The following is a 72,089-nucleotide window of genomic DNA, read 5'->3' as shown; positions in this document are numbered from 1 at the left end:
CTTCCTGCACTGGGTCGCTTTGTGGCCCTTCCTGCCACATTCGTTGCAGTACTTACATTTGTAAAAACATTGACTCGACCAATTTATCCCGCTGCAGCGATAGCACAGGCTTGTAGGGGATCCAGGTCTTGTGACTGGGTGTTACTTACTAGGTGTAACCTGAGTTTTTTACTTTCAGCTTTGCTTTTTCGGGGTGAGTATATTTCCGGTCTGAAGGTCGTCCTTCTAATGAATGTTGCGCCTGAATCCTCAACGTGTCTCGAGTTGTTCCTTACACAGACTACCGGTTGACAATCCTCGGCCAACCTCTGGAGTGTGATGCCCTGTTCGCTCTCAAGTCTAGAGAGAACACATTGTCTAATCTCAGCGTTTTTGGATGAGACTAGACCTTGCACAAAAATTGAACACTTGAAGTCATCTGCTGATAAGTCATATTGACGGAAATCATCGTAGTGTTTATTTACCACGAACATGAAAGTTTGGTAATTGTCATCGTCGCTTTTTTGCAGGTTCAAGCACTTCCATCTTCTATGAAAGAGCGTAGAATTCGTGCTGGACAGTTCACATAAAAGTTTGATCACTTCACAGAATTCCAATTCACTCGTCTTCCTGGGAAGAATATAATCCACAAACTTGCTATGTTCTGTGGTCCCTAATTTCCTCAAAAGTAGGCGAACTTTCTTAGTGTTGCTCCACTCTTGACAATCCACGGTGAATAGGTCCTCATATCTCTGATAGAAAGTGTCAAACGTCCTCTCCAACTCTGGTTGGTAGTTAAACGTTATTGGGATTTCCCAAACGTTTGAGGTAACAAAGTAATGTGACGACGTCAAGAAGAAAGGAAAAACAAACACAGAGTTAAATGTTATAAAAAAACTGTATTTACAAAGAAGGAAAATAAAGGTGTTGCAAACAATTGGGTTTGCGGGAAACTTATCTCACAGATGTGATGTGTCCGTTTATCAATTAAATCTTTCCTGTGTCCTTAGTTGGTATGAAAGAGAAAAGGTGCGGCCTTGGTCTATGCTGCTATTACGGCTTGGACTCCACGTGCGTCCCGTATTTCTGGTGGCGGAGAGCTGGCGAAATGGATGTACTCGCAATCAGGTCCCAACCGCAAAAGAGGCTGAAAGTTCGAAGGGGCCGCGCAAATAGGGGTCGGGGAGGAAACTAGAATGGCAGCCCGTGATTGGTTATTTTTCATCCAATCACAGGGCACCACACTAGTGACTCCGTAATAATTCCAATAACATTTCTATAGCGTTCCATATTGTACTTTGGGGAAAAGCAAAGCTGTTGTCCCTGTGTTACGTTCTATCAAATATTTTTAACAATAGTTCTTCTTGTCTCTTTTGTTGAAGTAGCATTTTCTCCTCCAACGTTTGTTGCCTCTCTTGAAATTGTAACTGGAGCTGTTTATCACGTTCTTTTAAATTTTCCTCGGCTTCCTGCTGCTGGTCCATCTGAGCTTTGATTAGCTGTATTAATACTGCTTTAACGACGTCCATCTTTTAATGGCTTTCCCAAATGCACGAAAAAAAAATTATTTCCGTTTTTGACTGGAGAAGAGAGATAAAATAATTAAAAAAATAAAAAGGAAAATGTCCTTTCTTTGAGTGTGTGCTTATAAAGGAGGGAGCAATGTGTCCCTTACTTCTTTGTAAAAACCTTAGAGATAACCCGATATGAGGGTGGACAAAAAAAATTTTTTTTTACTTTTTATATGTGTGTGTGTGTGGGGGGGGGTTGTCTCCACGTGGCAGAAAAAAAAGTTTTCACTTTAGAGTCGATAGTTAAAAATTGAATATTTCAGAAACTTCCACTCAATGAAAAACAATGTATTTTTTTTTTTAGTCAAAATAAAACGAAAAGGGAAAAAAAAGAAAAGAAACAGTTAAGTTAAAATATGCATGAAGTTAGCAGCAAAAACGAAGTAAAAAAAAAACTTTTCACTTCATTTGAAAAATGTTCAAATTTGCATACGCCTAAATAGTCAACATTTTACGATAGAATTGTTCTCGCGGTGAAATTTGGGTCAACATGTTTCTCTATTTTTTTTCTTCTTTCAGTAGGCAACCAACTTAATTTTTAAACATTATAAAAAATGCGTTTCGCCCAGTTCTTTTCAATTTAAATGTAGAGACAAAAGATTGCTTACAATTTCGTCGATAACTTTGCCATGAGTTCGTTTTCTTTTTCTTTTTTTAGAATGTAATTGCCAGACGAATTCTTAGCTTGTAAATTCGAAGTTCTTTTGGAAGTCAATTAGAATTTTGTTTTTTCATTTTTGTGGAGTTAACCCATGTGAAAGTCGAATCCGTGGTCGCCTGCTGTTATGGGGTTAAATGGTAATAAACGAAAGGAACACAGGATTTTTAGGAACGAACATGTATACACATAATAAATTACAGGCAAAGTGGGTTGAGCAAATGCATTCCTCAACAGTAGGACGTTTGCACACGTCCTGTTTGGTCACGTGCCAATCTCAAACTGCCGGGCACCGGTACTCGATACCGGAAGTGACGTTACCAGCGGAAGTGACATCATGAGATAGTCCATTAATCCTATGGAGGGGATCTCCAACAATTACTTATGTACATTACCCATAATTTTCTAGTTTAATTTTGTTGATTTCGACACTTTGTGCTCTTACTACAACCACAAAACACCACACATTTTAAGTTCTTTGTACTCCTACATGACGTTGGCCATTTGCATGGTGGTGGTGGGTCATCTGGTCTGCATGGTACAGGCAGTATCACAGGAGTTATGCAGAGTTCTGTTGTTTCATATCCAAATTTGAGCAGATCTAGTTTAATTATTACAGGCTTTGGGGCTTCTAACCACAATCTGCACTGTAGATATACTCGTTTTATGTGTTCTTGTAGTGTGGAAGAACAACACACAAGCTGGTTAAAGTCAAGTTCTTTCCTAGAATTATGGTACTGCTCCCATCGATACTCATCAAATGTTGAATAGTCAGTTGTCTTTAATCCAGTTGCAAAGACTTTTTCAGCTTTACTTATCATCTTCGGCGAAAATTCCTCTGCACCAAACGCTTCAAATAGAGTGAGACCAATTAAAGCCTTCAGACCAGCCTGCTTTGAACCCACCTTATTGGTACTGTCACGCCCACTTAATGCGTGAATTGCTGGTAGACAGGACACCAAATTGCTATTCAGTTGATCAGCCAACAGGTGAACAGGCACAGTCTTCTTGTTCTTCTTGTTGCCAAGCTTTACATAGAGTTTTTGTAGTTCCCATGTTTTCTTGAAATGGTAGATGAGGTTTACAAGAACTCCCATGTCAGGTGAGTCAACTAGAATCGATTGAAAACCATGTTTTACACCATCATTAATATGGAACATGATTCTGTCATCAGCCTCTTCTTGGTTGCTTGAGAGTTCTGTGATCGTTCTTTCTTTGCCCACAAACAGTTTTCTACATTCACCACCATATAATCCACCAAAGAATATTTCCTTATCTAACACAACATTTTGTAGCATCCACTTGAAGAAGTACTCTTGGTACCTCACTTTGTTCAATATTGAGCTCCAGAACATATCTAGATCGACAGGTACCTTCTGATTGTCAGACTTAATGATGATAGTGATTTGTTCAGAACTTCTCTCTGCACGTTCGATTTTCTTGATCGATGATTTTTGATTAACATCAAAAATAATATCAGTTCTTGTTGACTCCTCTGTGGTAGCAAGAATAATTTTGGATATAGTCTCAGCCAATTGGCCAAATGTTTCAATGCCCATCTTTTTTATTGGTAGTCTACGTACGAGTGCCATGGAATCAACTGCTGTCATTTGAGCATCACATTTTACATTTCTTTTGTCCTGGGAAAATTGGTTGACCAATTCTCTTGATAGGGACGCTTTATCTGTTTTTTTTAATCGTATTCCATCCTTACCTTCAGATGTGCTTGTCAACTCATAGTTCAGAAGCTCCAGCATGCTGTATTCTCTTTCTCTTGCATAGTCAATGTACCTTATCATTTCTGCCACATCTTTTTTGTCACAGATTTCTGCCCAATGGATGGAGTAGAAGCATGCTGCACAAAAACAATCTTATGGTTAGTAAGTATTGTATCATGTAGATGCTTCTCCTTATTCTCAAGTCTCATTGTAACAAACTCTTGATAACTTTTCTCACCAGTTGCCAGGCAATCTAGCAATCTATTAACCATGTCTTGGGGTATATCAGCTCCAGTTGAGATGTTGTGTAATCTGGTGCCAGTATTGAATGGATTATTAATAGATTTTAAGTAATCCAAAAGTGTCCTAACACGTTCATAGCCGATTTTTATAGAGGCTGGATTGAACTCGTGGTGTAGACTGAGTTCACTATCATCTTTGTCCAAATTACACTATTCAAGCAGTTGTGCTGCATAAAGATCTTTCTCATGATTTAAGAGATTCCATAAACCTACTGCTTTGTTATTCCAATGATACCTCCTGCAACCTTGGCAGGTTTGTTGTAACATTTTTCAAGTGCCATGTCGAATCCTACTGCGCTGCCTTGTCGAAGAGTGTGGTACATCACCCATCCACCTTGTGTGAAGCATCTGTAAATACCAGGGAACTTCCTTTCTAAGTCAAGGCAATCTTCAAAGAAGAGTGTACCCCATCTGCTATAGTTTTTTTTCGACCAAATTCAAAGAACAAGGGCATGCATCTACGAACGGCTGAAATGAACATATGCCAATTTCCTTATCGGATAGAATGTGTAAGATCTCTCAAGATTGGATACAGATCATTTAGAAACAACTTCCAGCACCTCACATTCTCATTCTCATTGCACTCTGTTTCTTTCCATTCTGTGAAGGTCTTCTCTAGGTCTTCTTTCAATATTTTGCTTTCATTCCAAATCTGTCTAAACTCTGCATGGTTAGCATCTAATGTCTGTTGCATCCAAGTTTCCATGGTTTCAGTGTGCCTTTCTATTTCATGGTGATCTTTATCTTTCTCTGACTGAAAGGGCTGTCATGACCTCTGATATCACACTCATTGCTTTTACAATAGTGACCTCCTGTCATAACACTATTCTCTACAACAATCTTTCCAAAAGCTTCTGTCTCAATCAAAGCCAAATCTATACCGATACAGCGAAGATACTTCCCAAGGCAAGCAATTACAATCTTCTCCATGTGAAATAGTTCCATTCTAAGGAATATGTTACCAAACTGTTCGGGTTTCAGCAATTGTATTTCTTTTGCGATAGCATACACCCCCTCATCAGACCATAATGCTCCTGACGTGGAATTCTTTTGCTTCAAGACATCCTGAAAATTAAGCATCGATGTAAATATTGTGTCCATTTCGATTGCATTGTACGAAAGGATGAGTACAAATGTCTTTGTAACATCAAATTTCGGTTTATCCTGGATGGCACTCATCGTTGCAATAAAGCTAGGAAATGATCCCTCCTTGTTATGTACATACTTTTGCCTGGCCATACACCAAAGAAAATAATCATCATCAATATTATTTTCTCGTGTATCATTATAAGGTGTTGTTGAAAATGATTCTGATATATCACCGCTCCCTTTGATCAGGTAAGACTTCTCAATAACCTGACAGGGCAGCACATCAGTCAACTTTCTTATTTCTGGTTGTTCTGAGCAGGTTGTCATGTGATTGTCCTCAAAATGATTGCCTCACGGTTGGTTCTGAAATATGACTAGAACAGTGTCATGACTGGAATCATTTCTTGACATTGTGTTCTCTGTGTGTCCATTTTGATAATGTGACCTTCAGATATCTTTGATGATACAGGACATCTGTTGGGTAGGGTATCTTTCACCATTTTTGGGGCCATGAAGGTGTTTATTCTCTTCATTGAATCATAGCTAATAGCTAGATTCATCCTATTCATGATGTTAATCAGCTGATCTAGACAGGTTATGGACAGTTTGTGTCAAGCTACAATAAAATGGGGGGGGGGAGGTCTTACTTCGTCCGGAACTTAACCAATAATGAATATAATGAAAGAGTGTATCAAACTTAAGAAGCCATTTATCTAACATCTTCACGTGTGCAATAAGTGGCATCTAGACCAAAGTCATATTTCTTGCATTCCTGCAGTAGCTCCAGTGAACAATGTTGTAGATGCTAGGCTATCAAACACACACTGTAAGTGCCTCATTTGATCACTGTATATTTTCAAACAATGCATCTATTTGTCTGTTATACTTCAGCAAGTAATTTTCTAAGCAGTTTCTATGGAAGTATACATCTGCAGCAAATACATCACCAGCTGTATCCAGAAAAGCACATCTTGTCCTAACGTCATCCTTATAAAAGTTCAAAGCATCTAAAAACAATGCTGCGCGATCAGACTCGGAGATGCGATACAACACCTGATTCCTATTACCGTGACTCACTCTTATTCTGTCACATACAACACACTTCCTTTTAATGTCACTGAAACTAATAACTTTCTTTCGCCTTTTTGGAGTCTTGTAACAGCCACTGGTCTCTCCATCAACCTTTTCAGCAGGTTCTAGATCACATTTCGTTTTAGCTGCCCTTTGAATTTTCGTGGGACTTGAATGTGCTCCTGTATACTTTTATTCTTTTGATCACCACAAAATCATGCAATTTTTCAGCTGCCATTTGGATTTTGGTGCGCCCATCATCAGTACCTGAAAAAGAATCTGTACCATAATAAAGTCAAATAATGAGAGTTAATTTAGTATGTATGATTTTTTATGAAACGAGTAGAGTTATTTCCCCTGATGAGTTTTTTTATATATATTTTTTTAATATGTTCCGAAGTTCGAAAGATAAAAAAACAAACTCTTCTCAAATAAATTAATTTGGTAAGCGCAAGACGTTTCTAGCATGAAAAAATAATTTCGTGTAGACAGAAAGATGTTTTGCTTTATTTTTAAATATTTGTTACTCTTGCATAATTTGACCCGGATTCTCAGGAATTCCCATCAAGCATGGATCGGACGAAACCTGCAATCATGGGTTTAAGCTGAGCGTTGTAACAGACGCTTTAAAAACAAACAAACTGGGGAAAAATGCCAATGCAAATAATCAAAAATGACAAAAACCTACCTTTAAAAAAGTTTTTTTTTTTTTTTCCCTTCAAGAAAAGATGAAAGTTTTACTTTTTTTCACAGTAAATTCTTAGGTGTAAGTACAAGTTTTTTTGTTTTTTTTAAGACTTTTTGTTCAGTTAAGTTTTTTTTTTTGGGTGGGGGAGGTCCACAGAAATTATATATATATATATATTATATATATATATATATATATTAAAGAAAATATGTAAAAATATGTTTACGAAAAACGTAAATTGTTAGATAAAAGTACAGGAAAAAATTTAGTTTTTGTTTACAAGGAAACTTAATATTTTTATTTTATTTATTTTTTTTTTTTTACGGCTGTTCATTGCCGGTGAAAGAACTTTCTCGAGATAAGGATACATCTTTAGGTTTTTTTACTTCGGTCGACTGTTGAACGGCCATTGACGGCAAAGAGGGAGAAGATAGGGTAAAGGAAATGAGTAATTGTGCTCCGATATAATACCGCATTCCCTTCGCATATTTTTAAGGGTGGTCATTTCGAACGCCCATAAATAAATGATTTTTACTATTGTTAGAATCTCATCTGGTGGAGAGGGTGTCACATAATTCTTTTTTTGGGCGATTACATTTACATGTTTTTATCTGTTCTTTTATTTTTGAAATTGTTGTGTATATGTGTGTGGGAGGGGGGTATCGACGTTACCCTCGATGAAAATGATTAATATTCTTAGTATAGTAGATGTGTTCAAAACGGAACTTTATGTCGACCCAGGCAACGCCGGGTACCCATACTAGTATATATATATATATATATATATATATATATATATATCTTGCTGTTTGTTTGTTTGTTTGTTTGTAAATAAACAAGCAGCTTGAGCGCTGTAAAAGCAGTGGGCGATTGTCTATTTAAATGGACATTTGTTGATGTCATTTGCGAGCACTGATTCCATGGACAGAAGGACTATCAACAGGATGGTTGTAGGTTCAATCTCTGGCTAAGGAAAGGTGCTGGTCTAGCCACACTGATGAGCTGTGATACAGCGAAACAGTACTGTATGTAGATGAATATATATATATATATATATATATATATATATATATATATATATATTTGCCCACTCAATAATGATTGCATCCATAAAGATGTTATATATTCTTGCACTATTACTGAGCTCCCATAACAGACACTAATATTTCGTCTTCAAGTTATTCTTCTTCCCATCCTCCATCTGATATAGTTACTAATCCAATACACCACTCGAGCAGCCCTTCCATCTACAATCATACAACTAGTAATAATAATAATAATAATAATAATAATGGGAATAATAATCTTTCCCCTAGCAGCCATCCTAACACTAACAACACTTATTATCCCCTCCAAAATAGTTCTCATACAATCATTGTCCCACCATTTGTTTAACACTATGAACAAAATTAAAACTATTTAACTAATACAAATCAGCAAATTAATATTAATACCAGACCTCGAGCTTTTAATAAAGTACATACATATATCGGCGCTACTTCAACATTAATTAAGGAAAAGAATATCAAACCACATTTCTTCTTTTAACAATCATAATTCTAATAATAACCAAGGAACTTCTCTAACCACTTTAATTAAAAAACTTAACTCTAACAATACTCCCTTCTCAATCAAATGGACTATCATAAAAAAAGTTAAGTCTTATACTCCAGGCTCTAAGTCATGTCGCCTCTGCACAACCGAAGCTATAACTATAATTTCTTCCCCTGAAAGTAACAATATAATAAATTCTAAAAATGAGCTGATCTCTTTCTGTAAACATAAGTCCAAATTTAATTATGGCAATTTTGAAATTACATAGTTATTACTTTTATCCTTTATATAGATACAAAAAAATTTTTCTTTAACTTTATCGTTTTTCTACATACTTCTTAATACTTTATAATTTAATAATCCTTTATTTTAATTCTTTATCTCTTCTTTGCATGGCCTGTTTTTTATCTGCATTTCTGCTTTATTCTTTAAAGTTTCCAAACGATCTAATATATCAATCTACCCACACTTTCATATCTTGTATGTATATTTACTTATATTTTACTATATGCATTTACTTACTTTTTTTTTCTTGCTTTTTCTTGAATTTGCAGATACCGGCCATCCTCTCCCCTTAAATAATTTTTATTTAGTTTTTTATTTTTATTTTTATTTTATATCTTATTTTTTATTATTTATTTATTTATTCTTTCTTTATTTATTAGTTATTTTCTATTTATTTATTAATTTATTTATTTATTTTCCATTTAGTTTCGTCTAACAACTCTTGCTGACATTTTTTAAGTGATGACCTGTACATTTCAGTTGACCTATATTATTTTATCCTATATACTTTTTCGCGCCTTTAACATTTCCTGTGTGGGTCATTTTGACTTTTGTTTCCCTTTATTTTATTTTATATTTTATATTTAATTTATCATCATTTTTCCCCCTCTTTCTCTTCCCTGATCTTTCTTATTTATATTTATGTCTCGGAAGTAGAGTGAAAAGCATATTTTATTTTTCTTTTATTAATATTATTGGAATCTTTTCTTTTTTCCTTGTACACATTTTTGTGAATTATTACATGGATTTCTGCCTTTGGATTATTATGGACCATCTTCTTCCAATTACGGGATTTCCTTGGATTTTACTTGTACAAATGGAAATTCTTTTAACTTTCTTGAAGTTTTACATTTGAATTTTACCATCACTGGATTTTTTATCTTCCACCAGACTATCCATTCATGTGTAATCACTTTTTTCTTCACTATATTCCCTCTGCTTCACTTTTTTTGTTTTAAAGTAAGATCTTTGACTTACTTGTTGTTTCATCAAATACTTCTGCATGCAAAATCCAATCCCGCATTTTGCTAATTCCTACCCTCTGATGAGAAGGAAAGTATTTCTTCGAAACTCCGCGGATTAAGGACTATCCACTTATCTAGTGTGTCCTTTTCAGATTAAATATGTTTTTAACTCATTTCAAAGTGTTTTTTAACATATTTTATTAACTGTTTGCTCATATATACATAATATATATATATATATATATATATATATATATATATATATATATATATATATATATATTAATACGATAGCGCATGTGTTATTTACTGTCATGCTTACATCTGGGTCCTTTAATTGTTATGTACTTCCATTTCTTGTCATAAAAAATTTTACAAAGAATTCTTCATAAGTGTTGGTTTCGGTTTCAAATATTACTGATGGCACTCCAGTAATCTATTTTGGTTTCGGTTTCGATTATAACTGAAGGAACCCAAGTTATATATATATATATATATATATATATATATATATATATATATATATATATATAAGAGAAAGAAAATTAAAACTAAGTTGAACTTTACAATCAAAATTTATTGTTCAACTGAATATTCCAAAAAACAATTTACAAAGTCCTTATTAACGCGGAGTTTCAAAGAATGCTATTCTTATTATTCTTCTCATCAGAGGACATAAAGATGAGAAGAATAATAAGAATAGCATTTTTTGAAACTCCGCGGAATAAGGACTTTGTAAATTATTTTTTGGAGTATTCAGTCGAACAATAAATTTTAATTGTAAATTTCAACTTACAGTTTTAATTTTCTTTCTCTTATAATAAGCTCTACTCTCTATTGCGTATTGAGCTTTTTTATTCAGTTGGGATTAAATTATCTATATATAAATACTGTTATTTATATTTGTTTGAAGTTTGCCATTGCGTATATCAGGCAAACACTACATCCCTTTGTTTTCATTAATATATATATATATATATATATATATATATATATATATATATATATACACTTATATGTAATATACTAAGTTCGTGTAATTCAGTAAATTTTCATATACCAATACGTTTTAAGCCAAAAATGGTTGACTTAAGGATTAAGCTACAAAATTATCACAATTCATAATTGAGCATTAATATACTGTGTGTGCAAAATCAAAACTGCAAAACAAGGTGTTGATGGCAACAAAAAGTGTATTTCATTTTATGTTACAATTGTTTCAATGTCTAGTTCGACAGTTTCAAGTATTATATCGTTTGAAAATTTTTAAAAACCAGCATTTCTTCAGACTTTATGAATAAACACACTTTAGGCAATGTAGCATTTTTTGAATAGAAAGAAAAAAGCGAGGGGAAATGCTGGTTTTTGAAAATTTTCAAACAATATAATGCTTGAAATTGTCGAACTAGACATTGAAACAATTGTAACGTAAAATGGAATACACTTTTTGTTGCCATCAACACCATGTCTTGAAGTCTTGATTTTGCACACAATATATATATATATATATATATATATATATATATATATATATATATATATATATATATATATATATATGCAAAGGAAGGGTAATGCAAAGGAAGCCTAAGAATCTTATTCAATTGGAGGATTATTGTCAGGAAGAGTGGGCTAAAATTACTACTGAAGAGTGCAACAACTTGGTTGTAAACTATGAAAAGCGACTGAGGAAGGTAATCAAGGCCAAAGGCTATACAATTGATTATTAAATAAATCGTGCCAATAATTTTGAACAAGGGGTTTTTGCAATTATGTTTGTTGTTCCTTTGTTATTTATTTTTTCTAAAATCCGATTGCTGCATCGGAAAGGCCAGTTAAAAATACATAATATACTTTGTTATTTTCTTTAATTTAATCCCTTTTTTAGAATTTATTAGACAAAATTTAACTTTTATTTTACCGTGCCAATAAATATGATCATCACTGTATGTATATATATTTCTTTATTTTTGAAAACGTAACTTTATAATATATAAAAATCGATAGAACATTTACTCTATAATAATATATACGCAATCTGCAAGAATTAAAACATCATATTTAAGTGTACTTTACGACTGGGCTTTGCTGGGTGTTCGTGCTAGCTTAGCTTTTCTAGTTTTAACAAAAAAGCTACAATATCATTTACACCGAACATCTACAGAATGCCACCATCAATATATTACATATGAATGAGTCCCTTGTGGAATTTCCACAGGTCACGCTAGTAAAAAAATTATTGCTAATAAGAACTATTAAACTGGAAATTAAGTTAAGCATGACCCAACGCCTATTTATGCTAAGATATATATATCAGTCCACATTTTTTCTGTTCGTTTGTTACTAATGTATTTTGATATCAAGTGATGCGCACCAATCTTACTGTGAACTATCATCTCAGTATTTTTTTTAAATGTACTAACGAATCACCACCTATCAAGGCCCAAATGCCACTCAAGGATAACAGTTAACGAGGTTGTCAGATAGAATGTGAGATAACAGAGCGAAGATTGGTAACGGTCGTTGAAACTGGGTAGAATTCGATTATTTCAGATGACAGCTAAACAAGAACTTGTTTAACATTGGACTTGGAAACGACCATGTTATAGTTAGCTGGAAAGCAGCCCCATGGTGTTGTATTCCACAGGCGGATAGCTCTTGAAAGGAAACTTTGTTAATAGAAGTTCATTCCGTTTTTATGGACACAGAGGAAGAAAAAAACTCTTTACAGTTATTTTAGTGACCTGTGTTGGTGGTGGTAGGAGTAGATATTATAATGAAAACTCATCATATACTTTTCTTGTGGTCTCTAGATTTTACTGGATTTGTTTGTAAATAAACAATCAGCAATTGGAAGACTGATTTGAGGAGAAGATAATTAGGAGGCTAAATGCTAGATGAGGTTTTGTTGTGAATGCTTTACAGAAAAGGGGCCAGAGATTGAGGCTCAGTCGAGCACATTTTCCTTTTGGACTTCCAAAAAATATATTCTGGATTTTCTTATGAGTCATGACCCGACTTCTCAAAGAAATCGTGTATCAACCATTCACTGGGCCCATGACAAAATCATGGATGACTTGACGACCTATGTTACATTGTGTTGAAACCACCACCACCACCACCACCATTTAATCGATTCTGATTTTATTTTAAAATACACAAACTGTAATATATCTGTTAAGAAATCTTTCTTGCATGAATAAAAACAAGTTTCTTTACGTCTATATCATCCTCGTCTATTGTTACAACTCTCCCCCTCTACTTTGTACAACCATTTCTTAAAAAAAAAAGAGAGAAAGAAAAAAGAATAAACAAGTAAAATTATTTAAAAAAAAAAAAAAAAAAATGCCAACCCATGAGTTGCAGTTGCTTAGAGATTGTTGACAGCTAAATAACAGTTAAGGGTCCCTTCATGACAACCAGTCAAACGAGAACTGGTCCATTTCAGGGGCCTTTTACTGTTGAGCTGCCGTATCGTAGTCCTAGGAGGTCAACCCTTCCAGGCCTTGCCTTCCTTATTGTTATTTACAGGGCTTTGAGCAGGGAATGCTGATGGGGCTGCCCAGATAATTTTTAATAGGCCAGAGTGCTCCTTCTTTAGGGGCATTGACTTGATTTTGCCCACCATCCAAACCTTGTGTCACATCTTCCTGCGGTGAGAAGGAAGTAAATACTAGAAAGATAAAGAGAGAGAGAGAGAGAGAGAGAGAGAGAGAGAGACACATAAAGTATGGGAAAGAGACATGGTGAGAGTGAGAGAGAGAAGTGACAGAAAGTAAGAGAGAGAGAGAGAGAGAGATTGTTTAAGTGCGGCATTGCTGAAAAAAGAAACTAACTGTTGAAGAATGTGATATATTGATGAATGAATAACGGATCGCTAAATTCGTACAATTGCAGACGCGAGAAGGACGTAAAATGAAGTAAGCCGACGTTGGAGAAGAACAGACAATGAAAGGATGCTTCAACAAGCAGAAACACACCTGTTGGAATAAACCGATCACCTGCCTGGTTTTAACCAGGTCAGTCGATACTGCAGAGTTTAATTGAGGAGAAAACCATGATGTACAAGTAACATTGTTTTCTTTAAAAAAAATTTTAAACGTTGAATTATGAAAAGAAGGAAGAAAAGGGTTTTTAGTTCTCTCCCAGTGAAAGAACTTGGACACCAGGGTCGAAAGTCGGGATTGAGGAGTCAGCCCCTCCTCGCTGCAAAAAAAAAAAAAAAAAAAATGCCTGGACAACCACATTCTCCAGTAAGAGCGCCTTGGGTGATTAGCAATAAACTAACCCCTTCTCAAAGAGAGAAAAACCAAAGCTTGGGAAGGTAGACCTCTTAGAACTGCACAAAACTAAACTCCTACTGAAAAATCAACTAAGTAGCTTCTTTTCGTTTATTGTGACGTTTTAAAGAACTTTTACATACCTTTGAATCTCGTATTTAATTAATTTTTATTCATTTCCTACACTTAGGAATAGATATTTAAAAGATAAAATCTGTCTTGCATGTTCCGAGCGAGAAATGCCAATGGGACTACCCAGATAATTTTTGATAGGCTAGAGTGTTCCTTCTTTAGGGACACTGGCTTGATTTTCCCCACCGTCCAAACCTATAATTGAATTCCTTGAAAGAATTCATTTTTTTTTAATATTTGATTAAATCTGTGATATGTTACACTATATAATAAAGTAAAGTAAATTTTCCCCTTATTTCATTGGCTATTATAGCTTTAAAAACAAAACTTTATATGCCAATCTGTTCCACCAACCATTTCAGCCAATTTCTGATATGCGCTGTCAAAAAAAAAAAAAAAAAGTGTTCATTTTGTTTTCTTTTAAATTATTGGACTTTTTTTTTTTTTTCACCGAAGCGATCTCTGCTAAGTAAAACTTTTACAGAGAAGGTTGCAGCCATTTTCACTCTCATCATGATATCTACTCCTACCACCCCCAACATTACAGAGGAACTGTTAGTAATGGACTTATGTTTGTGTTTCATTTTTCATGCTACTTTTTTTTTTCTCTTCCGGATAATACAGAACTATTTATCAATACAGGCAGATGTGTGCCAAACAGGAAACGATGATGGTATGATCATATTGAAAGAATGAATGAGAGTTCTTGAATTAGTAGATGTAGAAGGTTCAGTTCACAGGGGAAAGCCAAGGAAAACATGGGAGGTAGTGATTAAAATGGACTTGAGAGAAAGAGAAATTAACTAAAACCTGGCCAGAGATAGGTTTAGTTTGGAAGTAAATTTCTAAAAGTCGTCCAACGCTTATCAGCATTTAAAATGAATGTAAAACTTATGATGATGATGATGATGATGATGATGATGATGAGGATGCCAATTTAACAAAGTGCGTATGGGCACGTGTGAGAAAAATCTGCAGCAGCCAAAAGATAGCTGGCTAACGAAAATATTAGCAGCAGCAGCCATTAAAGCATGTTCGCAAATTAGCAAGTGTGAGGGAGGTTGCATCACAAGAAACGGAGAGAACAAAATACCCAATGTGGTCAAGGAGGGAAGCCAGTTGATAACCGGGCAAGATAGACTTGTGAAAGTCTAAGGCGAGAAAGTGCTGGTGCTAGCCAGCATCAGGTGGCGGGCAGACGTAGACTTTTAAAAAGTGCATATGTGTGCGAAAAGGCTTTTGAAAGATAATGAAATGTTAATTTATTTATTATGGACCATTATCCTCATCTTTTTTTAATTGTTGTTTCATGACGTTTCGGCCAACTATTCCTCTGGCCTTCATCAGGTGGTAACCGTGACGGGATAGGAACTCTGAATCTCCTGACTGCATCCACATCAATTATTGCCTTCCATAATTGTTGTCGTCTCACCACGTTTTGGCCAAGTAAGCTTCCGGGCAGCTTTGGATAGGATTCAAACTGCTATCTTCAGACAATTCTCACCTGGAACCGTAGAGATTCAACGTCTCTATCCACTGTGCCACGGGCCCCATGGTGAGATGACAACAACTATGGAAGGCAGTAATTGCTATGGATGCAGTTGGGAGATTCGCAGTTCCTATCCCGTTGCAGTTACCACCTGACAAAGGCCAGAGGAATAGTTGAGCGAAACGTCGTGAAACAACAACTAAGAAAGATGAGGATAATAGTTTGCAATAAATAAATCGATAAATAATACTCATCTCAATAATAAATTCCAATTAAATAATAAATATAATGAAATGCGTTGTTTTGGAGAAACCAAGAATAAATCTATTTCATTTGCACTTTTAAAAAATATGCTGAGTTGTTTTGTTTTTTTGTTTCTTTTCTTTGCTTGTTTTTTCCATGCGACATTACACCAATACGCTGTGTACCGGAAGACTGATTTGAAGAGAGGATAATTAGGAGGTTATCATGCTTCACAGGTTGTTTAAGAAAAATTAATTGTTACTAAAAACCAAAAAAAACAAAAAATTTCTCGCTTCAGGGATTTTTTAAAAAAATGTTGTTACAGGTGACAGATCATGTTTTTATCCTTTTTTAAGATAAAAATTATTATCTGATACTTAAAAGAAAAAAGAAATGGTATTTTTGTAGATTAACACCCTTGGCTACCCCCCCCCCCATCAAAGAGATTCCATTTTATTTTAGGCGATTACTTGTAAGCACACCAAAAAATTTGCCAGAAAAAAAAAGAAAAACTTATTTTAGAATTTATTGTCAGGCAGCAGTTTTGTATATAAATTTAGCATGAAAGGATCCCCCATTTTCGAGCCATTCTAGCGTTTTCAGACAGTTAACCAAAATATTTTGTCCTTATTTTTTTTTTTGTGTGTGTGTGGGGGGGTATACTTTTTAGGTGATTACGTGTGGTTTTACTACCTTGCTAGTTGGACTTAGTGCTAATGGTAAAAATATTTGGTTATCATCCCTAAAAATTTAGAATGGCCTGGAGTGGCGGGATAATTTTGCATTTTATTTATATATTCGAAACTGATCCTCTACTCTAAATTCTACAATAATTGTATATTTTTTCTTTTGTCAAGTGTTGTCGCATAAAAAAGTGTAATCTAATTTGGGGAGGGGGGTAATGATTCAGCAGGGATTTTAATCTACAAATGTATTTAAAAATTCTAAAGAAAATTTTAAAGACGAGATAAATATATATATATCATTCAAACACAGTAATGTTTAAATACATAGTTAAGTGGCAGTTTTAGTCATTTAGAACTGCTTCAAAGTTTCACTCATTTTTCGACCAAATTTCAAACAATTATTATAATTTATAGACCACCTTCTCACCTATTTTGTTAAAAAAATTTGTTCAATTTTCGTTCAGTAAAACAAAAGTTATGATGAATTTAGTGGTGTTCCAAATCGTAAAAAAAAAAACAAGGCAGTGAACAACGTTTTTTTGTGACTGGTTTCCATAGAAACCACGTCGCTTCAGTGACTAGTGTTGCTACTAATTCACTGCTGTCGCGAAAAGAGAAGTAACAAGTGAAACAGACAGAATGAAAGAATCAAAGGGAGATAATTGAGGGGATTTTATTGAAGCAGACGCGTGCCGTACATTGTTATTATACATATGTGCATGTTAGGTTTATGGGGGCAAAAAAATAAGACCGAAATTAAACAAAGAACAAGTGAATTTAATGGAAGCCTGGAAAAATCATGAATTACAATAGAAAAATGTGAGTATGAAAAGTAATATGGTTAAGCTTAAACATAAAAAAGTAAAGGACTACTTGTTAAAACTGGAAAAGAAAAGGACAAGATATTCTGGTAAAAAATATTATAAATTTATAACTTAAAATATTGCAGCATTAAATTTTTTTTAATTCAATTTATAACATTATATAATCAATTCTTAATGCTGCAATATTTTAAGTTATCAATTCATTATATTTTTTATTAGAATATTTTGTCCTTTTCTTTTCCAGTTTTAACAACTAGTCTTTTACTTTTCCATTTTTCTATTGTAATATATATGTATATGTCTTTCTCGTTGGATTTTTATCATATCTTTTTTCTCCGTTTTTGCAGTTTCCTGCTTTCTTAATCTCATTGAATCCCTACGAACTGTTACCAACTGTGAAATAACTTTTTTATGCAAATATGATTAATTTCATATTGTTTCTTTCCTTCAATGCATTAACCTGAAAAATTTATTGTATATTTTGCAAACTTCTTCCCTCTGATGAGAAAAATTGCATTCTTCAAAACTCCATGGAGTTGGGTTTTTTCTTGTTTTATTTGTACTCCTTGTTGAATAATTCAAATTTTGTATACCTTCCTTACGGGTTCATAAGTTGTTTTTGAAAACTTAATTCAATTTTCAATAACAAGATGTTTATATATATATATATATATATATATATATATATATATAACAAGGGAGGCACCACTTATCAAGGCCTGAAAACTATTCGAGGTTAGGGGTTAATGAGTGTAAGCATAATGATCAGTAGTAGAAAGAAAACTCCTTTAAAGACATCCACTCAAATGTATTATGATACCCAGCGACTGAGGGACAACACCGTAAAGGCTGCCTTTATCAGCGACTTAAGGAATCGATTTCAGATTTTGCAGAACATGCCTGAGCAACTAAAAGACACTAACGTTGACAATACATGGAAACAAGTTACTGCAATGTACACTGAAGCAGCAAGAAAGAAATAGGCTATCGCAAGAAGATGACCAACAAGAACTGGATACAGACTGGAGACTTTGGAAGCAATGGAAGAGAGAGGAAAGATCAAGAAGAAACTTCTGCAGACTAAATGCCTTAGACTACATAAACAACAGCAAGAATTATACAGCAAGGCACTTGCACGCTGAGACAAGAGAGAGGCTATGGAACAACTTGCAACTAAGACACAGGAGGCGGTAGCACAATGAGAACAAGGGAGACTGTATAAGATCGCCAAGCAAGTGCGCAGGAAATTTAAAGAGAGTACAGATGGCCCAGTCAAGAACATGCAGAGAAAACTGCTGACAACTGAAAAAAGAACAAGAAGATGGGCTGAACACTTCCGGGAAGTCCTCAACTGACCAACACCTGTGGAAAACTGAAGAGGAACCCCCGCCCCAATGGCAGAGGAGATCATAACTACCATCGAGACCCTGAAGAATGGCAAGTCACCAGGTCCAGACAACCTTGATGCAGAGCTATTCAAGACAGATCCTGAGCTTGCAGCCAAAATTCTACAACCATTGTTCACAGCAATATGGGAAGGTGAGAAAGTCCTTGAAGACTGGAACAAAGTGTAATTGTCAAAATCTCAACAAAAAAAGGGGGCGCTAAACGACTGTAAGAAATGGAGAGGGATCACTCTTCTCTCCCTGCCAAGTAAGATCCTGGCCAAGATCATCATAACAAGAATGTTAAATGTTGTGGACGACAAACTGAGAAAAAAACAGGCAGGGTTCAGAAAACACAGAGGATGTACAGACCAGATCTTTGCACTCAGGAACATCATTGAGCTGTGTACAGAGTAGCATAAACAACTATATATGAACTTTGTTGACTTTGAAAAAGCCTTTGACAGCATCTACAGAGACAGCCTATGGAACATCCTACGGCACTACGGTATCCCGTCCATGCTGGTTCACCTGATCAAGAGCTTCTACAAGAACTTTAGATGCTCAGTCAGGTACAGCAACATGTTCTTTGATGTTAAAACGAGTGTCATGCATGAGTATGATGTCGGTGGTTCCCTTTAACCTGGTCATTGATTGGGTTGTCCTAACAGACGACTCTTCAAGGGGGGTTCGATGGAGTCTTTTCTATACTGTCGAAGATCTGGATTTTACCGATGGCCTGGCACTACTGTCTTATATACAGCAGGTAAAAGTCTGGGCACTTATTGAAGGCAGCTCGTAATTATAGAAACCTCTGCAAAAAAAAAAAAAAATCCAGGCACGTGTGTTGATATTCTTAAAAAATTAATGAGACCCATGCAAATACCACAATTGCTTTTCGTTATCTACCTTTATAAGAAATAAATGTTATTGAATGGTATGCTAAGACATTTCATGTTCATGCCTGTATTATTACTTTTCATGACCAAACAAAAACAAAAACTACCAATCAGCAAGGTGATTAGATAAAAAATTTTTAAAAATGAATTGTTCCAAAATCACATGATCAACCAAGCGCCAATCTCTACCCCATCATCACGGTGTTGAATCTCTGTGTCTGTTTTTTACAAGTAATGTAATAAAATGTACTCTGATGAACTCACAACACTTGTGCCCCTTTATGTGCGTAAATCCCCTAAAATGGTCACTCATTTGGTACTGACCAGGCTCGATGTTGCTTAGTTTCAGTGATCTAACGAGAACCGGTGTTGTTTATATATATATATATATATATATATATATATATATATATATATATATATATATATATTATATAAACTGGATTTACGCAATGCGGTTTGATTTCTTTACCTTCTTCTTTTCCTCTCTCTTTATCCCTTTTGCTGAACCTTATGCAAGCATCAATTTACAAACATTACTTTACACAAACTATATTTTACTCTCTATGACCAACATCATGGAGTGAAGTTTCATGAAACGCTAAAACCAACAAATCTTTAGCTCAGCTATATTTATGATCTAGTTTCTTTCCTTTCATGAAAAGGACCTTAGATTCTTTAAAACACTGCAGAATAAGAATATTTCATCATCCTTCTTTATTGGAGGTATTCTGTTGAAAAATAAATTTTTGCATATATATATATATATATATATATATAAAAATTTTTTAATTCGACCGTTTTGGATTTTGCCATTCTTGGATTTTTCACCCTTCACCGGACTATCCATTCATGTGAAATCTTTTTATCATTTTTCTTTTACCTCCTATTCCCCTTACCTCACCCTTTTTTTAACCAAGTAAGATCTGTGACTTACTTGTAGTTTCATTAAATACTTTTACATGCAAAATCCGATCCCGCATTTTGCTAATTCCTGCCCTCTGATGAGAAGGAGAGTATTTCTTCAAAACTCTGCGGATTAAGGACTATCCACTTATCTTGTGCTTCCTTTTTAAAATTAAATATGTTTTTAACTCTTTTTCAAGATGTCTTTTAACATGTTTTATTAATCATTTGTTCATATTTATATATATATATATATATATATATACAGTGATGATCATATTTATTGGCATGGTAAAATAAAAGTTAAATTTTGTCTAATAAATTCTAAAAAAGGGATTAAATTAAAGAAAATAACAAAGTATATTATGTATTTTTAACTGGCCTTTCCGATGCAGCAATCGGATTTTAGAAAAAATAAATAACAAAGGAACAACAAACATAATTGCAAAAAACCCTTGTTCAAAATTATTGGCACGGATTTGTTTTTTCTTTTAGTATCAGTATAATATCAATCAATTTCCGGTTTACGTGCTTTCTGAACTTTTTTATAGCCATATTATGCTTGTTTAACGCTAATTCAGTGAATAATTTTTTTCAGATAATTTTTAGATAGCGATTTATTTAAACTATTATAAGTGACTAAATTATAATTTTCAATCGCCATGGTTAAAACTAAGGAACACAGCGAAGACGTCAGGAAGCTTGTTGTAGCATGCCATACCAATGGGGAGGGCTATGATAAGATTTCAAAGAAGCTAAACCTTCCCAAATCCACTGTTAGAGCCATAATAAACAAGTTCAAATCGCAAGGCCACGTTATGAGTTTAGAGGGTAGAGGGAGAAAAAGGATTCTTTCCCCAAGAGATGAACGGAAAATTGTTCGACAAGTAAAACAAAACCCAAGGATCTCTGTTGGGGAGATTGTTGATGAACAGAGCACCTCTGGAGTGAATGTATCTCGACATACAGTTGGTAGAGTTTTGAAGAGAGCTGGTTTAAAAGCATGTCGTCCGAGAAAGACTCCCTTATTGAAGCCTATGCACCTGAAAGCAAGGCTAGCCTTTGCAAAACGTCATATTGATAAAGATGTTGCATTCTGGAAACGTGTTCTATGGACTGACGAAACGAAAATAGAGTTATTTGGCCATAATAAAGTGTCGTATATTTACAGAAAATCTGGCGAAGCTTTCCTGCCTAAGAACACCATACCCACAGTGAAGCATGGTGGAGGCAGTTTGATGTTTTGGGGATCCTTTGCTGCCTCTGGACCAGGGCGACTTGTTAAGGTCACAGGTAGCATAAAAAAGGAAGATTATGTTAAAATATTGGATGAAAACCTGAAAGACTCTGCTAAAGAGCTCTCACTTGGTCGTCGTTGGTGGTTCATGCAAGATAATGACCCAAAGCATTCGGCTAAACTGACTAAGAAATGGCTTGAGGACAATCATATTAATGTTTTGGAGTGGCCATCACAAAGCCCAGACCTTAATCCAATTGAAAATTTATGGAGAACATTAAAATTGAGGGTAATGCAAAGGAAGCCTAAGAAACTTATTCAATTGGAGGATTATTGTCAGGAAGAGTGGGCTAAAATTACTACTGAAGAGTGCAACAACTTGGTTGTAAACTATGAAAAGCGACTGAGGAAGGTAATCAAGGCCAAAGGCTATACAATTGATTATTAAATAAATCGTGCCAATAATTTTGAACAAGGGTGTTTTGCAATTATGTTTGTTGTTCCTTTGTTATTTATTTTTTCTAAAATCCGATTGCTGCATCGGAAAGGCCAGTTAAAAATACATAATATACTTTGTTATTTTCTTTAATTTAATCCCTTTTTTAGAATTTATTAGACAAAATTTAACTTTTATTTTACCGTGCCAATAAATATGATCATCACTGTATATATATATATATATATATATATATATATATAATTTGGGCTGGTAATTCTGACAGGGAGAGAATCCTAAAATTTTCAGTCAACAATGGCGATCTCCTCATTGGCAACACGTTGTTTAAGAAAGGAATTTCCAAATTAATGACTTATTATTAGGGAAACCACAGGACCCAGATAGATCAAATTTTATTTAAAAAATGTTCCAGAGGGACAACAAACAAAGTTAAAGTCGTGCCTACCAAAGAATGCGTGGTTTGTGACTTCTTGGTTCATATACTAAGAGTTTAAAAAAAAATTTACACCTCATATCTGTCTGCACCTGGAAAGTGAAGTGTCAAACTGCTGCAAGCCAGTTCTACGAACATTTAAAATCAAGATGGTCATTCTCTAATGATTTGGTGACAGAATGATTGGGTTGAAGATATGATCAAAGAGAAACGGGAATGCTTCAAAAAGCTTACGATAAGGTTGTAGGGGAATAACAAAGAAGAACATCGGTTGTTAGGACACCGGTGGGTGACTTCTTCTTTGGCAGGGAGATTAAGACAATGGGAAGTAAATGTATGTTTTCCTCATGATGGGCTGATTTCCACACGGATTAGTATAAGACTATGCCCTAGATTCTATAATTATCTTGTAGTTATGCATATGTCATAATCACATTGACACACCGGTTCTCATCAAATTACCAAAGTTAAGCAACGTTGAGCCTGGCTTGTATCAAATGGGTGACCACTTGGAAATTCTAGGCTCTGTATGTGCTCTCAACTTATCTCAGCATTGGTTCCAGTTGTTGCGAACCTCCACTTGCCATTGGTGTTTAACAATGACGATATAGGAGAGGTGTGGTTGGAGATTGTGCAACTCTTGCCACAAAAAAATTCCATGCACCGGCATCTTTACAGTGGGTATCCATTGTCTGTCAAGACTGAAGAAATCTATCATAGCTACCTCATATGGTAGAGACTACCACGAGAGTGAGTAAAACCAGTTCATCGTATGTTATGTGATGTTAGTTGTGTTCATGTATGAATAAAATGTATGAATAAACTGTTTAAATAAAATATATGAATACAATGTTTGAATAAACTATATGAATAAAATGTATGAATACAATGTATGAATAAAATGTATCAATAAAATGTTTGAATAAAATATTTGAATAAAATGTATGAATACAATGTATGAATAAAATGTATCAATAAAATGTTTGAATAAAATATTTGAATAAAATGTATCAATAAAATGTTTGAATAAAATGTATGAATAAAATGTTTGAATAAAATGTTTGAATAAAATGTATGAATAAAATGTATGAATAAAATGTATGAATAAAATGTTTGAATAAACAGTATGAATAAAATGTATGAATAAAATGTATGAATAAATAAAATATTTGTATGAATACAATGTATGAATAAATAAAATATATGAATACAATGTTTGAATAAAATGTATGAATAAAATGTATGAATAAAATGTTTGAATAAAATGTGTGAATAAAATATTTGAATAAAATGTATGAATACAATGTATGAATAAAATGTATCAATAAAATGTTTGAATAAAATATTTGAATAAAATGTATCAATAAAATGTTTGAATAAGATGTTTGAATAAAATGTTTGAATAAAATGTATCAATAAAATGTTTGAATAAGATGTTTGAATAAAATGTTTGAATAAAATGTTTGAATAAACCGTATGAATAAAATGTGTGTTGTATTTGAACGTATTTTGTCCTCATTCTGTATCCCCCACGGTGTTGATTTCCATGTATACGGTTTTCATTTGCAGAGAGATTAAAGTTGTGAAAACAAATACAACAAACTTACACAGTGTAATCAAACAGGCTGCAAAACATGCTATCTGAAGTATCAAGACTGGTCCGCGCGAGAGAAAAAGTAAGTGACGTTTGCTAATATATCACTGGTTAACCAAACAATCTCATAGTCCAAAGAATATGAGTTCAATCTCTGTACAAGCCAGTAAATTTTCATTTCAATCACACCTAAAAAACAAATTTTAAATTAAAAAAAAAAACTAAGAAGAAACTGGTGATGTAAATAGTTGATTCTTTAAATTTGAATAAATTTTATTTTCATTTAAAAACGTTGTTGATTTTGTAAGGACTGTTTTGTTTGAAGCATTTCACATTTCTCACTTTCATTCTTTATGGCATCTGTATTATTAACTGTCGGTTTCAGATGGGTCTGTAACAACGTGAAATCTGATTGAATCCAACACATCGGCTCAGCGGATTTGCTAAAAGCACTATTGTCCAGCATGGACGTCCTACGGATGAATTAATTCTGCTGATATCATTCATCTTCCTGGATAAATCATTGTGGAAGCATGAATGTCCTAAATCGGAGAAAGGTTGACCAGCCAAGGAAAACTTTGAAGCAAGTGATTAGACAAGATCACGCAGTAAAATTTGAAAACTGCTGTCAGAAGTGAATAATTTGCACAATATCAAAAATGTTTGACCTCGGAACATAGGAAAACTGACGTCAAATGAATACATGTAAGAAAAATAAAAGTGTATGTATGTGTTTTTGTGTGTGCGTTTTTTGTGTGTTTGTGTATGTGTGTGTGTGTTTTATGAGTGTGTGTTTTTGTTTGTGTGCATGTCTGTGTTTTTTTTGTGTGCTTGTGTATGTTTGTGTGTTTTTTTGTGTGTGTTTTTTGTGTGCGTGTGTGTTTGTACATGTGTGTGTTTTTTGCGTGTTTTTGTGTTTTTGTGCGTGTGTGTGTGTGTTATTGTATTTGTGTGTGTGTTTGTATTTGCATACAGAAATACATAACAGTTTTCTTTCTTCAAAATGAATTTGAATTTCGAACAAGAACACTGGTGCAGTTTATCGCCTGTGTTGAAACTGACATTTCATCAGCATCTTCCAGTGGTGTATGTAAACTGCCGGAAAATACTGAAATGCTTAACGAATCAGATTGCAGAGACGACAAATGTCAATAGCAAATCAAATATAGTGTAAAATTCAACATATTAAGTAAATTGTTTAAAGCGATTTAGAATTTCATTAAGTTAGGACAGATGTTTCAATGCCAGGAAATGTAACAGAGCGCAGATGTATTGTAGTTGTATGCAAATGACTGAGCCATATGCGAGGTGACGTCACGGCAAGGAAGAAGGAAAAAGATTATAAATAGAGGAACATACGTGGAGCAATGAGCATGTTAGAGGAGGACACAGGTTGCCCGAGAGAGACAGAAAAAGCCTGCTAAACATGGCTGGATAGGAACGGAGTACCACGTGTTCAACACAGTAGAGTCTTGTTAAACACATTGGAGTGTGAGAGGATTTTTGAACAAGAGATAATGTGTTATTCTGGGAAGTACATGTAAATAAATGCCTGTCTTTCACTAAAAAAAAAAGAGTGAGTCAGATTCTTTCTTTGTCTTTGTTTCTGTCGACTGTCTGCATACCACGTGACAAAAGAAATGACTGAATTTTGTCAGAAAACAAAACTCATAAGATAAGTTGAAGAGCATGCACTTTTTCACCTTAACCCTACAAAGAAAAAAAAAACAATGTAACCTTAACCTAGTCGGTCATGTTGAAAACGAGTACCAGTAAAATAAAAAAGAATTCATCACAAGAAACAAAATGAAATTGCTAACAGCTGTTTCATTATATTTCTTTCTGTTAAAAAATTAATAGTTTTTCATAAAAATTACCATATAATGTTTGTTTTTTCTTAATTTAAATATGGTTCCATTCATTTTTGTTTCATTAAAATTACCATATAATGATTTTTTTTCTTGATTTAAATATTGTTCCCTTCGTTTTCTTTCATTTAAATTACCATATAATGACTTTTTTTTAAATTTAAATGTTGCTCTCTTCATTTTTTTTTTCATTAAAATTACTATATAATGATGTTTTTTTCTTTTCAGTGTGATAGCGTCATCATCAACAGATAAATATTTTTCCATTAATTTTTCTTGTTTGATAGCATCGCCTAGTTTTGATTTTGAGATCACAAAATTTTTATTCAGCTTTTCCCTTTCTGTAAACTTCTCTAAAACATTAATTTCAGCACAGCTTGTAAACTGCACAAGTGTAACATAGCGCAGACGACTATATGGGAATGCATGCAAAATGACGTCACCGATAAAGAATAAAAGATTATAAAAAGGAGAAAGAAGACGATCACAACAGAAACGTGGATAACGTTCGAGATCACTTAAGAGGCATGGAGAACGTTCTGAATCATGTGGGTGACGTCACGGTCATAAACACGAGGATATAAATATCGTTGTTACAAAGAAAAAGCGAGTTGAAGTTCTTTTCTATTCTTTGTCTAGTTTGCGACTGAGGCTACAACGTGTTGGTTCAGCAGACAACGTTACATAAGTACGCATTATTTAAAGTTTTATAAAATCCATATCACAATGTCGATTTTCCATCTCGGTCACCTTCGCAGAGAAAAAAAAATGAATTTTTATTTATAAATAAGGATTCTACGCCGAAAGCCAACAAATTCAGTAATTAACAGTTAGTAATTGTACCGTAAGTTTTTGGAGCTGAACTAACAGCAACCCCTTCTGAGGGATCATTTTTAGACCCTTGCAGGACGCTGGCAACATACAAGACATGTTTTTCCTCATCTTTGGTTTCGAGTCTTTCGGTAAACGAACAACTCCAATATTTGTCAAAAAAGATGACAGCCAGCCGCTTTAGCTGGCCGAATTTTATATGATCTGCGACAACGATGGCCGTGATGATCAGAGAACTTAATGCAAAATAAAACATTGATTCCATCATGGCCGTCTGCATCTCGCCATACCGTAACCAAATAAAAGCGAAAACGCATCCAGGAATTAAAATGGCAGATGCGGCAAATATATTTCCTGCACTAGTATGCAAACCAATATTGATGTGTAGTGGCCGATAGGCGAAATAAATATTATACCTGTCCACTATATGTTTAAAGATAAGGTAGATAAGTCCGCAGGGTGCAATCAGTGGGCAAGGGATGCTATAGGTTAGAATCACGGTTGAAATACACAGAAACCAGGCGTATTGAAAACCAAAGTGAAAATCGTAGACTTTACTCTCTCGTAGAGCACTACGTTCAGCCGAAGAACGGGTAAGTAGAACGGAGATGGCATAGAAGAAGAGTTCGGGGAGACGCAGGAGTTCAAGACCCGTTCCCAGAAAAGCTGACGTCACAACATAATTGATGAAAAATGCGACATTGTCAGAGGCGAATATGCATTGATACCGTTCAACAATTTTATTCTCAAAAACACTTTGTACGCTTGTTAGGCCCAACGATGGAATTATGATGACCATTAAAATGAGAAATGCGAATGTTTTTGTCATAACGGCATGATGCTGTGAGTAACGTGTCCAATGGCCGATGAATGGGTCGACGAAATATACAACATTAGGTAAGAGACAAGCGAACAACCAAAGAAGAAGAGTCGGAAGAAATTTATCCAACACTGAACTGATTACACGATGCAACAAACGTTCCATCTTTTCCAAAAGGATGACAGGCGTTGTGAAGAAAAAACAGATGATGAGGATGAACGTGTTTATTAAAATAGTCCGCAGCCACCACTGATAGCCTGAAATCGAAAGGTTTTCCCAGATGATGGCATCAACTGGTGGAGCAAATTCAACTCTCCAACTTTGAGTTGATATTACTTTCTTGCTGACCACTGGATCCTGGTCAGAAGTAACGGCACCTACGTTGTCGCTGTTCCGATTGTTCCAACAACATTTCAGAGCGAAATCCTCGTACACACGGTCAGCCATGTCTGAGTCTCTCATTGTGAGAAACACAATCCCCAAAGGTTTTCTACGTGTCCGAGCCATCTCAACCTGAACAGCAGCTTGCAATTTATCTTCCAAATCAGTGTAGAACTCAACAGCATCCACTTTGTGACAGCCGCATTCGTCACAAAAGCAACAACGACAATACCAACTGCAAGCGTATGGATATAAGGTCGGAGCCTCGTAATCATTCTGGTTATTTAGCTGGCGTAGTTGCTCAGAGTTTTGTCTTGCTCTTGTTGCCCATCTCCTTTGAGCATCTAATTTTGTTAAGGCAGCGACATCGTAAGTGAACTGTATATCAGCAATCGACTCCTTAGAATACTTGCCCGTTAAATATTCCGTTACGGCTTCTTCATTCGGCATTCCAATATTTGATATCATCAAAGTGTTTGAAGTATTTTGTGCTTGCTGATGGTCGCCATCTTCTCCGTCGGCTTCCATTTTTTTCTGCAGCGATTCAACGCAGTATGTGAACCGCTGCATGAAAGCTACGGCCAGTAAGGGATAGATGAAAGCCATGACACTGTGTATCCACAAGTATTCAGTGCGGGAATTAGCAATAGTTAGCGAACCAAAGTCTCTGTTCAATGAAAAAATGTTCCCGCTTAAGTTAACTGGAAGAATAACAACAAAAGAAAGTAAGCTAACCAAACAGATGTAGATAATTAGGTAGCATTGAAACAAGAGATAGATGTACGCGTCTCGGCCACATTTCTGTACAATTTCAGTGTTGTTCAATCGGAAGAGGGTACATATCCACAAACAATTGTCGGACCATTTAAGTCTTGGTACTGATCTGCCTCTATCTATCATCGATTCAGAAGAATTCTCCTCATCTAACAAGTTGTTTCTCATGGGATTGTCTTTTCGGATGAATAGGGCCAGACGGCCATAGTCCCAAGCGATTTTACGGAGTATTGTAAAACATATCAACAATAAAATCCAGCCAAGGATGTTCAGAACAACAGTGAGTGGGATCCCTTCATAAAAGTCAATGCCTGGAATCGGAATAGAAGAATTTTGTCGGACTTTGCAAGTGATATTGGAGATAGCAAAAAGGTTGTCTTCATCCATGTTTTTTATTTTTAATTTTTTTTTTTTAATTTTGTAAAATTATTTTCTATTAAATTTTAATTTTATTTGAAAAATTAAAAAATAAGAAATTCTTATGGGTTTATTTGTTTCTTCAAATATTACCCGTGGTTTTGCTACAAATTTAAAATAGCATTTCTAACAACACCGACACGCAGGCATGAAACCAAAACAACCCCAGCAATATTTCGTAGCGTTAAAGCTAAACAGTTGAGACCATCTGAAACTGATTTACAGTTTTAGGATTGCGTTTTGGTTATTGTTGTTCATTTTTTGTTATTTTGGTTATTGTTGTTCATTTTTTGTTATTTTGGTTATTGTTGTTCATTTTTTGTTATTTTGGTTATTGTTGTTCATTTTTTGTTATTTTGGTTATTGTTGTTCCCGCTCATTTTTTGTTCTTCGCTCATTTTTTGTTCACATTTTCTGGATATTTTATTCCTTCACTGAAAAATAGAAAAAAAAAAGATAAATTATGGTTTAAAGCATTTTTATTAAACAAGAAAGATAGAACATTCATTATTCTACTAAATACTCAATATTTATTATTCTACTAAATACTCAACATTTATTATTCTACTAAATACTCAACATTTATTATTCTACTAAATACTTAATGATTGTATTATTACGTAGCAAGCTAACAGTGGCTCCAAATGAGGGTTCAAAGGGTTTCAAGAAAAAAAGCGATTAAGTTGCACTTTGTTCTATTCCGTGTACAATAAGTTGTCGATGGTCAATAAACCTGTGTCTAAAGTATACCATGTCTCAGAGTTTTGATTGTTGATAGGAGTTTATGCTAACTGTCCAAGGATTTTGTACATTTGTGGCACTATTTTTAGTGCCACTGGCTGTCGAGGTTCCCCACCCCTTTGCCAGAGGATGATTTGGCCGTAATTGGAGCAATATAAAAAACATGGGGACCATAATGCATTGTTACCAGAACTCTTTCTTTTTTCTCGCCTGACTGCCATGAGGTAACGCGCATATTTTTGGTCTCCAGCTGGGGGGACCACCCCTTCCCAGTGGGATGAGCTAGCTAAGGGTATTAGCACCACCACCGAGAGAGTAGGCCAGTGAACATAACAGCATAACGTCACTTCCTGTAGGTATAGAAAGTTTCCGGTATTCAACCACGTGGTCACGCTAAGAGGCATAAAAAATATGGCTACCGATTGTGTTACCGATTGTCTATGTATGTTCTAAAGAGAAAGAACAATTCTCCATTTGGATAATAATTATTATAATTGCACATTGGGATAATTTTAATTTAACAAAATATAGTAAGTGAACTTGTTTTTGAACTTTTATTTCTACCGGAGAAAGTCAAATATTTTCAGTTTATTTTTTTTTTTTAGTGCAAAAACAAACAATTTTTATATAATATTTTTCAGTCCGTTCTTTTAATAATAAATAAAACTTTTCATTGAGTATTTCCAAATATTTTAAAGTTAGCATTTTTCACGGCAGTTTTTTTTTTTTTTTTCTTTTTTACGATCAGTGAATTTTCAATATTTTAGCACTGGGCGTAATTTATTTCTTTGAAATATATTTAAAAATTCAAGTTTTTGCTTTTTATAACATTTTAACTGTAAATAATTTACATGACGGATTTGTATTACTATACACATAGATTCGAAAAAGTTGTCAAAAAACAAATATATAACAGATAAATGTTATCAAAGGCAAGATAAGTTACTTTTCTACCAAACTGAATAAATTTTTACTGTTTTTATTTGATGTAAAGTATTTATTCGGCTAAAAAAACATACAGTGTTTACCGATGTATTTGAAAAATGCAAATGGCGGCATGCTTGTTGTTGCACACGGTAAGTTTGGGAAAACAAGTTTAAACAAAAAATTTATACAAAATACTGTTAGAAACTCGCTCAATATGTGTTACCGTGATATAGGCGGACATATATTTGGTGGGTTTCTAACAGTATTTTGTATAATTTGTTTGTTTGAACTCATTTTCCCAAACTAACCGAGTTCAATAGCGAGCATGCCGACATTTTTCTTTTTAAAATATATCGATAAACATTCTATGATTTTCGAAGCGATTACACGTTTTAAAGTGACTAAAACCACTAAAACCTTTCCAGTTAGGTAGAAGAGTAACTTATCTTGCCTTTGATAACATTTATTTGGTATATATTTGATTTTTGACAACTTTTTTGAATCTATGTGTACAGTAATACAAACCCAAAATTTAATTTAACTTGAAAATAATATTTAAAATACACGTGCATACACTGCACAAGCACCCTTATTATTATCATAACAAGAATAGTAATAATAATAAAAAAACTGGTGTAGATGACATCGACTGGCACCACACCAACTAGTTGTGAAGAGTCAGGGAGGATGGAAAGACCGAGATGGGAGAGTACTAACTAAATCTCCACTGGACGTGTGCAGTTCAAATCTGGTACTTTGGGGAAGAATTTTGTCACCCAAACTCCAGGAAACATCAATGGCCGATGCCAACAAGAAATCAGTGACAACGGCTGTTGCAATAACATGCAATCATCTGCACAAGTAGTCAAGAGTTGGAGAACACTGGAAATCTGGGGAGACTTGTTGTCACTTGGTCTCCAGGGAACACCACAGGTTACTGTCAGTGAGCGATCACTGATGATGGCCTGTGAGACAACTAATACGCTACATATTTTGATGAAAAACATGGGGAAAAAATGGACATAGAAGAACAGAAAACCAAAACTTTAAATATAATTTCTGTATTTAAAGTAATAGTTATTTAAATATTTCAGCATATAATCTTGTGGGCAAAATCCAGTCTCTCAATAAGGGGCACTCTGGATAAGAACAAAAATAATCTGTCATGAAATTTTCTCCTCCACTGACCGAGGACAGAAAAGGTAGAGTGTTGCATCAAAACAGATACTACACTGTGATCTTGTTCCGAAGGCCAAAAAATATTTGTTTAATTTTTCTTTGTTTGTTCCCTAAATTCATAATTCAGTTTTATCAGTATTAAATTGTATATTGCTTTAAAATTACTTAATTTTACATAGATAATATTTATATTTTATATTGAATAAAGTTCAGTTTAAGTATTAATCGAACTGTGTTCTGTTTTTTTTCTAAAAATATTTTATTTCTTCTTTTCAAATGGGCCTCATATAGTAGTGACAGTCTGACAGACTGACAACTCTTACCTACATTGCTTGCAGACATTTTTCAGTTTACAGGCCTTCTTCTTACTCTCGGTGGCCGTGGTATTAGCCTAAATCTAGCACAATTAACTATTAAGGAAACTAACTGAAACATGTAACTATCAGGAAGAAAAATTCTTTCAATGTAATTCGAATTATAAATTATATAAATAAAATAATCGACCCCTCCTTGTATAAAACGGCTGAGTTTAGGGTGAAAGAATTAATGTTTTTGGCCAATTTTTCAATATTTGTCATCCGAGACGTCGAGCTTCAAAATGATACCGATCTTGTCAGGATTCGTCTGTTGAAAGTTTCTGCGAGACATAGAACACCAAGACGAGGCCTGCCATCTTCCCAGCCAGAACCCAACTTCAAGAAGTCACCCTCACAGAATGGAGAAACAGCCCAGAGAAAAGCCACACCCAATTCCTAAGGTATGCTTTTACTCTTCAACTCTGACAAAAGACGTCTAAGCGACTAATCCTCATATCCTTAATCCTATTGACCGGACCATCATGTCGAAGTCTGGTACCGTTTCCAGGACATTTCCATAACATGCGGATCGGTCATGCAATTACGTTGGTTTATTTGTATATATTATGCTTTTAAATATATTTACACCTTGTAAATATTAGTAAATTACCAAACAATATAACCTTATTAAAAAAGTTAAATGCAATTTATAAAAGTAGTTTCGTATCCATGGCCTATTGCAGTCAATAAATATAAGACAAAGTAATATTATTAGATAAATATAAATAATTTCCTTGTAAACTGAAACTTTTTTAGAACATTTTTAATTCAAACGTTGGCCTGAATAGCTTTGCAATATTATTCAAGATTGCTACTTAAACAAAAACGCAATGCTAGGTCTTCTATGAATTTTCTTTTTTTGTTTTTTCTGACATTTTTTCCTTTTAAGCAAAAAAATTTCTGTTTTTCTGAGAAGTAAGATGCACGGGAATATTTGATGATGAATTAATAATTGATTGTTTCTGCATAACGAAATGGACCTGTAAAAATGTATTTACATTTTGATATGCTGGAAGAGGTGTTTGGTAACAAAAAGTAAATATTTAGATCTTGGAATGTAATTATACTGTTATTCTTTTATACATGCACTGTTGTTATATTCAACAACTATTGAGCTTCAAAGTAAAAAGGATTGGTATTCACAAAGAGTGAAATATAATTTTAAAAAATCATATGTTACCATATATATATATATACTCCTGTCCTATTGACCAGCCATCGTGTTACAATCTGGTACCATTTCAAGGATATTTATGTAACACGCAGGCTGGTCATGCCATTGCCTAGCCCATAGTGTTATACATTTCCACATTTGCACATCCCCAAAACAGGAAGCTTCTAAAATGACGAATAGAAATTATGTGTATTATTTAGATTCTTCGGACTTGGTTTCATCTTGAGTGTTATTTCCACAACGTTTCAGTCAACCTAACCTCTGCTCTTAACCCAAATATCAATTCGTCTCCACCCTTGCGGTTCGCAACACAAATATCCCTGGGCTGAGAAGTAACATAGATGAGTCTTACTCCCTGGATATCTTAGCATTAAGTGAAACTAACCACATTACTCAACCCACTCTAACTACTTTAACATAACAGGATACCTCCCTTTCTGCCGGAAGTACTCGGACAGATATATACATGGACTTGAAGTCTATAGTCATAGCATACTCCCCTTGTTTGGTAACTTTAATGTTCACCATAAAAATTGGCTTGGTTTCACAGATGCAGCTGGATATTGTATTTATAGTTTCTCTATAGCTCATTCCCTTACACAGTCATGTTTCCAATCTGCCTCCCAGATCGTGAACACCAGCAAGCTTCACTTCTAGACTTATTCCTTACCACAGTGCCATAGTCCTCTTGGAAATGCAGACCACCTAGTAGTATCAGTAGACATTTATAATATAAATTTCACCTGTCTGTTTAAATGTATGTATGTTTGTATGTATGCCTAAAATTTTTGACAGAGGCAACGGATTTGGATTTTCATGGGATTGGTATCGTTTTGAAGCTCAATCCTTCAGACGACAAATATAGAAGCATTGGCTAAAAACATTAATTCCTTCACCCTCAACTGGGCACTTTTCTACAAGGAGAGGCTGCTTTTCGGACGATATTTTTGAAAGTCATCCCTCTTTTCGATTGACTAGCCTTAATTTAAACGTTCACCACTTCCAGTTTGGCAATGGACGCAACAGCAAAGACATCACATTTTTTGTTTCACGTTCTTTTCCTCTTTCATGGTACGGGCTTGAGCCTGTCTGCCTGCCTGCCTACTACCACTTTTATTTATTTTTTTTTTGCTCAACACAAACCTCTAAACACCGGGGCAACGTCAGGCATCCAGGCTAGTCTATTATATAAATCTCACCTGTCTGTTTAAATGTATGTATGTATGTGTGTATGTATGTATGTGTGTATGTATGTTTGTATGTCTGCCTAAAACTTTTGACAGAGGCGACGGATTTTCACAAGATCGGTATCGTTTTGAAGCCGACCCTTCAGATGACAAATATCGAAAGAGTGGCTAAAAAAATTCATTCCTTCGCCCTAAACTCGACACTTTTCTACACGGAGGAGCACTTTTTTCGCCGATATTTTCGAAAGTCATCCTCTTTTTTCGATTGACTAGCCTTAATTTAAACATTCGCCACTTCCAGTTTGGTAATGGGCGCAATTTTTCATGTTCTTTTCTTCCTTCGCGGTACAGGTTCGTGCCTGCCTGCCATTTTTTTTTTTTTTGCTCAACACACATCTCCAAACACCTGGGCAACGCCGGGCACCCAGGCTAGTCCCCCTTAATCCCAACCTGAAAATGAGGAGCTGTTGCTCAAAACAACAAAATACTACAAAAGTGATGATTGGGAAGCCATCAGAGAACATATCAGAGATGCTCCATGAACCAATATCGTTTCTCTTCCTGCTAAACAGTGTGTCAATAAGACATCTGAATGATGCAAAGTGAGACCTGAAGCACATGCTCCCAAACAGAAGTTTTATAGCAATTTCCACTCACCCCCTTGGTTCACTACAGATTGTGCAGCTGCCATTGCACAAAGACAGCATGCATTCCACCGGTTCGTACACCATAAGTCAAATACAAATAGGCAAAAATTTATAGATGCTAGAAATCATTGTAAGATTGAAATGACCACAGATATACAAAGGCATACTGAAATAACCAGGGAACGCATAGAATCGCAAAAGATAAGAACTCATGATTTATGGAAAATTTATAATAGTGTAATGAATAAAAGGCAATCAGTAATTCCCTCACTATCCAACAACCAGAGGGTTGCAATGCATGGAAACCTAGAAGGCACAACTGCTGGCGATTTGCCTCTAACTCAACCTTAGACCCAACAAACAGTTCTCTCCCAAATTTCTCTCTGCAGACTGAAGCCACACTTGATGATTTGAAACCACTCCTTTTTATGTCTGCAATATCATAAAAAACTTGGACATCTCCAAGGTGTGTGGGCCTGATCTCATCCTTGCTATACTAATTAAGAAATGCTCAGCTGAGCTAGCCCTCATACTTTCAAAACTCTACAACAAATGACTTGCTGAATCTTGCTTCTCAAATAGCTGGAAGATGGTCTCTGTGGTATCAGTGTACAAGAATTCTGAAAGGACTGACCCACTCAATTCTCACCCTATCAGTCTCCTCTCCTGTTTCATTAAAATCTTTGATACATTAATCAATCAAGCATTATTCAACCACCTCGCAAAAGCTAATCTTTTCTCTGGCCGACAGTATAGGTTTAGGCAATGTTGTTCTACTGCAGATATTTTAACAGTCATCTCTGAACGCATATATCTTGTACTGGACAAGTTGGGCAAAGCCAGGGCTGTAGCCCTTGATATATCCAAAGACTTTGACATAGTCTAGCATAAAGGGCTCCTAATGAAAATTACCCAGAAACATAAGAAGTGATTACAAAAATGTTAGTAAGACAAGGAAGAAATGAAGACATGTGACAACAAGTCAAGCATGCATGGTCCCCCGTGAGTGCACAGTGAATGATGCATAAAAAAATTGACTAAGTTCAGCATTTGTGTCCCCCCCTTCCATCATTTAGCCCCAAAAGTCCCCAGGGAACATCAAATCTTCGTGAAAATGAACAAACAATGCAGTTTTAGGTCTTAACATATGTAAATTTGAGTTATGCACCATGCAAAAAATAGAAATCCAGCATTTAACCCCCCTCCTCCAATTTAGCCCCAAAAGTCCCCAAGGGCTTAACATATTTAAATTTGAGTTCAGCATCATGGAAAACTGCTAAATAGACATACATTGAAAACTTTAGACAAATATGGTCAAATAGTCCCAAAAACGGAGTGTTTTATTAGCCCTAAAAGAGCCCCAAGAGTTATCGCGAAGTATAGACAAACAAAATTATATAGAAATCAGTTAGTTACAACTTTTCAGAAAGTTTTATAAAAATCCAAGGCATCAATTTTTTTTTTAATAAGCATAAAAGTGTCAATTTTAACCATTTTAACCTGAAAGGCACCTCTAGGGGGGCGGGGGCAATCAGAGTTTTCGTGGAAAATCCGTTCTGTTACTTTTTTTTTTACTCATATCATGCTTAATGTTTGTGCAAAATTTCAAAAAATTCCAAGGCGTAGTTATTGAGAAAAGTGCAGATAGGCAACGAACGGACAAAAAGTGTGGACAGACGAATGGACAAGAGTGAATAATAATTTCTGAGTATTTATTAATTTATCTCATTTGGGTCAGTTTTATATTTTAAAAAACAATGGACACTATTTTCATAGAAATCTTAATAAACTCATATTTGCTGTTGGTTTTTCTGTTGAAAAAACTAGTTTTTTACACTATCCAGAAAAATGTCAGCTTTATCAAAACATATTTGCAAATTAAATATATTTCTCGTTATGTGGAATTTCCATGGCTCCTGCTAGTATATATTATATTTTAAAGATTATGACATCAAGAAAATCTTAGAGTTAAAATCAATTTAGTATTATGTGATGATAGCTGACAAAAATGCTTCGATACTTTTTCATTTTGAATGATAGAAAGAAATAGAAAAAAAAAAACAACATTGTGGCAGGATTCCATTTTGTGAAAATCTCGATTATTCTAGTGCATTTACAGATTCCAATCATGCTTTTTTTCACATTACATGCATCGTATTAAATAGATTTTAAATTGAAATAGTTCCTCATTAAACATTATTTCAAAGAATAACATAAAATCATTTTCTTTTTTTGCATAAGCACAGTTTTTTTTTAACACATTATATTTTTCTCGTTAAGCACATCATTTAGAATTTTGCCTCCGACTTTCAAGACTCCACATCTTTCAAAGATCAATCTAAGGCATTCTACTAGGTTCCCATTTTGCCGAAGGACATCTACATTTCAGGTTGCCTGAATTTCTTAAAATTCTCTTCAGACTACTCAACGCAACACAGTCTTTTCAGAAGTTGATGGATGAGGTTCTTTTGTAGCGACCTTGTTCCCTCTAACGGACCCAAACGTTGTATGTAAAGACAATCACAAAGGAAATTAGAACTTCGACATAAACTTTCCAAGTGCAAGAAAAAGTTATCTATTTTTTTCATTTACCATGCTAGTCGCTGACATGTAGTTAACAATGGTATGTCCTTTCTTTCTAACCACCACGTCAGCTGGTTGTCATTAGATGCTACCAGACACAGCTGGCTGTCAATACACGGCACCAGACACAGCTGGCAATACACGACACCAGACACAGATGGCTGTCAATGCATGGCACCAGACACAGATGGCTGTCAATGCACAGCACCAGACACAGCTGGTTATCAATGCACAGCACCAGACGCAGTTGCCTTTCAATACACAGAAGCAGACACAGCTGGCTCTCAATACATGGCATCAGATATAGCTAGTTCTCACTTGAAGGGATAAGAGGAAGAGCCGTCACATGCTTGTCAAGTGTAACATCCCATGCATCATATTTTTTCTTTTTTTCTCCTCCTCTCTTCCTTCCAATCTTAATCATCATATACGCATTTGAGTCAGTGACGTCACACTAACGCCAAGCCTCAAAATGCTGATGTAATTATGTTACACTTTCTGCATAGCCTATGATACGCTTATGCCTACGTCGACAACAATGGAGATACTGCTACCCACAAGTAACACCTGAAAGAAGTATTCCATCGTTTAGTAGATAATAAGAGGCAGCATTCCATCGGCTTTCAAATAATCTGGATAAATATAGATTGGTGCTTATATTGTCTTGAACACAAGTGAAATTTGCATTCAAAATAAAAACCATTTGAAATACTTAATATATCAGGCAAAAATAAGTATATTAACCAAAATTTAATTAAAAATTCTTGAGTAGAATTTTTAATTTAAACTAGTGAGGCCTGTGGAAATTCCACAGAGGCATCCTTCATATGTAATATATTGCTACTGGGCATTCTGTGAATGTTCAGCATGAATGCAGACTCAGTGATATTATTGTAGCCCTTTTGTTAAAACTGTAAAAGTATTTTTTTAAAGTAATCTGGTTAATGTAGTGTCAGAACATATCTGGTTATTACAGTTTATCTCCAATATCCTTATAGGAGTCTATGACATGTTTCCATTTTATGGATGCCAAGCACAAACGGAGAGCCCCTATGGTATCATTATACCATCTTTAAACAGAACAGATACTACCCTTGGATCCTAGCCAGAAGACCAAGAAGGTATATTTTAGTTTCATGTACGGCCCAAAAGTGACATCACTTTTTTTTAATTAAAATTTTTTTTTACATTTTATTTTTGATGATCAGGAGATCCTATTTATTAAAAAAATAGGGTAGGAGGTGATAACATACTATAATTAAATTAGCATTTCTATATACTAATTTAATGTTCGTAGTATATTATTACCTTCTATCCTCGTCTTTAATAAATAGGATCTCACAATCGAACAATTTATAATCTAGAAATTGTGACACACATACGTACATACGTTAAAAGCACTATGATATTAATATATAGATTAAAAATCAGTTTATTCGTATTTTGCTGATCCACCATTCATCATTACTTGGTTAAATGACAAACTGACTTATCTCCCTTTGCTTTACAGGATTTCCGCTCTTATCAATGGCTGATTGACAAAATACAATAAAACTGATTTTTCATTTTTAATTAAAATTTTACTCGATAATTTTTCTATAATTTTTGGTATACTTACCTATTTTTGTCTGATATGTAAATGTATCTAAGAGATTTTCTGTTAATTTATTTGGAATTACAATTTTCACTTATGCCCAATACCTTAAGCACCTATAGATTTTCTCGGACACCACAAAATATTTGTAAATAAAAATATACTGTTATGGTAAACAGTTGGTGCTCATACATTATCATTGAATATCAAAAATGCATTTTAAGCAAAAGCACTAGAACGTAATTACATGCAATGTCAAAATCAGTAAAAATTCTAAAAATAACGAAAAATGATTGAGTAGGAAATAATTAGAAGAAAAAAATAAAAATTATCGAATAAAGGTAAAGTCACTAAATAACGGCATGAGTTTATTGCAAGAAAAAAATTTGTGTAGAGTTTTAAAAATATTTGCTGTTGTTAAGTAAAAAATATGAGGAACTTTTTCGAGTTAAAATCTATTGAGAAATACACATTTTCTATTGAGAGATACACTTTACATATGTAAACAATAGGCAAAATGATCTAATATGATCCAAATGAGATGGCCATTTTGTTATTCTTTACTTAACATTTACATATTTACAGTGTGTATTTCTCAACGCAAAATGCGTATTTCTCAGTAGATTTTGACTTTAAAAAATTCCTCATATAACAATATTTGATACAAAAAATAATTTTGTGATGCGGAGACAGAATTTCTTTTTTTCACAATAAACTCACGCCATGATTCAGTGACTCTGATCAGTTTTATCTAGATTCATTTATTGCGGACAATCCTGTCTGACAAACTGACTTATCTCCCTTGTTTTCAATTATTTCCCGCAATTTCAAATGAGAAAATGGCAGATCAAGAATATACGATGAAACTTATTCTAATACATCTAGTCGATCATGTTTTGTGATTTTGAGATTTTGTTTCGTGTTTTTACTTAAAATAAGTTTTGGGTTCTTCTTCAAAAAATTAAAATATTGAATTTCAGATGAAACCAGTGGTATCTACTGAATTGTCATATCGCAGTAATGAAAATATCCCCAAATTACAGAAACCGATAAGATAGAAAATTAATGAAAACAGTTTTCGAAGACAATTAGCGAAAATTAAGTTTTGCTAAATTAGCCAAAGATTTTCAGTTTTCAGAATATATTTACCTCCTTTTTTTTACGATTAGAACTCTCCGAATTTTCGCTAATTGTCTTCAAAAACTGTTTTCATTAATAGTTAATTTTCTAACATCGTTTTTCATAATTTTTGGATATGTTCATTAGTACGACATGACAGTTCAGTAGATCCCATTAGTTTCACTTGAAATTCAATATTTCAATTTTCGAATTTCGCTACAATGATGTAGAAGAACCACATTTTTTTATATTCATTTATAATTTCATTTCTTAACACTCTCCCTTATAGTGGAAGGGAGGAGGCCTCATTGCTGGCTGTGTACACAACAAGGGCATATGGCGAAGGACTGTCCAAAGAGGAATGGAGGGAAGAAGCCCACAAAAGCGGCGGGAACAAGCGTGACAACAAATCAAGCCGCTGCTCTCGCGCCGGCCGCAAATCCTCCAGAGGCACCGACAGGCTGGGTGACGGTCGTAAAGAAAGGCAAGATCAACAAACAGCCATCCTTGCAGACAGTCACCCAAGACCAAGAACAACCGAAGAGCGAGACGGAGAAAATGAACACACAGACACCCTCCTCCTCAAACAAGAGGAAACTACCAGAATCTGAGGAGGAGGCTGCGTCAGAGGCAGAGGAAGAGACAACAACAGTCTCTATGGCCCTGAGCGCAACAGAGATCAGGAGGGCCAGGAGGAGGAAAAGCCGCAAGACACTCGCAAACCCTCCTACCCCCACTGAGACTGAGAAGGACTCCCTCGCAACAACAACACAGGATGAGCCCCCTGTGATCCCAACACCCCAGCAACCCGAACAACCTTCCCCCTCTCCTATAAAGGCCCCAAGAAACTCTTCCCGCCCCTCATCCCGTGACAGGAGCCAAAAAGAAGAAAACGAGCAAGCTACCCCCTCCCCAAGCGCTCAGCCTCCCCATCAACCAAAAGAGGTCCCCTCCCCCACTCCCAAAGTCCGCACTGAACGGACCAAAAAGCTCCCCTTCCTGCCAGGAAGCAGGATTTGTGAAACAGACCCTCTCCAACCGGCTCCGGACCTTAAAGGACAACAGAAGGTCCGGTACAATAAACTCAAAAACTTTGAAAAAGTCGGTGGAGACCTAGTAACAGACCCCACTAAATTCAAGGACGCTCCCTTGTTGACCACTTTCGTTAGGGTCAACAAGGACGGTAGGACTGGAGGAATGTGGGCAATGATTAAGGCAGCGAAGAATGCGATCCCAGGCCAGCAGCTGGTGGATAGGGACCATCCTTCACTGACCAACATTTTCTTTAAATGTGAGGGTAGAATCCCCATGTATGTACACCCATCGCTATACAGGGCACTCAAACTAACCTTCCCCCTGGACGTGGGGGGCGTGGCCAAGGATGGATCACCTTCATCGGATTTACTTACCGGCAGCCTTGGCCAGGCCTGCCATGTCCTCACTGCCCAGGATTTCAGACCCGTCTGTGACAGTGCTTGAGGTAAGTGATCATGTCTTTGAACTTGGCTACATTGAATGTGAGGGGCATCAGGTGTCGAAGCAAGGCCTCGCGCGTTGTGAGAGACTTGGTGTCCCTCAAGGTAGATATTGCCGCTATCCAGGAGACCCACTTTGTTTGTGACGCGGATTGTCAGGTGCTGGTAAACGATTACGATGTCTACTCAGCATATGGCAATACCTATAGTCGTGGAATCTCCTTGCTAGTGAGTCGCACCCTGTCAGCGTCGGTGAATGTTGTTCACGCAGGCGAGGACGGGCGGGCGCTTGTTGTTGATGTTGCTGTTAATTGTAGTGTTTTTCGGATTGTTGCTGTTTATGCTCCCAATGCTGCTGTAGAGAGGGCAACCTTTTTTCGACGGTTGGAGGGCTTCTTAGTGGATCCGGAACGGTTAGTTTTAATGGGGGATTGGAATGCAATCCTTGATCCCAAAATAGATAAGGTCGGGGGGACTAGCGGGTCGGCGTGGTGTGACAGCAGTCTGTCTGACCTGATGGCCTCGTGCGATCTCGTCGACAGATTTCGTCTGGATCATCCGGGGCGGGAGATGTGGACGTGGCATCCTGTAGTGCCTTCCCATCCAAGCACTTACTTGGATCGGATGTTAGTTAGAAGAGGCGATGTAGACTTCCTATCTTGCCCCACGTTCCACTTGCTAGGACACTCGGACCATAAACTTGTTATGGCCCGTTTGAGCTTAAGCGCTAGGCCTAAACTGGCCGGATACTGGAAGTTCAACAGCACCTTGTTGGAGCTGGAGGACTACCGGTTGAAGGTCACTGAGCTAATTCAGCGGGCTTTAGTGGGGGCGGTTACAGGGAGTAAGTGGTGGGTTAGTCTCAAGGCCAAAATTAGGCGCTTCTCTGTCCAGTATAGCCAACGCCTCGCGATAGATAAGGCTAAGGCAAAGAAGCGTTTAGAGGATAAGCTGACCCGGGCGGTGGAGGGGGGGGGACCCCCTAGAGTTAGCACTAGCTAAACAAGATCTCAACCGCTTGGCTAGCGAGCGGTATGAAGGTCAAGTAGTTAGGGCTAGGTTAAAGAAAGTTTCTAACGAGGCTGTGAATGTTGACGCTGTTGAGCGTAAGGCTGCTTTAAGGCGCGGTTCGGATGGGTACATTCGTAAAGTACATAACCTGGAAGGACACCCCTTAGTATCGACTCGGGAGATCTGCGAGGGGTTTCGGGAGCATCTATCGGTGCGCTTCACCCAACTACCCGGACTCAGGGTTGATGAGTTTGGCAGCTATTTGGCTGACTCGCCCCGCCTCACGGCGGCTCGGGCGGCTAGCTGTGATGGTCTTATTACTGAACATGAGGTCATTACTGCGTTGAAGCAGGTCGGCTATAACAAATCCCCGGGGCTTGATGGTCTACCCTACGAGTTTTACTTGAGGCTGTCGCCCATGTTGGTCCCTATTCTGAAGGATATGTTCAACCATTGGTTTGCCCAGGGTTCCATCCCTGGACAGGTGACCAAAGGTGTGATCACATTGCTGAGGAAAGGTCAACGGCATGGTGGGAGGGAAAACTTTGATGATTTTAGGCCCTTGACTCTGCTAAACACAGAGTTAAAGATTTTGGCAAAGATTCTTGCGAATCGCTTGCAGGTTGTCATCACTGACTTGATCGAACCGGACCAGACTTATGCTGTGAAGGGGAGATCGATTCAAGACAATTTGCACTTGATACGCTCGATCATAGAGGGGACAGAAGACGACGCCGAAGCCGCGCTGATCAGTTTGGATCAGTCCAAGGCATTCGATAGGGTCGACCATCGGTTCCTAGGATCTGTGCTAGAGGCCGCCGGATTTAATCCGGACTTCCGCAAGTGGATCTTTGTTCTGTATGACAGGCCGACGGTAGCGGTGCAGATCAACGGTAAGCTGTCGGAGTCATTCGCTGTCTCTCGGTCGGTGCGACAGGGTTGTCCGCTGTCGCCTCTGTTGTACGTCCTGGCGTTGGAACCCCTCCTTCGCAAGTTAAGGGACGAGGCGGCTACACCAGTCCTGCGCGGAATAGCTCTCCCTGGAGGTACACGAGCCAGGGTTTCCGCGTTCGCCGATGACGTCACCGTGTTCGTGTCTTGCCTCACGGACGTTCAAGCGGTGGTCGAGGCGCTCGCTCGATACGAAGAAGTAACAGGGGCCATCTTCAACCGTAGCAAGTCTGTTGGCCTGCGGTTGGGGGCCTGGACCGGGGTAAACTCGCTTCCAGGTATTTTCAGCTGGACCGATGGACCGGTCCGCATTCTCGGTGTCTGGTTTGGACCGGGACTTCAGCTGGAAAAGAATTGGTCGGAAGTACAGTCTAAGGTCAAATCGTCAGTAAAGACTTGGATTGGAAGGAAATTGTCCTTGAAGGGTCGGGCGGAGGCGTGTGCTACATACGTCTTTCCGCTCATCCTTTACCGTTTATCTGTACTTCCTCTCCCTGCAGAACGACTAACCCGCTTACAAGGGCGCCTCGATTCACTTTTGTGGAACGAGGGTAAGCATTATGTCTGCAGAGAGGTCTGTGTTCAAAATCCGAGCGAGGGAGGCCTGGGTCAGCCCAGTCTCTTGTGTCATAGAAACGCCGAGAGATTGGCTTTCCTGGGTCGTTCGCTTGAAGGAGACGCTCCTTGGGTCCCTGTGGTTGAGAACTCGTTTCCCAATCTCAAACCCAACCCTTCGGTAGAAGGTCGTCGTAGACCGAAGGGGGAGTCCAAGTTCTTCTCCGAATGCCGAACCGCTCTTAGAGCTTTGCCGGGGACCAATGTCCTCGATCAGCCAAGGAAGAAACTGTATCGGGATTTAGTGGAGGGGACCGCGAAGGATCCACTTTGTAGGCGGATGGGATGGTCGATGGAGGTTGTCCGTTCTCAATGGCGTTGGGCGCCGGGACGGGAGATTCTGAATAACTCGGAATTCTCCCTGACTTGGCGACTGGTCCGAAATGCGCTGCCCCTCTTCGACGTACTTTTCCGGTATAAAGAACATACCAGCCGCTTCTGTCTGTGCTGTGACGAACGCGAGCCCGAAACAATCGAGCACGCGTTTTTTAGTTGCAGCCGGATACAGCCCCTATTAAGGTACGTCGAGGGGGTAACAGCTCGCATCGATGCCGAGTGTCTGCTCGATCTCGACGTAGGAACTTTTGTGTACAACATGGAGCCGCCGTTCCCCAGGGAGGAAAGTTTGGTTTTCCTGGCGATCCTAGCAGTAGCGCGTATGACCATTTGGATCGCGCGCCTCAAGTTGGTCCACGAAGGGACATCTGTTCCTGATCGGGATCTGATCGTTTACTTTAAACATTTGCTTAAAGTAAAGATCAGATGCGATTGGAAGAGGTTGCCTAGAGTGGAATTTGACAAGAGGTGGGTGCACAGCACTAGTTTGTGCATCCGTCGAGGAGCCAAGTTTCAATACGTGTTCCCTCCTTAGGCATGGCATGGGCGGTGCTGGGTCCTACGGAACCCATCCCGCCTAGGTTAGCATTATAAGTTCAGTAAAGTAACTCTTGACTGGTGGTACAAATGAGATCCTGTTCCTGATTTTATTTTTTGGTATTAGAGAACCTCTGAGTCTGCCCAACCCCCCTGCTCCTCATCTTTATTTTCTGATGCCCCCGGTCATCCCCCTACTCAGAGGTCACCTTCCTACCCCCTCCATCCGTTGCTTTATTTTCTCCCACCTCCATTAAGGCGACTTCCCCAAACCCCATTAGGGATGCTCTGCTTGTTTTCGGTTCCCCGGAAAACAGTGGGGGATCTAGCCACATAGAATAGTACAGGGGGGTCTTACTAACAACACATTAGTAGTTTTTTCTTTATTTTTGAAATGAACACTTTCATTAGTTTTTTCCCACTCCACGAACATTTTACGCCAATTAATTCAAGAACTCTTTCTAATGAAATCGAACTTTATTTTCTCACACATACACACACACAAAAAAAAAAAAAAAAAAAAAAAAAAAAAAAAAAAATGCACACACAACATACAGAAATGAATATACAAATTGTAAATAGTTAAATTTTACATTGAACGCTGGGGTTATTAGTTAGATTAGGATCCACAGAGTGATTGAGGTATTTTGGTAAATGTTGCCAGTCAAGAGTAAGACTTCAAAGTCTCATCTGTTACATAGTCAAAAAGACCCTGTACCCTCCCCCTCCCAATTTCTTGTAGGGCCTTGTGCCTAATTTTGTTGAATTGAATTTTTTGTTCGTTTTTTATGTTCAATTTTTTCTTTCTCAATAAAATATATAAACAAGATCAAAGTGTAGTATCTGTTCTTCAGATGCCGCACTTCTATTTCTTGTTCTCTTTCGGTGGAGGAGAAATCCTTCACGACTGAGACAATTTTTATTTTTGTACCTTTTCTCCACGTTAAAAAACGACCCTGGTGTCTAACTCTGTCCCGTGGGGAGGCATAGTAAATAGGTATAATTTCATTTTTTTTTTTTTTTTTTTTTACATTTTCACCCCAAATAAGGCACAGTGCCACTTTGATGTAGAGGGCTACTATCAGGGAGATAAGTTGCAGGGATACTATGTAGGGAGTTGAGCAGTAAAATGTCTGTTCACATTACACTTAAACTTCTGCATGTCAGTACAGCTGGGAAAGCAGAAACCCAGAAGGGAATTCCAGAGTCTAGCAGTTCTGGAGAAGAAACCATTAGACTAGAAGGCTTTCTTACATCTAGGGATCTCTACTGTGAAGGGGTGAGACTTTGCTGCTTGTTAGGTTTGATGGGGGTATTTACGTTGAGGGAGTACAAGGGCTTGTAGTTTGTCGGAATATCCATTATTAAAATACTTGTAGTACAGGCAGAGGAACGCAACATTTCATTGGTGAGACAGAGGTTAAAGCTTAGATGACAGTTCAGGACCTATTAGGTTGGCAACTCTTTTGGACCTTGTCTAGGAGCGAGAGACTAGAAGCAGATGCACCATCCCAAATGTGACAACAATATTCCATACATGGGTGAATGGTGGCCTTATATAGGTACAGGATACTTTCAGGTGTAAGTAACTTGTTAGCACAGTAGAGAGTGCTCACCTTCTTCACAGCAGCCTTGGCAATGCTCTCAATACATCTGTTCCAACTCATGTTCCCTGTGAACGTTAAGCTGAAGAGTTTGAAAGAAATACTTTCAGGTAATGTATCTTTAGCCATAGTTATTAGTGGTTGAGAATGTTCCTTGTAATTATTGAAGGAAACAAGCATTGAAGTCCTGACAGCATTGAATGTGACCATCCATTTTTGTCCCCATTCCACTACAGATTGGAGGTCTTCTGCTAGTGTTTCTGCCATTGCTTTAGATATGTGTTCATTTGTTTTCCCCTCGTGCCTGTTATAGAGCGTGATATCGTCAGCAAATATACGCATCTCAGAAACAATTTTATCAGAGAGGTCATTTAGGAATATTAGAAATAATAAAGGTCCAAAGATCGACCCCTGCTCTGAGGTACACCTGCATTTATATTATAATGTTTAGATGTATGACCATCGAGGAAAACCTGGATTCTTCTCTTATAATGCACAAGTACCAACCGGAAATCAAAAGGAGTGAACAATCTTGACTATTTTCTTTTTTTTTTTTTGCTATGAGAGATACATTCTGTGCGGTTTTGTAGAGGGTTACTTGTTTTTGACGATTACATATGATTTTACAAACTTCCAAGTTGAATTGGTAAAATAATTTCGTTTACTGCTTTAAAAAAAAAAAAGGAAATGGAAGATCATTTTATGTTAAATTTATATACGAAGCTGATCCCCTACTCTAAATTCTAAACGAGTTTTTGTTTACTCGCCTAAAAAAAAAGTTGAATTTGAGTGGGAATGATTCAGTTAGGGAAATGTTAATTTTCAAATTTACCTTTTATTTTTCAGGTGAATTAGGATAAGGATTCCACTGCCCGCCCTCTTTTTGAAAAAAAAAACAAAAAAACTATTATTGTGTTGTGTCTACTTTAATCTGTGAGAACGTCGACAAAAATTGGATTACTTTTTCAGAGTGCACGAAAATGGTCCTTAGAGTCGACAGATTTTTTGGTTGGTTGGTTGTTTTTGTTTTACGGCATTTCAACCTTTTCCAGGTTATTTAATGCCGAATTTAGTTATTTTGAGGAACGATTTTTTAATGGAGTATATTTTTTCTTAAGTCAGATTCTATTTAACCCATAGTTGGGACCCTAACAGGTACTACCACTCCGGGTCAGAGTGGACCTGGGAGCAATGGCAATTAAAGGGTGGCTCCACACTCCCCAAGACCCGCAAGGTGGGGCCTCACCATCGGATATAGTTTTAGGTCATATCCAGGACCTCGATTTTTTAAATGTGGTTTTAAGCAAAAGTTTATCGCTATAGTCTAAAACAAAAGGTCAACCATCAAAGTGGCGAAAAGGGGGATAAAGATATCCCCTGTAGTTGCAATCTTCAAGGTATTCACATCTAGGGAAAATGCAATTTCCCCCAAGTGCCCGTAACAATTACTTTTAGCAATAAATAATTTTTTACTCAATGAATTTTCGTAATTTTTGGATATATTACTATTTTCGACATGACAAGTAAGTACTGTTGTTTTTGGTTAAAACCACATATTTGCAGACCTTTACGAGAGTGCCCAACCCCTAAAAATGCGTGTTTACACTTTTTATTTAACTTTCTTTTTTTTTTTTTTTCGACGATTACCATACATTACCGACTTAAGCATCATATATCATATCAGAAAAAAAATTTGAAGAAAAACAAAAAAAAATTAATATAACTTTTAAGAAAAGAGGTTCACTTTCTCGTTATAACGTTCTACTTCCTTGCTTAATGTCCATTTCTTATAGATGTGTTGCGCCCCTTTCTTAAAAGTCATTAAATTTTTTTATTTTTTATTTTTCAAAATTAAAAAAAAAAAAAAATCGGTACTTCACGGGGAACGTGGACCCTGCGTAAACGGTTTTGTTTTAGTGAAATGCGTAAAAGGCTTTCTTTCACTTTCTTCGTGTATATCTCATACACCTTTTTTTTAATCGAGCCGAGCGTGTATTTTATTGATTTTTTTCTTTTTCTTATTTCGATGAGTAACTTTGATTCATACTTTTATTCTGTGCTTGCTTTTATTTTATTTTTATTTTACTTATTATGTTTTCGGTATTTTTTTAGATTAGGTCCACCTCGACAATTTTCTTTTAAATGACACCTTTTAACGGTTTTTGACTATACTGAATACGAAAATCGCATAAATATAAAAGTTGTATTATGCATTGTATTCTTTGGCGGCCATCTTTTTTACGCGCGTGCAGTGTCAGTCATAGATGAGTAAATTTGTGTATGGCGCGCACGCGCGTAAAAAAGATGGCCGCCAAATGATACAATACATAATACAACTTTTTATATCTCGATAACTACTTATTTCTGCAAAATTTCAATGCGATTTTCGTGTTCAGTATAATCGAAAACCTCTGCAAGTCGTCATTTACAAGAAAATTGTGGAGGTGGGGGGACCTAATCTGAAAATTTACCAAACACGCATTTTTAGGGTGTGGGCATTTCAGCCACATTTTTTTTTTAATCGATCTGTCGACTCTATTTTAACAATCACCCGAAAAATGTACAAGTTAGATCGATATATAAAATATTTTGTTGTTGTTATTGCAAACAAAATATGGAGATCACATACGCCGACGCCTCAAAAATGTTTCTGATTCAATAAAAATAAACAAAAGAAGCCGTTTTCCAACCTCTCCTACAAACCGAAAGTGGATTAAAAATCTAAAACAAAAACAAAGTTTTCGAAGAGTTCGTTTTTTTTTTTTTTTAACGATTTTCAACAAAGCAAAATAAATAAATAAATAAATAAATAAATAAATAAATAAATAAAACCCGCTCTGTGCGCTCTGCAGTCTCTGCACTCTTCCTATTTTGTCTCCTCCTCATGAGGAAAAAGTAAAATGCGACACAGGTGCCTCCTAACAGCAGAGATAGCCAGTTCCCTCATAAAGACATTCGGATAAATAAGGTACAAAAATAAGCAAAAAAAAAAAAAAAAAATGGACTCATCATCAGCATTCCCCAGTACGGTCACCTCAGAACGGATTCTTGGCGAGTGAAAAAAAAAAATAAATACGCGGGTGGCACAAAGTTATGTTCTAAAGTCGTGTGAAATCAACTTCCCCAACTTTGGTTTGGTAAGAAAAATTTAAATTTCCTCAGTCGGGGAAGATTTTGTGCCCCCCCCCCACCTCTGGATTCTAAAAATATACATTATAAGAAAAAAAACAAAAAAAAAACGTCAAAAGTTTTAAAACAAGCAAGAAAATGGTAATTTGATAAAACTGAAAACTTTGTGAAAGTAGTAATTATTTTAGTGATCACAAAATTGAAATAAAGGAATATTTATCTTTAAAAAGTGAAACTTTTTACTTACTGCAAAGTTTTTTTTTAAAAACCGGACAGGAAGTGTTGGGATGGCGAGTCCGAGTCACATGAGAGAAATAAAAAAAAGAAAAAAAAAGATAAAAGTTTGTTTATTGTTTTTCAAACAATACAATTATTTAAAATCCGCGTAGGAGAAAAACAGCAGCTACTGATAAAAAAATATTTTTTAAATGTTTGGCGTATGAATTAATATATTAGTTGGTTCTTTTATATAGCAGGTGCTCTCTTTGCTTGGTCTAAAACGAAATACTTGACCCTTGTCCTCAAACTTTAATTTAAAAAAGAAATTATGTTATATTTGAGAGGTTAAAGTCTTTTTTTAGTTTAAATAGATAATCATGTTTTTTATAGGTTAAAAATAAAACTACTTAAGTTGGTCCGGGAGGGGGAGGGGTTGTAACTTACTGTAAAAACTAAATAAAATTCAAAGAAATTAATTAAGTTATTTATTGCTGTTGTTTTTTTTTTATTGCTTTTATTACTTCAGCCACCAAAAGGAGAAAGAGTCATCATCTTTATGACTGCTACATCACCATTCAATGAGTCAACTACCTTTTGTATCTGAGAAACGAACAACTATTTCTGTTAACAAAAGAAGACAATGGAAAATCCGTGGGGATTTTAAAGGAATCTCTAATGTTGTGCTAGTGAATCATTATTAAGTGAAACAATTTACCTATGAGATTGGCAATATGGGAAATCTACAAATAGAAAAATGAGATTTGAACATGTGTCTATAAAGAGGTGCTGTAGCAGTCGTAAATAATATAAAGACTTATTTTCTCTCATAAATCAACGTCCCTGCTTGGCGATTTGGACACACTGACTAATCAGCTTATGGGGCGCATTGGTTTCATCTGTCCCCTAAGGAACTTCTTTAACCCCTTTGGGAATCACGATCAGTCAACAGAGAGAACCCAGAAAGCATCAAAGAAGGACATCGTTTCTCTCTTTCCTGTCTCTGTCTACTGGACGCTCCAGCATTGACGATCTTCGCCTGAAGATAACTGCTAGCCAACCTTCGACAGCCCAAAGAACTTTCAACTCTCCCTTTTACTCACCTGTACACTGTCCAATTTTCTGTCACTGTAATAAACTCTTTTGTTATGTGGGAAGAGGTTTTATCTTTCATTGCCTGCTATGTTTTTGTTTACTATTAGTATATAGAAATGCATCTCGCACTTCAAAATGGTGACCCCCCCCCCCAACCGTGATGTGAACACAAAGCCTTCGGCAACTTTATTGATCACTTTCGTTAACGTGTTAATAAAATAGAAATGATAAAGAGAAGATTGTTAGTAATGGAATAAGTCCACAAGTGTGCAGTTATGGTGGCCATGTTGACTCCATGGTGCTTATTGTTGAACCCCCAAGGACGGACAACCAAAGGAGCAGGGGCGTTATAAGAGAGAAGATTGTGGTTGGAAGAAATACCGTGGGAGGAGTCAACTCATGTTAGAAAAGAGGAAGTAAGCCATGCGTTAACCCTTTTTATCAACTTCTATCACAAGCTCAGCTCACCTGAGAGATGGATTCTGATTGGACAAACTAGAAAGGAAGTTGAATACTTGCACCAATCAGTGCTATCAAAAGTTCGTTTTGATTTTACTAGGTAAAATACAGCTCAAGTTGAAAAGCAGTAAAGTACGAGATGTTAGCTTCAGCAGTCTCTCTTTGCAGATTGATGTTTGAATTTTGTTTGTCGGCACATATATGCGACCAATAAAGCTTTCATAGCAAGAAAACATTTCTTGCCACTACTACAGAGTACATTAGAATAAAAAAAATAAATAAAATAAAAACTTATTTTCCTTTAACCAACCATGGAATCTCCTAAGATATCACTAATTATCATCTAAATAAACAAGAATTTTTTTTTAACACCTATATTGACATCAAACAAGTCATGCTTATTTAATTTCCTGATGCAGAATATATTATTTAATACCGTATTATATCCGTGGAAGATAGAGAAAATGGGAAATCTAAAGTGGGAGAGCTCAATGCAAAAATAAAACAATAAAAAAATTAGCCTGATCTTATAAATTTATTTCAACACAGTAGGGCCTTTGCAAATGAGAGTACTGGTCAATGATAAACTGCTGCTAGTCCTCTCATTTGAAAAGACCCTATTTAGTTAAGATAAATTCATAATAAGACTAGGAAAGATACCCGTGCTTCGCATGGAACCGCTTCGCAGGTATCCAAGCATACAGCAAAGTCCTGATCTTAACCTTTGGCCTTGAAAAATGGTGTTGACCATCTCTAGGTCAGAGATCATTATCATGTCAGGTTTGGTCATGATTGCTCCAGTGGTGTGGGCTGTAGGAGAGTATATATACATAGACTATGACCGTGACCTTTGCTTTTTTTACATTGGAAAATGGTGTGCACCATCCCTAGGTGGGGGACCATTATCATGCTAGGTTTTCACATGATCGGTTCAGTGATGTGTGTTGTAAGAGAGTATATATAATTATGCTATGACCTTGACTTTTGACCTTAACTTTAAAAAATGGCGTGCACCATCCCTTTGTGAGAGACCATCATCATGCCAGGTTTGATCATGATTGGTCATGATGTGGGCTGCAGGAGAGTTGTACACATACACACACACACACGAACGCTACTACTTTATATATAGATTGGGCTAAGTTTTTCGTTGCTTTTTCTTTTAATTTATATATATATATATATAACTGCTTCATTTATTCACATAAATTTAATATACGAAAGTATAGATTTATGCGTAAACTTTAAGTATTTACTTCAAAAGTGCTCAATACGTAGGTAGAGCTAGTTAGTAATTTATAAAACATATATGGCGATTAAGCTACACTGAATATTCTGCGTTTCATCCAACTATAGGATTCGTCAGGCTTATGCATAAGCCTGACGAATCCTATAGTTGGATGAAACGCAGAATATTCAGTGTAGCTTAATCGCCATATATGTTTTATATATATATATATATATATATATATATATATATATATATATATATATATATATATTAACTTTTCCCAGTTTAGAGAGTTTTAAAGTTTTTACTCCTACCCCACCCCACCACCACCACCACCACCACAAAAAAAAACGCTATCTCCTATGGGACACCATGTTGTCCTCTGGAGAAAAACCTATCAACATTACTACTACCCTACCGTAGTAATCCTGAAGAGGAAATCCCAGATTTATTTTGCCCTCGACCTATCTCAAATCGCGTTTATCTTGGAGTATGCCACACAACCTCAATGAATCTATCCCTCATTTCTTTTACTACTTAGCCAATCTCCACGCACACCTGGGAACTTACTTGTTTTCTGCTAGCAGTTTTTACCCTAGATAGGTTTACAAAGCCCCTATTAACATTTTATTTGGTTCTTTTATTTTAATTATTGTTACTATTAATTATTGGTCCCCCGACAAAATTCACTCTTGTCTGTTCATCTGTTCGTCCGTTTGTCTGTCTGCACTTTTCTCAATAACTACGCTTTGAAATTTAAAAAAAATTGGCACAAACATTAAGCATGATATGAGTAAAAAAGTAACAGAATGGATTTTCCGGGAAAACTCTGGGTGCCTTTTGGGTTAAAATGGCTAAAATTGACACTTTTGTGCTTATTAAAAAAAATGATGCCTTGGATTTTTATAAAACTTTCTGAAAAGTTGTAACTAACTGATTTCTATATAATTTTGTTTGTCTATACTTTGCGATAACTCTTGGGTGTTCCCCCAGGAGCTCTTTTAGAGCTAATAAAAACACTTCATTTTTGGGACTATTTTACCATATTTGTCCAAAATTTTCTGTGTATGTCTATTTAGCAGTTTTGCATGGTGCTGAACTCAAATTTAAATATTTTAATGCCTTGGGGACTTTTGGGGCTAAATAGGGGGGGGGTTAATGATGGACTTAGTCATTTCTTTTTTTGCATCGTGCAAATTTACATATGTTAAGGCCTAAAACTGCACCGTTTGTTCATTTTCATCAGGATTTGACGTCCCTTGGAGACTTTTGGGGCTAAATGGGGGGGGGGCAATACCGAACTTAGTCATTTTTTTTATGCCTTGTTCACTGTGCACTCACGGGAGACCATGCATGCTTCACTTGTTAAACCATTAATTTCTAGAGATTTTCAGTGGCATAATCTGATTCCTTGCACAAAAGTACAATTATCTGTCAAATCTCATTGTGTGATTTTGTGTTTTAACAAAGATATAACATTTTCACTGAAAAAGTAGTGTAAAAAATGTGACAAAACGCAGTCTTAAAGTGACAAAAATATCCTATATGCGAAGAACAAAAATCATTTTTAATCAGGGTTCATGTGTACAAGTGATACCCACCCCCCATTTTTTTATTTTAGTCTTCTTTTCAATTTTTTCAGTGATTTATTATTTACCAGATTATAAAAAAAATGGAGTTTGTAATATCTATCAGCCTATGTTACAGTAACATATATCGAGTGGGTTTCCTACAGTATTTTTTACAGTTTTTTTAGGTTTAACTCATTTTCCCAAACTTATGTATTCCACACAGAGTCCGTCGCCATTTGCATTTTTCAAATACATCAGTTAACACTGTTTTTTTGAGTCAAATAAGCACGTTACATTAAATAAAAACACTAAAAAATTATTCAGTTAGTTAGAAAAGTAACTTATCTTGCCTTTGATAACATTTATTTGTTATATATTTGTTTTTTGACAACGTTTTCGAATCTATGTGTATAATAAATACAAACCCCCATCAATTTTAAAAAAATCAATATTGAAATATTTGTAGGGGTGCTCAGTTTCTAATGCAACGTTCTAGTAAATCGATCACCCATTTTAGAACCATTCAACGTTTTTAGGCCAAATTTTGAATCATTTACAAAGGTTTTGCTCAAACGAATTTTTTTTTTTTTTTTTAATACACACTCTTCAAGTTTCGTCAACCAACATTTACAATTTTGAAAATGATAGGAAAACACTTTGGTATACTTAACGTGTGTGTAGTTTCTAGTCTAATAAATTGATCCCCCATATTGGAACCACTCGTCGACGCACACCCCTTTTATATAAAGGATTTTTCATGTATCAATTTAAGGGCAATAATTAATGGTCAATGTGCGCTAGAGTACCAACTAAAGACTTACCTTCAAAAAGTTGATTTTTAGAGATATTCAGATCTGTATTCTGTATTGTTTTCATTGGTCGCCATGTTTGTTTTTGCGTGCGTGCATTCATTTTCTGCGTGTGCAAAATGATAAATGTCAAGTGACGATACTTGAAGATTGTGTATAAAAAAAATCCAAAAAGAAAAAGAAAAAAAAATTGTTCGAGCAAAACCTTTACAAATGTCGGGTGACGAAACTTGAAGATAACGATAAATATGTATATAAAGTAACCGGAAAAAGACAGATTTAAAGTGAAATTTTTAAAAAATGGCCAAACTGCTCGAAAATGTCTAGATTCGTAAAATTTAGCCTAAAAAACGTCGAATGGTTCTAAAATGGGTGATCTATTTACTAGAACGTTGCATTAGAAACTGAGCACCCCTTTACAAATATTTAAATATTGACTTTTATTTTTTTTTCATTTTTTTTTATAATCTGTCTATTCGATTATAACACACTGAAAAAAATTGAAAAAAATAAAAAATATAGGGGGAGGGGTATGACTGTACATGCGAACCCTGATTAAAAGTAAAGAAGCTATGATTATTTTTTTTGTGCCTCACACGTTTGGATATTTTCCCCCCTTTTTAAGGCCATAAGCGCTTTGTCACATTTTTTTTTTTTTTTTTTTTACTTCTTCAGTAAAAATGTTACACCACTCACACACGTGCACCTCAGATTTAAAAAATTTAAAAAGAATCTCTTTTAGATTATCATTTTTGTTTATTTTGGAGCGTTTTTAGTTGTTGTTTTTTTTTTGGGGGGGGGGGCCCCCACGCTCTATTATGATGCCTTTATCTGTAATTCATTTAAAAAAACATCTGGAGATATTTAAAATGGATTAGCCATTTTAGAGTGGATGTAGAACTTTTGGTGATTGAAAATTGTTTAAAGAATAGACAAAGTGGATGAATCCCTCAACCTCGACCCTTTTTAACCTTGTGCCACGTTGTGTTTATTTTTTACTAGCCTGGGTGCCCAGCATTGCCCAGGTGTTTGGAGATGTGCGTTAAGCAAAAAAAAAAAAAAAAAAAAAAAAAAAAAGTGGTAGTAAGCAGGCAGGCAGACTTGAACCCGTACCGCGAAGGAGGAAAAGAATGTGAAAAAAAAAAAGTGACGTCTTTGCTGTTGCGTCCATCGCCAAACCGGAAGTGGCAATGGTTTAAATTAAGGCTAGACAATCGAAAAGAGGGGATGACATTCGAAAATATCAGCGAAAAAAGCAACCCCTCCTTGTAGAAAAGTGCCCAGTCGAGGATGAAGTAATTAATTTTTTTGGCCAATTTTTTTATATTTGTCATCCGAAGGGTTGAACTTCAAAACGATACTGATCTCATGAAAATCCCTCGCCTCTGTCCTAAGCTTTAGGCAGATATACATACATACATTTAAACAGACAGGTGAGATTTATATAATAGACTAAGCTGGGTGCCCAGTGTTGCCGGGGTGTTTGCAGGTGTGTGTTGAACAAAAAAAAAAAGAAAAAAAGTTGTACTATGCAGGCAGGCTCGAACCTGTAATGCGAAGGAAGAAAAGAATGTGAAAAAAAAAAAATATGTGATGTGTTTGCTGTTGTGTCCATTGCCGAACCGGAAGTGATGTAGGTTTAAATTAAGGCTAGACAATCGAAAAGAGGGGATGACTTTCGAAAATATCGGCGGAAAAAGCACCCCTCCTTGTAGAAAAGTGCTCAGTTGAGAGTGAAGGAATTAATTTTTTGGGCCAATTTTTTTATATTTGTCGTCCAAAGGGTCGAGCTTCAGAACGATACTGATTTCGTGAAAACCCGTTGCCTCTGTCATATTTAGGCAGACATACATTCATACATACATACAGTTAAACAGACAGGTAAGATTTATATTATAAACTAGCCTGGGTACCGGCGTTGCCCAGGTGTTTGTAGGTGTGTGTTGAGCAAAAAAAAAAGTTGTAGTAGGCAGGCAGGCTTGAACCCGTGACGTGAAGGCAGAAAAGAAAGTAGAGGTGTGTATAAGGGTGTTTGTTGGGCAAAAAAGAAAAGAAGGAAAATTGCTAGTGCGAAAAAAATATATAAAGTGGTAGAAGGCAGAGAGGCTCAAACCCGTACCGTGAAGGAAGAAAAGAATGTGAAAAATTAAAACCATGACGTCTTGGCTATTGCACCCATGGCCAAACTGGAAGTGACGTGGGTTTAAATTAAGCCTGGACAATCGAAAAGAGGGGATGACTTTCGAAAATATCGTGACAACTCCCTGTAGAAAAGTGAGAGTGAAGGAATTAATGTTTTTGCCTAATGTTTTGATATTTGTCACCTCTGTTGAAAGTTTTAGGCAGACATACAAACATACATTTAAACAGACAGGTGAGATTTATATTATAGAAGACTAGCCTGGGTGCCCGGCGTTGCCCGGGTGTTTGGAGGTGTGTGTTGAGCAAAAAAAAAAAAAAAAAAAATTGGTAGTAGGCAGGCAGGCTCGAACCTGAGGAAAAGAATGCAAAAAAAAGTTACGTCTTTGCCGTTTCGTCCATCGCTAAACCGGAAGTGGCGAAAGTTTAAAATAAGGCTAGACAATCGAAAAGAAGGAATGACTTTCGAAAATATCGGCAAAAAAAGCGACCCCTCCTTGTAAAAAAGTGTCCAGTTAAGGGTGAAGGAATTAATGATTTTAGCCAATTTGTCGATATTTGTCGTCAGAAGGGTTGAGTTTCAAAACGATACCAATTTCATGAAAATTTATCGCCTCAGTCGAAAGTTTTAGACATACATGCATACATGATGATGATTGCAACGTCTTGTCGGACGAGTGCCACTCCCTCAGACATTTAAAATCCATGATTCCAAATGTCTGAGGGAGTATCTATACAAATATGATGTTACAGAGTCTTAGCTTTGTACGACAGCTAAGTCTTTCTCTCGGTTCAAAATGTTGAGATCCAGCAACAAGCAAGAGCAAGATAGCCAGCAACAAATTAAACTGCAGACCAGCTTAATGTGGGTACTGGTCTTCCGCTTTATGGTTTTTTAAATCAGAGATTTGCTTCTCCTAGAAAGGTTGCCTTCACCACGACTTACGGGAGCCCTCTCTACCCCAATACACATATACACACACACAAATATACACGGTGCTAGTTGGCCGTTGACCCAGAAAAAGAGTTCATTCGCCCTTTAGAATGAACATACATACATACATACATACATACATACATACATTGAAACAGACAAGTAAGATTTATATTATAGATTACATTTTCACTCCAAACAAGGCACAGTGCTACTTTGATGTAGGGAGCTACTATTAGGGACATAAGTTGCAGGGATACCATGTAGGGAGCTGAGGAGCAAGATGTCTATTTACATTACACTTGAACTTCTGCATGTCAGTACAGTTGGGAAAGTTTGTTACATTAAGAAGGTACAAGGGGTTGTAGTTCGTCCAAACATCCACCATTAAAATACTTGTAAAACAGGCAGAGGAATGCAATATTTCGTCGATGGGACAGAGGTTGAAGCTTAGATGACAGTTTGGGACCTATCAGGTTGATGACTCTCTTTTGGAGCTTGTCCAGGAGTGAGAGAACAGCAGCAAATGCACCAGCCCAAATGTGATAAAAATACTCCATACATGAGCGAATGATGGCCTTCTAGAGGTACAGGATACTTTCAGGCATAAGTAATTTTCTAGCATGGTAAAGAGAGCCCACCTTCTTTGCAGCAGCCTTGGCAATGCTCTCAAAGTATCTGTTCCAACTCATGTTCCTTGTGAACGTTACATTCATGTAAAAAAAAAAAAAAAAATTAAAACTAAATAAACTGTACAAACATACAAACATCCATGGACAGTTTTAGATATACCTAATTTGCATTTTTATTTTTTAAAACAGTTTCTAATAAATTAATGTTCTTTAATATACATTTATAATTTGCATTGTCATATTTTCTTATATATATGCAATAGTTGCGTTGATATCGTTTGGATGCTGAGAACAGATACTACACTTTGAATTTTTTATTTGGTATCAATTAAATGTTTTTCAATGTAAATAATTAGACACATGGCCATCAAAAGTGAGGGAGGAAAAAGGATATCGTTGGTCATCAAAGTAAGAAAATTATCTATCTTATATTTAACTAGTATCATCTCACTCACCAGAATACCATATTTACTCTAGGAGTCGCCCTACTTAAGATATACTTAAATTCGTTGGAAATTTTGTGTTTTCTTGAATATATTTATATATAAAAATTCATTAGAATAAAGTGAACAAAAAAAAAAGAAATTTGATTAATAATTTCCCACCCTTTGTAGACAATAGACCACCCACCGTGTTACGTAGTCGTTACACACACATTGCATGCAGATAGTCACAAGGAAATAAAGACAAGGAAAGAGCTTGACTCACTTTTTTTCCAGTTGAAACAACAGACATTTATTTACAGGTACTTTCGAGAATAATGCCTTATCTCTTGTTCAAAAATCTTCTTGTATGCCAGTGTGCTTAACAAAACTTTGGTTGGACGATGAGAACAGATAAACTCATGGTACTCTGTATTTGTGTGGCCAGATTTAGGGCACGTCTTTCTCTGTCGCTCTCGGACCATGTGTTTAACATATCTATATTTTTCACCTTCTTGGCTATAAATTTTTTTTTTTTTATAATATTTTTCTTTCCTTCTTCCTTGCTGTGACGTCACTTCATACACAGCTGAGTCATTTGCATACGTTGGCTGTTGTACAGCTACTGCTGCTGCTGCTGCTGCTGCTGCTGTTGTACACGCTTTGTTACAACTGTTTTTGGTGTATTCCAAACTGATAAAAAGCAGACCAATTTCTAAATGGGAACGGAATCTAAATTGGAGAAAAAAAACAAACTTTGAGATGAATACAAATTGGGGGAGGCTGAGATCAAAAAATAAAAGTTGGGGAGAAGCCTCTTTGTAGGATCTTTATTACTGAGTGTGTAGGGGTGGGAACGTCAATCACTCGACTAGCTAAGTAATTAAACTTACCCAAAACGCTGGAGGCCAACAGGACCAAGAACTGCATGTGTCGTGCTCAAGCAAGGAGCACCTATTCATACTTAACTGTTTTTCATATACACAAGTTCACTACTTTAATCCACCATTTTTCAAATATCAAAAAATGTAATCCTTTGCCATCACGTCTGATCTTCACCTTGGTGCTTGAAAAATGCAATCAGATCATGATCAGCAAAAATTTTTGGCTTTGTTTTATTTTGGCATCCCCATTGTTCTCCGAGACTGTGAACATGGCGGTGTATGTGAAAAATTCGTCCCTGCCAATGTTTTAAGTCAAACGTCAATGTTAGTTTTATTAAAAAAAAAAAAAAAAAACGAGATTTTTTTTTTTTTACTTACATTACAAATTTTATTTAAACTTTTTAACAAACTTTTACATGCATAAAAAATAGACTTTATACACCTTTTATAATAGAAAAATTTTACATTTATTTAACCAAAATATATGATGAAAAATCGTTTCCGTTTTTTTGGAAAAATTTTTCGAATTGTTTTTTTTTTTTTATTGGAAATTAAATTTTTTGGTACTTGATGAAGAATGTGGACCCTACGCAAACGTTTGCATTCCACGAATCGCTCCCTCAACAGACATGCGCAGAAGGTTTTCAGTGGAAAAAACTTTTTCAGACAAAAAAAAGCCAAAGAAAATGCCAAATTGATTTATTGTGTTCTTGAAAAAGAACTTCTGATCAATTTAAATGCAATTTAAAGTATTTCAAATCTAAATTAAAGACCAAATTTATTTGTATGTTCATTTATTTTTCTCTACAGTACAATTAATTTTCCTCGCCTGGGGAGATTAAAAATAAAAACTAAATGACAAAACTTAGAGTAATCAAAGCAGAACAATATTTAAATAGACCACTGAAAACCTTCTGTGCATGTCTGTTGAGGGAGCGATTCGTGGAAAGCAAACGTTTGCGTAGGGTTCACACTCCTCATCAAGTACCGAAATTTTTTTAATCAGCTTTTTTGGAAATGAGATTTAATTATATACATATAAAAAAAAAGATGTTTTTTTTTCATTTGTCACTTTGCCACTATGTATTGTATACGTTTTTTTTTATAATGCTTGATACATGAGAAATGTAAAAAAAAAAAAACTTTTTGTTCAATAAATTAAAAAAAAAAAATTATATTATAAAAGATCTATAAAGTCTATTTTGAAGTATGTTAAAGTTTGTTAAAAAGTTCAAATAAAGTTTGTAATGTAAGTGAAAAAAATGCCTCGTTTTTTTTTTTTTATTAAAATTTATATATGTCTCTTAGTAAAGCCATATTGTAACATTAGTTAGTAAGTGTTCGTTTATTAAGCGAATAACTGGATTCCAGAATATGAGAATTTTCATAGCTCAGCCAATCAGAATGGACAGAATATGGAAAGGGAGACTATATTATTCATGAATCTGAAATTGGAAAAATTATGTTATGTGTATGTATCTATGAGCCAGTTATGGTCGGTGTAATCATAGTATCTGTGGAACATGTAGAATTGGTTCTGGTAGTAACTGATAGCGGTAATAGGACTAAATATTTAGAGAGAAAAATAGGGACTCCTTCCTCTAACGATGTTGTGATGGTTTTTCTAGTTGGATGCAATCTAGCATTTTATTATCACGACTGAATGTGCCTAAAATGGTGTTCAAAAGCTACATAAGATAGTGGTTAATAGGCTAGATGTATTGAATTTGTATGTGGCATCTGTTGTTGAAAACCTATGAAACTTTGGTCCAGAAGCGAATTTCTGCAGTCATTTTATTATATAGGAGATTAAGTGTTTGAATATTTGGTATACATCTGTTGAAATGTGGATACTTAAGACCATAGATTTTCTTTAAATTCTCTACCTAATTATGTTCTTTTTATTTTGATTTTTCCAGACTTGCAAATCAATGAGCACTAACAGCATTAACAATAATATTGTTCATTAAAGTCGAACATCTAAAAAATTTAATTTTGTAAGCCCCCATCCAATATGACTGAAAGAAGGAGAACAAGAAAAGTTGACCAAAGGGAAAAAGAAAAGCAAAACAGAAGTGAAATAATGAAGAAGAATATATCAGTTCTTCAAAATGCATTGTAGGAAAGCGTACGCTTGGAGAAGCATGTTCTTGCAAGAAAAAATGTTTTGTAAAAATAGGTGGCCTGGAAAATGTTGTGTTAATATTCAGATCATTCTGAAAAAATAAGAAATTATAACGAACAAAATCATGCTCACAGTTCACAGAATCTTTGGGCATTTATCACTATAGACAATAAACTTAAAAAACAGCAAATGGTATCTCCAACAGTGTGTATTGGATCGTTTCTCTTTGGCAAATAGATCATGGAAGAATTTTGTTTCTAAGTATATTCTTCCCTTTAAAAAGGCTTTCGAATCATATGTCCCCAAAATCTGGTTATATCATTGTTAATTCTGATTAACTAATGCAATACTATGTGCTTTTTTGCTATTACACTGGCTATTTTATATCATGTGACCCAAATTTTCTGAGGCCAGGAATCTGGGATTCCTTTCATACAAAAGCACCATTGTTTATATGTTTATAGATGTTTGATCTTTATTCGAAGACTTTCTCAAGATTTATAAATATATAATAAATTCAAAACGTCCATGTACATATAAACAATTTCGATTTTTCTTTTTTTTCATTACATTGGATTATTAATTCCATAACTATTATCATATATAGATGGCAGTTTTCTATTCAAATTTAACTATATACTAGCATTTCAGCCCGGCGTTGCCCGGATGTTTGGAGGTGTGTGTTGAGCAAAAAAAGAAAAAAAAAGTGGTAGTAGGAAGGCAAGCTTGAACCCGTACCGCAAAGGAGGAAAAGAACAGGAAAAAACGTGACGTCTTTGCTGTTACGACCACCACCAAACCGGAAGTGACGTAGATTTTAATTAAGGCTAGACAATCAAAAGGAGAGGATGAATTTCAAAAATATCAACGAAAAAAGTGACCCCCCCCCGTAGAAAAGTGCCCAGTTGAAGGTGAAGATATTAATGTTTTTAGCCAATTTTTCAATATTTGTCGTTTGAAAAGTCAAACTTCAAAACGATACTGATCTAGTAAAAATCCGTTGCCTCTGTTGAAAGTTTTAGGCAGACATGCAAATATACATACATGCATACATTTATATATTGGTAACTCAAATTTTCGACCCAAACCGATTAAAAAGCTTGTCCTATCTCTGAATACCCCATATGTAAAATTTCAAATGTTTAGACCAGAAATTGTCTGAGTAATTTGGTAGAGACCAAAGCAGTCAAATTTAAAAACAAATTTAACCCCTATTAACATTTACTGTTTTGGGCTCAAATCAAGTTAAGTTAGATCCATGTCCAAGGAACCTATATCTAAAATTTCAAGTGTTTAGACACAAAATTGGTAGAATTCTCAAAGGTCAAATCGTTGAACTTTGACCCCTTAACAGCCAAATTTCTGGCCGAAAACCGATTACAAAGATTTTCCCAAATCTCAATACCCTGCATATCAAATTTCAAGTCTGTAGACTGAAAATTGACAGAGTTATTGAGTAGGGAAATGGACAGACAGACAGACACTTTCACTTTTATAGATATATAGATTAGTAGAAAAACTACCAGTGAAAGGAAATATGGCTCTTTAGGCCTACTACACTTTTACAGGCCATACCGCAAAAGTGACAGGTGTTGTGATGGTTTGAAGGGATGTTATAATTCAAGTTACCTTTTGTGTTTTATTCTGCAGTAGATCGACTAGTTGGTGAATCAAAAAAATAAAAAATAAATAAATAAAAACGCATGTGACGTAGTTAGCAAATTGCAAGCTTGGCATGTTAACCATTCCATATTTCTTCCACGTGCTGGAGGTGTCATGTCCCATCTCTTCCTTGCTCTTATCTTCAGCTGCTGGTGTTTCATCCTCTTTTCAAAAAGTTTTTTCTCCAGCTTGATCGATCTACAGTTGCTTCCCCACCCCCCTCTCCATCTTCCAACATCAATTCCAGAGAGATGACAGTGGCTCAGTGGTTAACAATACGGACTTAGAACCTGGGTGTACCAAGTTCAAATCCAGGTCGCTCCACAGAAACACTTTCGCGTAGAGATGTTGGCAACCTTCACCTGGTCCCTCCTTTAAGTACAAGATGTCATTAACGGAAACCTATCAGGTAAACGAATGCCAACAAATTATCAGGAATGATGCTCAACAAACCAACATTAATTCCAAATCAATTCAAATATCATCTTGAAGACAATCTTTGAATTAATTACATAGTTTGTACTATGTATTTCCAATTAGCTTCCCATAAATCACTCACTCAGCAGCCTGTAATCAATAAGACAAGCAAGATTACCACCCCAACAATGTTTGTGTTAATGAAACTTTGGTTCTTATTCAGTATTTGGTCTTTATCTAAGGGAGATAACTAGCATTTACTAAGGAAATAATGTAATTTTGTTGCCGATAGTTTAGGACGATTTAGGATGTTGAAAATGAAGATTTTTATGTAAATCATAATATTCATCTTTCGAACAACGCTGAAATGATCAGTAGAACGAGGAAACAATGAAATAATGCAACTAGCAAAAATTGCAACGAATCAATAATATTAAACGAGCGAAATAATGAACTAAAATGAAAATTTTAAGTAAAAAATTAAAATTCAAGTAAAACTTGTTAATTAACGTAAACAAAATTTTAAAAAAAGTAAATAAAATGAAACAACGTTAATAAACCAAATGCAAAAAAGTAAATAAACTTGTTGACATAAAAAAAATCATATCGCATACGCCTTCCAGATTGCCAGAATGACATGAGGAAATACTTCTCCCTTTTGGACAGAACAGATACAATATTTTTTTTTTTTAAAAAGTAAATATTAGGTTGCTGTATAAGTTCCCGCCGTTTTTGTTTTTTTTTTTAAAGAAAATCAAAGAATTCTGACAGCAAAAGTAAGTTCGTGTGGGACACAAGCTCCAAGTTTTTGTGCGAATCCTATCGACTGAAGGTGGTGTGGAATTGTCACAAAATAACGCTTCATCGTTTCACCTAATTCTCTAAATGTATGATCACCAAAAGAACCCTCAGTTGGTTTTTGTCTATCTTGATTGGTCTTCTGGAACGAGAAGCATCACTGAGGACAAAATTACAGTGTTTGAATCTGGTAAACCAATCTCAAACAGTTCTCTCAGCTATAGCGTTTTCTCCATATACAGCACACATATCCTTGGTCACTTCACTTTTTGACCTTGATTGAAGGTGAAAAGAAGGAGGTGTTGAAAATGTGATTTTTTATTTACTTGACAATCCATTTGAAAAACGAGAAAAAATTATATGAGCAAAAAACGATGACCATTATCTTTTAGAACAGAATACGTGCTTTCTAATGATATATAACACTTTACCAAATATCAAAACATGTTATAAAACAAAAAAATTTTATGAAACGGAAGGAACTTATGCAACAACCTGATAAATTGTAATTTTTTTTTTTAATTACAAAATATTTCATTTCAATTAAGTAGTTTTCATATCAAAAAAAAAATGAAATTTAAGATTTTCTTCATTTTTAATTTTCAAAAAGGACTGAACAGATGCAGCACTTTTTTTTTTTTTGCAAAAGAGACAAAAAAAAAACTAATGTTTTTTATAATTACAAAATATTTTAATTAGTATTTTCATATCAAAAAAATGAAATCTGAGCATTTTCATTATTTTTAAATTTATTGCTTAAATACAGAAAAAAACGTTCATCATAAACAAAGTTCTTTTTTTTTTTTTTTGAAGTAGGTAAATATTTTTCATTGACCAATTGAAAAAAAACTGTATCATTGGCTGTTCGAAAGATGAACTTTATGACATCCTGACAAAATGAATCTATCAATATATATTAGAGTTCTGGAATAAAATGAAGTTTCTTCGTATCAAAAAAAGAAATGTGTTTCCTTGTTCTATTAATCATTTCAGCGTCCTAAATTATCTGCAACAAAATAATATTATTCCCCTTAGTAAATGCTAGTTATCTCCCTTAGATAAAGACCAAATCCCGAATGTGCAGAGATGATGCTTGGTGCATCAGTTCACTCTAACAATTTGGTATCAGGGGTAAAAATATCCCAATGGATGTCAAGCAAGTGCCTAAAACAATTCTTATGGAAATGCTCTAGCAGGCAAATATGTGAGTGGTGTATGTCTTACAAAGTTGATGCATCCACGGAGATATTATTTTCCAGCCTGATATGATATTGTTCCCCACACCTGCTTTTCAAAATGACCAAAACATGGATCCGTTAATCTACAAATAGTCATTAGGGAATGGAAAACGCTAAAAATTCATTTATTATTTGCCGATTTCGAAATTTTATTCTTTATTAGTGATGGGACGATTCCAATATTGTTCCCCAATTCTGATACAATTACCGATTCCGATTTTTTATAAAATCTCTAAATATTTAACTGTAAAGTTGCTATTTTTTCCTCCGATTAACATAAAAATACAAATTAAATTTGCATATATTTTCTAAAATGTAATATACATGATTGTGTGTGTGTGTGTGCAGAGGAGGGGGGGTGATCTATAGATTTTAGTTTTACTGGTAGTTTAAAATCAATTAATAATTTATTATTTTATCATAACTACCAGCAGTAGAAGTTCATGCTTTAAATAAAATCAAATATAAAAGACAATTAAAAGAATCATTTCCGATTCCAATACCTCCAACAATTCTGATTATTCCGGTACCTGATTACGACTAATCATCCCAGCACAAATATTTATTAATGTTTATCGACTTTTTTACTTTATGACTGTGAATAGCAACCGCAGACCAAAATATCTTCACTTATTTTCGCTTTTGTATATATTTATCTGTTTTGACTCTTTTTCTCTTGACTAGTGAAAAGTCACTTTTCAAAACCTGGGGTCTACAATGAATTTATCATCACATAGTATATAATATATATCACATTCTTTCACTTTTATAATTTACTAGTAGGGGTGCCCTATATATATATCTCCTATAATTTTTTTTTTTTTTTTTGTGTATTGATATTCATATTAAAAATCCTTTTTTCTATTTATTTAAAAAGAAAATATAACTTTCTTATATGTAGGTCGTGGAATTGCATTCACTAGCAAAAGGTTTAGCTAATTTGCATATTTTTTCGGTTTTCTTATGGGATGATCATCTTTAGTTAACAATTACGTGTAATTATACACATGCAGATATTCTACGTGATTTATACTTGCGTAATATTTGCATAAAAAGCTTATAATAAACACAAACCTCTTTCTATATATATTTATGTATGTGTATGTATATTTGTTTATAAAATTTTGCCTACCAAACTCCGTCATTTTTTGGTCTACAGGCATGAAACTTAATATATAGGGTATATATGCAAAACTTTATATTTGGGTTTTAGCTGGGGAAAATCGGTGCAAAAGTGAAAATTAAAAAAATGAAATTTGCCAGGTGAAGGTCGAATGACAGCATTACGAATATGCATGCGTAACGTAATAGCTATTGGTTCATGTTTTAATTTTTAGCTTTGCAGCAAACATGTCTTCATAGCTCAGGCATTAATGTCAAAGGCAACAGTAAATTGTAAGCTAAACGTTTTGGTTTTGATTCTTAGTGGTGACATACGAGTCATTTTTTTTTTAAAACTTTTTAAATCGTTACTATATATTGGGTCCAATATAATATAATAATAAATACGAAATCTGCATTAATCAAAATATATTAAGTGTATTTTACGACCGAACAATGTCGGGCAACCTGCTAGTATGTATATATATATATATATATATATATATATATATTAGAATAATTATTATTATAATTATGAAGCCCTTTAAGAATACTTAAGGATGGGCAATGTCTGCGGAATTATAACTAAGTGTCTATGTAATGTTCACGACTTCCGCTCATGCAAACACTCTAGATTGTCAAAATGTATTTGTCCGAATTCGGCGTTTGGTGGTTCTTAATTCCCTTCATTCTGGTAGCAATTGTTTGGTGGCTCCGAGGTAGAGGCTTAGCAAGTGGAGCAAAAAGTTGACTGTGGTTGAGTTCGAATCTCATGGCCGGCAGGAATTGTCACCATTACACTGATGACTGCGTAAGCATGAAACATTAGTATCTGTAGGTATAAATGAATAATCATAAATATATATATATATATATATATATATATAGTTATAGAGGGAGGAGAAGAAGAAAGAGGGCGATAGAAAGAGAGCAATAAAACGAGAAAAAAAACGAGAGAGTGGGAAGGCCGAGAGAGATATAGAGACTTGAAATCGTTACCAGCTACTCTGCTTGAAGACGTTATTCTTGTGACTATTGATTTTGTACGCCTGGATACAGTGGCGCCAACTTGGACAGAGTGTAGGCAGTTAACTAGCGTTTATGAAATGTTCACGACTTCTGCTCATCTAAACACTCTAGAGTTTTTAATGTATTCACCCATTTAAAAGTTCCGTGGCAATTGCTTGGTGGCTCTGAGATAGAGGCTTGGCAAATGGAGCAAAAGGTGGCTTCATGACTGGGTTCAAATCTCAAGGCCAGCAGGAATTATTACCTCCTACACTGATGATTGCATAAGCATGAAACACTAGTGTCTGTAGGTATAAATAATAGTTATTATTTATTTTTATATATATATATATATAAATAATAGTTATTATTTATTTATATATATATATATATATATATATATATATATATATATATAAATAATAGTTATTATTTATTTATATATATATATAAATAATAGTTATTATTTATTTATATATATATATATATAATAGTTATTATTTATTTATATATATATATATATAAATAAATAATAGTTATTATTTATATATATATATATAAATAAATAATAGTTATTTATTTATATATATATATATATATATATATAAATAAATAATAGTTATTATTTATTTATTTATATATATATATATATATATATATAAATAAATAATAGTTATTTATTTATATATATATATATATATATATATAAATAAATAATAGTTATTATTTATTTATTTATATATATATATATATATATATATAAATAAATAATAGTTATTTATTTATATATATATATATATATATATATATATATATATATAAATAAATAATAGTTATTATTTATTTATTTATATATATATATATATATATATATATATAGATATACATATATATAAATGAAAAAGTCAAAACAAAACTAAAACACTTTTTTATATGTTTATAAATATTTCATCTTTATTTAAAGACTTTACTAAATGACTGGAAGAAAAATCTCGAAGTCAAAATTAGCGTTTGGAAACACCAAACCAACTCATAGCCATCAATATGTAACATATACTGTATTTATCAAGTGGAACGAACGTTTTTTTCTTTTTAAATATTGATGAAACAACAACTCTTTCTACCTCATAAGACACGCAGTGTATTTTTCAAAGTTTGATCTCTACATTTTTCTTCAAATCAAACATCTTGAGAAAGTCTTTCAAGAAAGATGAACATATAAACACGAAGAGCCTATAAACAATTTTTGGTTCTGCTTTTTCATTACGTTGGATTATTAATTCCATAATCACCACACACACACACACACACACACATGCGCGCACACACACCTCTCTTTTTTTTCTGTTTCTCTTCTCACACATTTTACACGTTTTAGGCTTTCTCCGACGAGCGATGAATGTTCTCCATTAAATTCTGTTGTTGGATAAGTTTGTAGAATAATCCACGTTTATCGAGAAGGCTGTTGTGGTTTCCGAGCTGAAAGAACAAACAAATAATTAATTTTACAATTGGAAGTTTTGCTTTTTTTGTTTTTAAGCAATCCTTAAAAAAAAAAAAAAAAAAAAAAAGAAAAAGCAAAGTCTCACAGGCAGACATGAAATCGAATTTTAGTTGTGAATAATCTTGTATTTTCACCAATACTATGATAGTTTATGATGGTTATTCATGGTTATTTCTATATAAAGTTCAGCATTCACTCCAAAACTAATTAACAGATCATTATAATTTTTGGAACATAACTGTTAAGCCTAAGAAGTGGTAATGTGGGTGATAGTTTAATTTAGTCATGCAAAAAAAAAAAAAAAAAAAGGTTTGGAAATCCTTCATAAAAATTCAGATACATCAGATTTTATAAAATTTTAACAATAAACATTTCCGAAATTTTAGTTTCTTTACAAGATTTTAAAAGGTTTTCAGTCAAATTAAAATATTTCAGATTTGCATTGAATGTAACGCATCATAATTGATTACTAATGGATTTCAATTTCTTCTTAAGACCACTTAAGCCTTAGACATTTTCTAGAATCAAAATCATGTAATGAATTTGGTTCAAAATTAGAATACAGATTCTAGACACAAGGTTTAGTATTATTGATTTTAATCTTCATACGAAACATAAAAAATGGTGCAAAAGTGTTTGGGGAATTAATTTTGCCTGTCCTGAGACGGGTATTCTTTTAGTTCATTTATAAATTTAACTTACCTCAACTATTTTCCCTTTGGAAATAACAGCAACCATGTCAGCATTCTTAATTGTACTCAACCGATGGGCAATTACAATCACAGTTCGGCCTGCAATGAAAATAGTCAAAACAGATCAATGCGACTATGCTGGTTTGGTCAAATTGTAAGAATGGATGAAAGTGCTTGGGTTAGTATACGTAGAACAGTTGAGGTAGTAAGGTCAGTTGGCAAAGGAACATCAAGGAAAAGTAATTGCAGTCAACTATAGTTGATAGTGACCTAAAAGCTCCTTTTATATTTACTACTACTACACTGAGATGTAGGGGAGAGTGCCATTCTTTTCTTCGACTTTCTCCACTTATTCTTGATCCTTATTTTATAATGCCAAGTGCTTAGCAAGGAAGCATCAAGTGCAGATTATTTTAATCTCAGGTATGATTCAACCAAGGATTGAAGCTTG

General features: G+C 35.2%; 2 protein-coding genes across 4 annotated transcripts in view; both read right to left on the bottom strand.

Moving 5' to 3' along the window:
- Positions 1–24,681: 24,681 nt before the first annotated feature.
- On the bottom strand, positions 24,682–51,293 carry LOC145242174 (mechanosensitive cation channel TMEM63B-like). Of its 2 annotated transcripts, none has more exons than XM_080105162.1 (2): positions 50,949–51,293; positions 24,682–29,970 (listed from the first exon to the last, which is right to left on the bottom strand). In XM_080105162.1, exon 2 carries the CDS (start codon positions 29,504–29,506, stop codon positions 27,137–27,139), a length of 2,370 nt encoding a protein of 789 aa, XP_079961288.1. In that variant the 5' UTR covers positions 29,507–29,970; positions 50,949–51,293; the 3' UTR covers positions 24,682–27,136. The 2 variants fall into 2 exon arrangements, with proteins under 2 accessions (XP_079961288.1, XP_079961289.1); XM_080105163.1 differs by lacking the exon at positions 50,949–51,293 and adding an exon at positions 48,405–49,772.
- A 9,198-nt stretch (positions 51,294–60,491) lies between these two features.
- LOC145242173 (mitochondrial potassium channel ATP-binding subunit-like) overlaps positions 60,492–72,089 on the bottom strand; it is a 90,249-nt gene continuing 78,651 nt past the window's right edge. Inside the window, exons 17-19 of one of the 2 annotated variants that reach the window (XM_080105161.1) lie at positions 71,649–71,737; positions 70,774–70,921; positions 60,492–60,941 (exon numbers count right to left, since the gene is read on the bottom strand). In XM_080105161.1, the coding sequence (XP_079961287.1) occupies positions 70,817–70,921; positions 71,649–71,737 (194 nt within the window). In that variant the 3' untranslated portion in view covers positions 60,492–60,941; positions 70,774–70,816. Of the gene's footprint in view, positions 60,942–70,367; positions 70,922–71,648; positions 71,738–72,089 lie in introns of those variants that run through there. The other variant, XM_080105160.1, reaches the window with a different exon arrangement.

This window comes from Euprymna scolopes, chromosome 21 (genome assembly GCF_053919585.1).
Source record: "Euprymna scolopes isolate OS-2025 chromosome 21, ASM5391958v1, whole genome shotgun sequence".
Classification (NCBI taxonomy): Eukaryota; Metazoa; Mollusca; class Cephalopoda; order Sepiida; family Sepiolidae; genus Euprymna; species Euprymna scolopes.
This window is presented reverse-complemented; position numbering and strand designations above follow the sequence as displayed.

Excerpts from the sequence above, each read along its gene's own strand:
- LOC145242174 (XM_080105162.1), bottom strand. The coding sequence starts at position 29,506 with ATGGATGAAGACAACCTTTTTGCTATCTCCAATATCACTTGCAAAGTC.